This window comes from Pelodiscus sinensis, chromosome 13 (genome assembly GCF_049634645.1).
Source record: "Pelodiscus sinensis isolate JC-2024 chromosome 13, ASM4963464v1, whole genome shotgun sequence".
Lineage (NCBI taxonomy): Eukaryota > Metazoa > Chordata > Testudines > Trionychidae > Pelodiscus > Pelodiscus sinensis.
In genome coordinates, this window is record NC_134723.1 from 35,111,562 (window position 1) to 35,183,131 (window position 71,570).

General features: G+C 42.2%; 3 protein-coding genes across 4 annotated transcripts in view; all 3 read left to right on the top strand.

Annotated features, from left to right (window-relative positions):
* BRS3 (bombesin receptor subtype 3) overlaps positions 1 to 6,723 on the top strand; it is a 10,013-nt gene extending 3,290 nt beyond the window's left edge. Inside the window, exons 2-3 of the mRNA XM_006115438.4 lie at positions 1,501 to 1,852; positions 2,507 to 6,723. Coding sequence (XP_006115500.2) covers positions 1,501 to 1,852; positions 2,507 to 2,902 — 748 coding nt within the window. The 3' untranslated portion in view covers positions 2,903 to 6,723. The remainder of the gene's footprint in view (positions 1 to 1,500; positions 1,853 to 2,506) is intronic.
* Positions 6,724 to 14,561: 7,838 nt separating this feature from the next.
* Positions 14,562 to 37,528, top strand: HTATSF1 (HIV-1 Tat specific factor 1). The gene is made up of 9 exons (XM_075941042.1): positions 14,562 to 14,874; positions 21,469 to 21,667; positions 24,946 to 24,993; positions 27,662 to 27,816; positions 28,519 to 28,682; positions 30,281 to 30,380; positions 31,139 to 31,228; positions 31,866 to 32,003; positions 32,471 to 37,528. The coding sequence occupies exons 1-9, from the start codon at positions 14,701 to 14,703 to the stop codon at positions 32,750 to 32,752; spliced, it is 1,350 nt and encodes a 449-aa protein (XP_075797157.1). The 5' UTR covers positions 14,562 to 14,700; the 3' UTR covers positions 32,753 to 37,528.
* Positions 37,529 to 37,672: 144 nt separating this feature from the next.
* VGLL1 (vestigial like family member 1) lies at positions 37,673 to 55,680 on the top strand. 2 transcript variants are annotated; one of them, XM_006115439.4, is made up of 4 exons: positions 37,673 to 39,276; positions 44,932 to 45,161; positions 46,356 to 46,772; positions 52,651 to 55,680. In XM_006115439.4, the coding sequence occupies exons 2-4, from the start codon at positions 44,951 to 44,953 to the stop codon at positions 52,689 to 52,691; spliced, it is 669 nt and encodes a 222-aa protein (XP_006115501.1). In that variant the 5' UTR covers positions 37,673 to 39,276; positions 44,932 to 44,950; the 3' UTR covers positions 52,692 to 55,680. The 2 variants fall into 2 exon arrangements, with proteins under 2 accessions (XP_006115501.1, XP_006115502.1); XM_006115440.4 differs by lacking the exon at positions 52,651 to 55,680 and adding an exon at positions 47,003 to 48,022.
* The last annotated feature ends 15,890 nt before the right edge of the window (positions 55,681 to 71,570 follow it).

Here is a 71,570-nt window from a genome sequence, read left to right on the forward strand (position 1 = left end):
CAGGGAGTGTGGTTCCATGTACTCCCCAGTTCTGATTTCCTCCCTTCATATGCTCTGGTTTCCATTCTGGTCCCTTGCCTCCTCTCTCTGTCTTCTCTGAACACTCGCCTGTCCCCACACATCTACCTAGGTTTACACGTTTCCCCTATGTCTGGTTCAACCCATTTAATGCAGCAGTAAAGCCAGGAATCAACAGCAGGTCACTTTATAAGAGTCTACATATTAATTTAAATCTTGCTCTGTATACATTTGTAATATGAGTATGACTTAGGCTGTGGTCACAGGCTCACAGTAGGAAGTAGACATTACACGATGTCCTATCTTTTAAGTCTTATGCACTTCTGTACTGATTGTTTTGTAGAAGAAATCAGTGCCAAAGTTTTCTTTTGCCTGGTCTAAAAATAAGAACAAATCAGCAGCAACTAAGGAATGGCTTGTTTCAGCCAGCAAGAAAAACGTCCTTGAATGTATAGAGCCTCATGCGAGCAGAACAGTTTATCTGGGGTAGAAAAACGATCAATTTCCAGTTCCCTTCTTATTCTAAGTCTGAGACTGAAAGCTTCCGGATCCTTATTTTAGGCTGAAGTAGATTGGGAAGGAGAGTTCCATTTTTCCTCCTTTGCTTTTTGTTGCTATGTCTTCCTCAACAAAACTTATAATTATAACCCTTTTATGCTTACCTTTAATGTGGAGCATGTGCAACTGCACACAAGATCTTTATATGAAATATCTTTGTAAATTCCCCATTTACCTCCTCTTTGTACACCCATACAGAGGGCACGGCTAGACTGCGAGGTCTAGGGATTGCGTTTGCTTTTTTTTACGGAAGAGCAAGTGCACTCTTTCTGAAGCTCTTGTATTCCTTGTTCTCTGAGGAAGAAGGGGACTTTTGAAAGAGGGGGTTTTCCGAACATTTAGCCCAGTTTAGACGGGCCAAATGTTGGAAAAGCCTCTTCCGACAAAATTATCGGAAAAAGCTACCCAAAATGTGGAGCGCATTTTATGTAGCTTTTTCCGACAAACAGATGTAGTCTAGCCATACCCGGAATATATAACTCTCTCCCTGCCTTATTCTCTTTACACACAAAACCCCTCCAAATACTAGATGGCTCCTCTACTCAGAATGGCCTACAGAGCAAACTGAATTTGGAGTCTGCAGACCAATCTATTTGGGAGATATAATCATTCTGGGGGAGGAAAGTTTCAAGACAATTAAAATCGATAGAATTTAAGTACATGCTTAACGTTCATCCATGAGCATTTGGCTTCATTATGGCACTTTAAAACACAGAAGAATAAATGCATGTAGTATATGAATATATCTAGCATTTTAAAAAGTGAAACAGACCAAATTCACTCCTTTAAATATCCAAGACAATTATTTCACCTTAGTGGAGATATATCAGGTAAGAATTTGTCCCCACAAATTTAATTTATTGGTGTCACAAGTCTAATGTTACCGCATGTTTTGTAATGCTGTGATGTTGCTTGTGTTTCTAGGTACAGAGCTATTGTCAAGCCCATGGAACTGCAAACATCAGATGCACTGCTGAAGACCTGTTGTAAAGCTGGCTGTGTTTGGATTATCTCCATGATATTTGCTATCCCAGAGGCTGTATTTTCGGATTTATATTCGTTCAACAATCCTGAAAAAAACATATCTTTTGAAGCATGTGCCCCTTATCCTGTATCTGAGAAAATACTGCAAGAAGTTCACTCTCTGGTGTGCTTCTTGGTATTCTATATTATACCATTAGGTGTAATTTCAGTCTATTATTTTCTTATTGCCAAAACACTGTACAAAAGTACGTGCAACATGCCAGCTGAAGAACATGGCCATGCCCGTAAACAGGTAAGTAAGAATCACACACTCAGGTGATTTTAAGCTCTTAAGCATACTGATTGAAATCTTAATGTAATTTGAGTGCAAACATTTTAAATATACCCTATACACAATAGATAAATAATAAGCCTATGTAAAGTGCAGCCCATATACACCTACAGCAATAGCCCCAATTCAGCAAGGCATTTAAGCAGAGGTTTAAATCCCATTGGCTTAATTTTAAGCATATGCTTAAGTACTTTGCTGAAAAGTGATGGATTACGCTTTACTGAATCAGGATCACACTAAATTCAGGAGTCATGGTACCTTTCACTAAATTCTAAACCCTGAGGGATGGAGCCTACATTAGAATGCATTAGCTAACAAGTGTTAACATCATGCCCTTACATTCTATTCTAGACAAGGCCTTGGAGGGTTCTCTCAGATCAAAGGATGGGAGAGGGCGTTTTATAGTTAGATGCTCCCAAATGAAAACACCCTGTCCAAAGCCACAAAAATATAAGGGTGAAAATGAAAATGCTTTAGTTTCTGCTATGTTTCCATGTTGCCTTTTGATAATTATGACATGTAGACTGACTTTTTATTAAGGGTCTCAGAGCTCTTCAGGGAGTAGCATAATACATATGTATTATTAATACTAGATATGCAATTATTTTTCCCTAGATTGAATCTCGCAAGAGAGTGGCAAAAACAGTGCTGGTGCTAGTTGGTTTGTTTGCCTTCTGCTGGCTGCCTAACCACATTCTCTATTTGTATCGATCTTTCACCTACCACTCCTCTGTAGATGCCTCTGCCTTTCATCTTATAGTCACTATTTTCTCCCGGGCTCTGGCCTTCAGCAATTCCTGTGTCAATCCCTTTGCTCTTTATTGGCTGAGTAAAAGTTTCCGGCAACATTTTAAAAAGCAAATTTTGTGTTGCAAGGCAAAGCTTCCTGCACGGCCTCCCGGCAACACACCTACCAGAGCCTTTTCAGCCACAGGCAGCACAAACGGCTCAGAAATCAGTGTTACTTTGCTAACAGATTATAGTATCACAAAAGAAGAGGAGAGTGTTTAGTTCTTCGATAATGAAGACATGCCAGCATCATGCATTTCCCAAGATTCTAGTGCACCGGAACCCTTCTAGAAGCTTCAAGTAAACAAAATATCGAATCCTTTATACCGTATGTAAAAGCATCTTCAGCAAGAGTTCTTCACACTTGAAATTATAAAATGGAGAAATCATCCCAGTGTGTGTGTGGAAAAGAAGAAACACAACTGGTGCAAGTTCAGTCAAGAGGGTAGAGCCTATTCCCAGGGAATGTTATGCATCCTTTCCATATGCCTGAGGTTTCTGCATGAAGCTGACAAAGTTAAACTCAGTCAAACAAAGTTAAACTCATCTGAGCTGCAGGAATATTTTTGTACTGGCTTTGTATTTGGAGAATTAGAATTGTTCTTATGCTTTTGGCCACAGAGTAGTAACAATGAGCACTGCCTTTTGTTGAGCACCTATGTTGTCTTTGATGTTTTTAAAAATATAAGCAGCTTTCCACAGAATGCCAAACCAGAGAGGTTTATTATTTTCTATAATCTGAAATTAAAATACTCTAGAAGTGGTAGGATGATGCAGAAACAGCATTAAGCTGTGGTCTACACTACAAATGCATGTCAGTGTAAGTGTGTTGCCGAGGGGTGTGGAAAATCCACAAATCTCCCCCTGCTCTCCACACAACAGTTATACTGACCTAGCTCCAAGCATAGTCAACACAATATAAGCAAGAGGGCTTCTTCTGTCCACATAGCTGGAGACCCTATGCCACATAGGTAGTGTTGCCACTAAGTGCTAAGGTGGCACAGCTGCAGTGCTAGAAGTAGAAACAAGCCCTAAGAATCAACAGCTCTAGATCCTATTCCATAGTCTGCCGTTGACTTGCTGTGTGATTCTGGTCTGAGCTCCTACAGTCCTAATTAAGTCCATGGAAGTAGCAGGCACTCACATGTGCTAATGGGGATAATCATACTTACCCACCTTTGTAAGGTAGGTTGAGATCTATAGGTTAAAACTTCCTAGAAGAGGACTAAGTATTATTTAGTATTCTATTGATCAAAGGAGGAAAAATCAATCTGCCCTAGCAACGCGACAGTCCTAGAATAGGTGCTGGGGGTTAGTTCACTTTATAGTCAATGTTAGATTTTTGTTTTCCAGGTTATTAGAATAAATTTATTTCATAGTGGAAGGTCCCCTTGCTCTCAAGACAACTGACATTCTTGAAGAAAATGGGGGGAAGGGCTTGCCAGACAATAATGACTGTAGATGAATAGTCTGCATAGCACAGAAAAGCTCAACAGGAGTACTAGCATAGGCATTCTTCCCTCTCACGGAATGCTGGGGAGCCAGTGTTCCTGTTCAGAGTTTCAAAAGTCCTGGGAAATAGATGTTTTATGGACTTCTGACACCTGAGCTAGAATTTTGCTTTACAGAAGATAAGTGTAACAAGGGAGTTCTGCAGTACACCACTGAGAGTATTACTTCTGGGTGAACTGCTTAAAGACCAGGCTACTTACAGCCCAAGACTGAGGGTCCTCCACTATAAGGCACACCAATCCAGTCACAAAGAGCACGTCTGTTCCCCATTGCTTCCCGCCACTCCCATTGGCCATGATCTGTGGCCAACGAGAGCTGCCATTGTCTCTGATACTTGGAGGTGCAGGTAAACATAGCTGTGACAGCCCATCAGGGACTAGGATCATAGAACACTAGAACTGGAAGGGACCTCGAGAGGTCATCAAGTCTAGTCCCCTGCCCTCATGGCAGGACCAAATGCTGTCTAGACCATCCCTGATAGATGTCTGTCTAATCTGCTCTTAAATATCTCCAGAGATGGAGATTCCACAGCCTCCCTAGGCAACTTACTCCAGTGTTTAACAACCCTGACAATTAGGAAGTTTTTCCTAATGACTAAGGCTGGCGGGCATCCACTATTTTACTGCTCACCACTAGTGTAGACAATGAATATACATTCTCTCTCTCTTGCTCTCTTTCTCTCTCTCTCTCCTTCTTTCCTGACCTCCTAATACAGAATAGCAAAACCAAACTCTGCAAATCCTGGAGTCATTCTAATGAACCCCTTTTGGCTGCCTTAAACTAGTTCAATGACTACTCATCTAAACCTATCAGACCTGACCTTATTTCAGTGTAATTCTGCATGCTTTATTCTGGAGCCTTCAAGCATTAACTTTCATATGTCTACTACTCTCTTACACCAGGTTTACATCACAGTAATATTACTGAAATGAATAGACATATACTGCCATCAAAGTGCAATTTTATGGAGAATAAGTCTCTTGAATATTCTCCTGCTCTCTAACTTGATACAGGAAATTCAGGGCATTCCTGAACTTCACATGCCAGGAAATTCTTGAATGTCAGAGCACCTTTGGACTCAGCTGAGCTCTGGCTAGCCCCATAATAAGGGGAACATAAAAGTGGCTTCATGTCATGTTTGCTCTCCCTTCCTAGTCCTGTGCCAAGCATAGCTTGGCTGGCGCAAAGAATCAGGCACCATGTATCTTGAACAACATTTAGAAACACGGACAATGCATGGATGGATGAAATGCTCCTGCATAATGAGGAGGTTTGATGGTATTGTGTAGACTGGGGTAGATAAATACCGGCTTGCGGGCCAGATCCGGTCTGCCAGGGGTAGTCCCTGCTAGTCCCACACCTCTATGTTTACCAGCGCCTCCGCAGGTATTGGGTGATCACATCTCAGTAGGATAGGCCTATAATTGATAAATAAAATGACACAAGTATGAACAAACTTTTATCATCATGGAGTTGAGCATGGGAAACGTTAAACAAAAGAAAGAATTATTTCCTCACCAAGAGTTTGTATTTAAATTTCATACTTTCTTATCCCCCTTATGAAGGGCCTCTGGAAAGTGAATCTGTGAAACTTTAGACACTTTCTCTGCTGAAGGCTAAACTTTAGAGTATATAATCATTGGGTGTTCCTCAATATAGCCCCTAGAAATGGCAGCTTCTAAGATCCATCATGTTTCTTGCTTTGCATAGTTATTTTTTTGCCTTCTGTATCTATTGTTCCAAATGAGCTAACTTATTGCTATTATATACTGTTATATATGTATGTTTCTGCTTCACAGTACGTTTGACAGTTAGGGATCAATTATATTGCAGGTCATGACAGGACCTAACCATTCCATCTGTCAGTGACCCATACGTAGGCAGTTGTGCCTAGTACTTGAAGCAGAAGTCAGGCCTAACAGAGCAGTAGTCACTAGCCAGGGTAAGAACCAGAGGCTAAGGCCTGATGCCAGAGCCAAGGGTCAATGTGAAAGTCAGATATTGGTGCCAAAGGTCAGAACCAAGTTAATTGCAGGCAATCCAGGAGCAGGGATGGATCTGAGGCATGTGCTATTATAGTGATGGGCAAATGGCTTGAGCAGCCACCACACTGCTGGGCTTAAGAGCTGATCTGAAGACTCTTCCCAACAATTAGGGCACGTAAGCCCACTAGACGACTACTTCAGGCCAGCGGCACTTATTAGGTTGCCTAGCACCTGGCTCTGCTGCAGCCCTGGATTTTTGACACCATCATATAAAACACTATGGCTGCGTGTAGATTGGCATGATTTTCCGGAAATGCTTTTAACGGAAAAGTTTTCCGTTAAAAGCATTTTCGGAACAGAGCGTCTAGATTGGCACGGATGCTTTTCCGCATAAGCACTTTTTGCGGAAAACCGTCCGTGCCAATCTAGATGCGCTTTTCCGCAAAAAAGCCCCGATCGCCATTTTTGCGATCGGGGCTTTTTTGCAGAAAACAAATCTGAGCTGTTTACACTGGCCCTTTTGCGCAAAAGGGACTTTTGCCTGAATGGGAGCAGAATAGTATTTCCGCAAGAAGCACTGATTTCTTACAGTAGGAAGTCAGTGCTTTTGCGGAAATTCAAGCGGCCAGTGTAGACAGCTGGCAAGTTTTTCCGGAAAAGCGGCTGATTTTCCGGAAAAACTGGCCAGTCTAGACACAGCCTATATGGTTTTATAGATCTATCTTTTTCAACAATAATTATATTTGCACTCACATGATATGTTGTGTCAAAATGATGTATTGGTTAATATTTACTTTATCTGAGCAATCTGATGTTACCAGTCTATTCACATAATTATCTATATATAATGAATAATATATTTCTAGACAACCACCATTAGCTGTAGGGAAAAGAGTTTAAGACTTCCTTGGCAATCTTTTTTTCATGTTTCTTTCTGTAAAGCAGATTATAAGTGAAATTCAGCTCTGGGTAATGCAGATCTAAATCTACTCAAATTAAGGTTGTGATGCTCACTTATACCAGCACTGAACATGATTTAGAAAAGGATTGTGACATGATGGAGTCTGGATTTATAATGCAAGTGCATATTGAGATAGACTATAATATGTGAAATATGTAAAAACAAAATAATTAAATACTAGAGGTTCGATCTTGCAAAGCATTACTTGCCTAAGTACAGGTTGAAGCTCTGTTAACGAGGACTCCTTGATCCAGACCACGGATGTTCCAGAACCAGAGAGTCCAAGTGGAGGGCTGGCATCTGGGCTCTTTGCAGGTGGGCTGCCTGGCTCCCTGCAGCAGGGCTGCCCAGTGTGGCCAGGAGCCTGGCACATAAGAAGCTGGGCTAGAGCTGGGCTACCTGGCATAGCAGGAAAGGGGTTGGAGGACAGGCAGTGAAAGCGGATGGTCTAGGGCTGGAAGGTGGGGAAGGCAGTAGCTGGGGAGCCAGACCTCCCCTGGTCCTGCAAAATCCCTTATTCAGGACTAGTCAGGTCCCGAGGGTGCCAGACCAGGGAGGTCCAACCTGTACTGCTCATGCACGTGAGAGTTTGTAAGATGGGACCCTGTATTTTGTAAATGGGGTCTATGCCTAAGTTGCTTTCTTTTGCATGTAAGTAACATATAATTTCATCTAAAGATGTTATTTGCTTGTTCATGTTTTGTGTACACTTAATAGCCCTGTTAACTATAAAGGCCCCAATTCAGCATTGGTGGGATTTAACAACATGCTTAGATGCTTTGCTAAATTAGAGCCAAGTCTTTCTTCAGGCTGAATAGTATTATTTGGTTGAACTTTAAACAACTCTATCCTCTGTAAAATAACTCCAGTGACTCCAGATCCTGACTTTCAGGTTTGTGGAACATGTTTGCTGCATTTGCATTACTTAGTAATTTTGACTTCATATTTTAAAATATTTTTAAAATATTTGTATATGTTTAAACCATTTTTAAATGACCATCATTACAATATGAATGCTTTTAAGGTGTTGTAAATCTTACCTGCTTGAATGAGCAAAAGTGTAAACACCGTTAAAAGAATTGTTGCTAACATGAATACTATCAGCATTTTAATATGTACTTATAATGTCAGATACTGGTTTGGGAATTAAATCACCTTTGAATCAGAAAAGCAAACCAAATCATATCAAACCATGCATATAGTTTAACAAGCTGACTTTCTGACAAATAGAAAGGCTAATGTTATTTCATAAAAAATCAACAATTTTTAACTTTCCTTTTGTGTTTCTGAGAAAAGAATTTTATTTTACTGTAAGTAGTTTAACATGGGCTGCCTGCTAATGTATTTCTGCTATGCATATTACAATTAAAGAATAAACTAACGTTGCACTTATCTAAAGCATTAGTACATTTCAATTTGTGGTTCTTATTAAAAAGAATACAGACTCTTTGCAGTGGCTGATTTTTGGCTAGGCAGCAGATACTCTATTCAGCAGAAAGGTAAGCTATTTCATGAAAGTAATTTTCTTAGTGAATATGGGCAGTATTGGCCTGAATTTCTAAACACACTGAGCCTGATTTTGTCATTTTCATGCAGCTCAGACTGCCACTGACTGTCACTGCAATCTAATGTGGATAAGGACAAGACCAGCCCTAGTGTAAGGCACAACAAAGAGAAACCTTTCTGAAAACTCAGGAATGGCTACTTAAAATATATTCTTCTGAATTTTATGTTTATTACTAAAATGAAATCCTATGACACCATTTAAGTAAACGACAAAATTCTCATTCACTTCACTGAAGCTAGACTGTCATATTTTTACTGTCACATTCAGAGCATTAATAATCAACATTGAAGAGCTGGGAACCTCCTCTTATTAATGAATGGAGACACAGACAGCCATAAAATAATACTGCTGCAACATACACACATGGCTTTGTAGTATTTGCTTTATGATGCTGCTTTGAGATGACAAAGCCTCATTGCACACTGACGCAATGCCATGAAGCAAACATTGTAAGATGTGGTCATTCTTTGACACTCCCTTCAATAAAACATAAACATCTCCTCTCTTCACTCCACTTTTGGCTGTTGTTAACAGATCAGGAGACAGACGTAAATGCAATAGTTAGCACACAAAGACATCTGATCTCTTCTGGGGACCTTTAGATAAATAAATTCATCAATATATTATACTATATATTTCACATTTAGCATAGGTATATGTGAGTATACTTGAATGTGTGGTGTTTTTATAAAGTTTTATCTGAACGAGTTTGGCATGGCTACAGTACTTGCGAATCAATTATATAGGCCATCCAAAAATCAAATTTTATACTCAATATTGTTAAATACCATAGATTTTAAAATGAAATTATTTTAGAGTTTTGAAAACAGTTTAGTGATATTTTAATATATTTCTACCTGAAAAAACAAAGTCCATTTGTACAATAAATCCAATTGCACAGTACTCTGTGAGAAAGAAAATGTAACAGATTTCTAAAACCTCTAAAATAGCTTTTCTATACAATAAAGTAACAATTTGCTATTTCATGAGCTTCTATAAAGTGCTTTGTTCTATTGTAAACTATCCCTAATGATTCATGGTATTGGATTTAAACCCATCAATGTTCCAAAACTTAATACTGTGTCCCCTGTGTCTTGGACCAGGACAAGGGAAATCTGTGTTTGAGGAAAGAAAAAAAACCAACATTTTTATATGGTAGCTCTTTGAATATGCTGTGAGGTTTGAAGTGTTAGAAGTAATCTCAGTAGAAACAAATAATTGGGCATAGCGATAGTTACACTCTCAGTCAGTTTATCACATCATCACATATGATGAGCATGTAGATGTTTTAAAGCTGTAATAGATAAGATATGGATAATGTCCTGCATTCAATACATAATCCATCCATGGAAATTACTTAGAAATTACAAATGGTTTCATTTTATTCAACCCTTTTAGAATGCACATTAGATCAGATAATGGAATGGAAATTAATCAGACAAAATACAAGAAGGAACTGCATAATTTTCTGACACAGCATGTGTTTTGGCTTTAATTTCCTTGAGAAGCATTTCAAACATCTTAAAATACTTTAATCCTAACAACAAAATACTGTAATACATATCAGTTAGATGGTCAATACTATGCTGTATTTATCTTTTTAAAAAAAAATAGTCATGTATGATTAAATGGGGACAAACATGTATGCTGTTTCTTGCTTATACCTGCTGTATGTTGGCTAAGTTATTTGCAGGCTGCAGTTTCAGCTGAAAATAGTTACTATTCTGCTGTTTGTTTTGTTCAATTAAAAACAGCAAGGAAGCCTATGCTGGAAAGCCAGAATGAAGTGCAAGATAAACTAATACAGTAAATAGAAGTTTGTACTGAGTCACAGATGAGGAAAAATTTTAAATTTCATACTTAATGCTCACAAAAAATGTATCATTAGGTTTAGAGACTGATGTATTTTAATTAGTCATTGATGGGATACATCTCAGAGACCAGGGCAAGCATTCCTTAGGGCCCTGCCAGTAGATCTAAGCCTCAATCTGGAGGAACCAGGTTTATGAGAGGACAGTTTATATTCCATGCTTATTTAATGCTTGGTCTTTGTCCTGAAATTGACAACAATGGTGCTAATTAGTGTCAGATGTGGATGTTTATGTACTAGAAACTGAACTGACACCACTAAACACACCATCCACCAGCCACAAGATGGTAACTTTCGAACACATCATGCCAGACTAAGAAATGCTGAGTACCAGCAATGTATATTGCTCAGCTCCTCTGAGAATTAGATATGGTCTCATATTCCTCCCTGAGGTGGAGAGCTCTATTAACCTATTACCACTTCTCAAGTCATCCAGTCCTCTTCCATAAATATGAGTTAAATATTTAGCATTTTTGCCAAAAGAATGGATATGGGAAACGCTGTTGTGTACAGATCTGACAGAACAACCAAAGCAGTATGAAATGTAAGTTGTATTCTCTTTAGAGCATTCAGAGATATTACCTTGTATTGATGTTGTCTCCTCTTGGCATCCAAACATCAAAATCAGTTTTTGTAAATGCTTACAATAATCTGACTTCAGTTGCTTTTCATTTTCACCAGTTTCACTGAAGTCAAAATCTGGATCAATTTATGTCAAATTCCCTTAACTGGATCACTGTAGTTCTTTCTTCAACCCTCTAATTTACTCTGGCTGTGTCTAGACTGGCCAGTTTTTCCTGAAAATCAGCCGCTTTTCCGGAAAAACTTGCCAGCTGTCTACACTGGCCGCCTGAATTTCCGCAAAAGCACTGACTTCCTACTGTAAGAAATCAGTGCTTCTTGCGGAAATACTATTCTGCTCCTTTTCAGGCAAAAGTCCCTTTTGCGGAAAGCTTTTGAGCAAAAGGGCCAGTGTAGACAGCTCAGATTTGTTTCCCGCAAAAATGCCCCGATCGCGAAAATGGGGGCTTTTTTGCAGAAAAGCACGTCTAGATTGGCACGGATGCTTTTCCGCAAAAAGTGCTTTTGCGGAAAAGCATCCATGCCAATCTAGACGCTCTGTTCCGAAAATGCTTTTAACGGAAAACTTTCTAGACGCAGCCTCTGTGTTTAACTTCCTGGATTAAAACAACACTCAATGAAAAGTGCTTTTCCTGGCATACACATTTATGTTTTCATTCAAAGATATGAAACTAAAATTTAGGTTAATAAAAATGTATTAATTTTGGGAGCTTTGAAACAAAAGTGGCTCAAATACCTCTCAATATGTCAGTTTATCTGATTGTAAAACAATCTTTGGACTACTATAATCATAGATCTGCCAAAAGAAAATTCTTGATGAAAGATGTCACTAATTACATTGGATATTCTCTGTATACTAGCCAGAGATTACTGAAAGTCTCTATTTATAGCTGTTGTAATCTTATATGACAGTGTGTTGACTGGTAAATTAACTGATCTCTCTCTCGTCAAAGGCCTATTTTGATTTTGCTACTATTCCAGTGTGTATGACAGTAAAGATATATTTGCACCTCGAATATTATTTCCAAAAAGATTCTGGACTGCATATCCTTCCCATTACAGGGTAACAAGTTTGCCTTGCAACTGCAGCAATCTGTTCAAATAAATTATTTGAAGAATGGATTTGTTCAAATAAATTATTTAGAAGAGTCAAAATAAGTTGTATAAATACTTCAATGTTGTAGACTGAGGCCAAAAATTGATATAACTAAAGTCTATATAATATGTTTTCTTTATAACATACATAAAAATAAAGTCTTCTATTCTCTCTCTCTCTTTTTTGGTTTTGCAAATAAACACACTTGCAACTCAGAGGATTTTTAATCACCTTCTGAAGCTCATTAGATGATTCTATCATAGTCTGGGAAACTGCACCTATATTTCTGTTCCATGGCCCAGGAAGGAAACACATTTAGGCTTATGGCACCCAGATGTCATCTCTCTTCAGTGGAGACCTGTCTCTCTCTCCATTCTGACTGGGGGCTGCACACTCCCTTGCCTATATTGTGGTATTTCCAGCAAGCCAGACTGCCTAAACAGGCCAGTGTCTGTGCTTTGCTTTCTCTTCAGAGATTATAAACAGCATAATTGCTTCCAATTAGAAGTTACCACACACCTCTTTCTAAGAAAGCACATTTATTCTTAAGGTGAAAGCATTAGAAAAAAAACCCCACATTAAAACACAGAAGACTCTATGCATATGCTAATAAGTTTACCAAAGATCACCAACTGCAGAAGTAGGTGTGGCAGGAGTCAGTTCTTTAAACCCCTCAAAGGTTTTTTTTTCTGTGGCTGTAAGTTCATATTGGCATTAGCTCACAATATGCACACTCATGCAGACTATTCTTGCAGTGATGCATTAAGAACTTTACCATTACATGTTGTGTTTTATTAATGAAATAGACAACTATTTATAACAATGAGAACATGAGAAACAGAATTAAAATACAATAGACATTGATGAAGAATCAACTAATTACCCACTTGAGTCAGTTTCTGGTATTGTCATAGAGAAAGTAATCTTTTCCTATTTAAAAACAAGTTAAAATTGCAAGTACACATTTAGTAATTTGCACACCAGTATTGCTTTTCTAACAGTATGCCAAAATGCATTCTCCTGGAGGTCTAGATACAAATAACTTATACCATCCTCTTATTTCTAGAAAACAGATATTTGGAAGACAAAAGTATTTTAGACAGTTCAGCGGTGGACATTTCTGGAAGAGAGGACATTTGGTCACATCCTCCACTCCAACACCTGAGGCCACATAACATTGTGAAGCAATATTGATGTGCAGTCTTAACATTGCCTTTTGGTTTTTTCCTGCCAATAAAAGGTTATGAAAATGGGCTTTTTATCCAAGGAAGATGACTGCCTCTCAAAGAAAAATCATAGAATCCTAGGGCTGGAAGAGACCGCTGGAGGTCATTGAGTGCAGCCTCCTGCCAAAGCAGGACCAATCCCAACTAAATTATCCCAGGGCTTTGTAAAGCCGAGACTAAAAAACCTCTAGGGATGGAGATACCACCACCTCCCTACATAACCCATCCCAGTGCTTCCCCATCCTCCTAGTGAAATAGTTTTCCCTACTATCCAACCTGGACCTCCCCCAAAAGTCATTGCAACCTACAGCAGAAGTACGAATAATGGTTTGATTCTATATGTAAACATTCCTCTGTGAACGATAAATGGCAATTGCATCCTTCAACGGCCCAAAGGCCCGAAAGGCAACTTCATGCCCTGGGTAGCCCTAAACCCAGCACTGCGAGCTGGGCCTGGATGCCAGGGAAGGAATCGCTTTGTAATTAGCCTGTCCTCACTCCTTTGACTAAGGCAGCCCCCCCAGCTGCACTTAGCCAGGTTTTACCCCATTGCCATTCACACCACAACCTGCGCACACCCCATAGGGTGACCCTGGGCAGGCGGCCCCCCCCCCAGCAGCAGCCCAAGTCCCCCTAGGCTGGCCCCACCGCTCAGCGCGGGGATCACTACAACGCTGGCCTAGCTGCCTCCCTCATAGACAGAACCCCACAGCAGGCCTGGGTCAGGAAAGGGACATTGCTGGGGGGGGGGCGAATGAGGCAGATTCCGCCCCTCCCCCCTTCAGAAGTGTGCGTTTGGTTAGCCCAGGAACCGGTTAGCTCCGCCCTGAACTGGTCTGGAACCCGCTTCGAACCTTACAGGCCCCGCCCCTGAGGCAACACTGCGCGAGGCCACCCCCCGAGCGGCAAAAAAACCCCCACAGGCGGCCCGCTCCCGGGGAGGCGTCTCCTATTGGCCCGCTGCGGATCACGTGCTGACCCCACCCTTTCGCCCATTCCCTCCACGCACATGCGCTGACGCTCTCGCTGTCGGAACGGTTCCTCCCACCCCGTCCCTTCCGGTCCCTTCCGCTCTTGCGCACTGAGTCCCGGGCCGGGCGGCAAATAAACAGGACTCGGTGGCGAGCGTCGGCCTCCCCTCAGGGAGGCGGGGGCTGGGCGCTCGCGGGGCGGCGGAGGAGCTGCGGGGGCGGGAGGGGCGCGTGGAGCGCCGGGGGCAGGATGAGCGGCGGCGGCTCGGACGGGAACGAGGAGTTCTACCAGCAGCTGCGGCTGCAGCAGCTCTACGAGGCCCGCCGCAGCGGCGAGGGCGAGCCGGACCCCTTCACCTACGTGGACCCGGCGGACGGGACGGCCTACGAGTGGGACCGGGAGAAGAAGGCCTGGTTCCCTAAGGTGAGGCGGGGAAGCGACCGCGGCCTCCGGGGGGGGGGGGCAGGAGCTCACGGCGGGGGGGGGGGCACGGGAAAGCCCCCTGGAGCAGCGGCGTCTCCCGGCAAACTCCCCCGGGGTCGCCGCCTCGCTGTACCCCGGGTTTCTCCTCGCCCCGGTGCCTTGGTCCCTGGGCGAGCGCTAATATTGCAGGTGGGAGGGGGAGTCTCTTAGGGCTTCCTCGAGGGCCGCCTGTGCGGCTACTTTGTGTCTCGGGGCCCGCAGCCCTGTCTTCACAAGTCCTGGGCATTGCTGTACTAATGCCTCGTATGGCGCGGCGGGGTGAGTCTTCCCCGCCAGTGGCTGGGATTAGGGATGTTGGTGCCTAATAGAATAGTGGAACAGCCGCATGAAGTCTTTGTGGTGACTTGACTCTTCTGTAGTCCCCCGGGGGTGAGGCTGGCAGCCAGTACAGAGGCAGCAGTGTGGGGTGCCAGGCGGACGCTGGTCTGTGAGGGGAGCCAGTTTAAGAACCAGCTCCCCTTGCACACAAGCGTCAGTTGTCCCCGCCCCAATAGAGGCTGCTGGGGTCTGGCGTGGGAGACTGATGCAAAGCAGCTTCTGTTCATGGCAGTCGGGTCTGGCCGTGGACAGAGGTTGCTCCAGCAGTAGCCTCTGGCCATTGGGGGGGCTGCTGCTGAGGACCAGCCTCTGTCTCTGGTGGGCTCAACCTTCCTGGGGCAGGGGCGGCTGCTGCGAAGCAGCCTCTATCTGTGGTGGGACCAAGCTTGTTGTGAACAGAGGCTGTTGCTGCTGCAAAGCAGCCTCTGCTCATAATGGGCAAAGGCTGCTTTGTAGCAGGCTCCCCTGGGCCTCTCCCTGCCCCTACACCACAGTCTCTGATAGAGGAAGCAGGAGGGTGGGTGGGCGGGCGGACAGGCAGGCACCACCGCGGAGCCCATGTTGGGGGAACTGTTTTTTAAGGTGGCTCCTGCCAGCACCTGCTCCTGCTGTCCTCCCCCTTGTTGCTTCTGATACAGTAGGGGGGGTGGGGGAGGGATGCAAGTAGTCAACTTAATTGTCAACTAGGCTTATCGGTTAATTGTCTAGTTGAATACTTGTTGACATCCTTAGTCAGAAGATAGCTAATGAAATAGAGCTGTTATTGATTCATGGACAACCCAGTTTATGAAGAGTGGCTTCTGTGACTGGCAGAATTCATGCTCAGTCACGATTTATTGTTGCTGTACAAATGCAGACATTTGGCTAATGGAATTGTATGGTGGGTCAGTAACTTGCAGGCCACTTCACACCATTTTATAGAGCACTCCAGGGGTGGGTTTCTCCTTAGTCATGATGTAACCATAGGTCCATTCTAGAGTCTAGGATGTTCTGTGTGTTTGTGTCATATCTAATCATTTTAAGCTCAAATACTTAGAGGTGTAAGTAACTTCCACTATTCTTTTTCTCATGGTTTGAGCTTCATCTGCATTAGCCTGATGATTAAATGAGCATTGAAATCATAATCTTTAAAGTTTGTTCCATCAGAACAGAATTGAGGACCATTGGTCAGCAATTGTCCCAGAGTTTGTACTTGCCTGTTCTGGGGAAAGAAGGCTTAGGTTCCAATCAGAGCATTAAAAACCTTTCACAGTTATAAAAATACAGTAACTGGTCTTATGTGATGTTGGCTGGGATTATAATAAAGGTGTTCATTTAATCTTCCAGAAAATCAGTCCTAGCTGGTTTTGGGTAAATGGAAAGCCTGGTTTGGAATAATACATTTTAGCTGGCTTTGGGTAAATGGAATACCTAATATATTAAAATTCTGCTGAGGTTATTTTGTTTTGTTTAGTAACCCCTTTAACAACAAAAATTTACATGAGAAACAAGGCCAGTTTTAAGAAATAAAGTTGGTAATGAATTTAAAATTACTTCTCATATATTTGGAATATTTTTTTCCCACAAATCTAAAAATAATGTTGCTGCAGGACAGTTTATTAGAGGTATTGATTCACTGATGTATTAAGTTATTTGATAAACAAAGCTATTAACACTATTCAATGAAAAAATTTGAAACAAGTTTAAACCCTTTAAGATAAAATTCAGCACTCATGAAAGTAATGAGCTTTTTAGATTGGCTGGAGCCAAATGTAGTGTAGGTTACCATAATGTATAATTCTTCAGAGGTCAATGAATTCTTCCTAAATTAGGTCTACGACTTTTCATTGAGTAACCACACTCTTACACTTGTGATATACTGGTGATTGATACACACTGGAATTTAGTCTGTTATGGTGTGGCTGTAATTTGACAAACTACTTAACTCCAGAAAAACTTTATATTAAGATTACTTCTGTATGGGTATGTCTACACAGCAAAGTTTTTCGAAATAACAGCCGTTATTTCAAAATAACTTTGCTAGTGTCTACACAGCCAAATTAATTTTGAAATAGTGGAGCGCTTATTTCGAATTTGGTAAACCTCATTCCATGAGGAATAACGCCAAATTTGAAATAGCTATTTCGGAATAAGTGCTGTGTAGACACTTATTTTGAAATAGGGGGCCTCCAGCCTTCCCAAGGTGCCCTGGTGGCCACTCCAGCCTCAGCCAAGAACACTCCTTTCCCTTCCCCCTCCCCGGAGCCCTTAAAAGGGTTGACACTGGCCACAGTGCCTGTCCCAGCTGCAAGCCTGCCAGACCAGAACCAGCCCCATACCCAGTGGCCCCAAAATATAAGCCAGCAAGCCATTGGCAGTCAGCCCTCCACCGCTCCCCAGGAGCAGTCTGCCAGCTCCCAGGAGCCTGTCAGGGCCTGGAGAAGATGGGCGCCTTCTTGGTCCAGGGTGGAGATCATGGACCTTATTCAGGTTTGGGGACGATGCCCCCAATATCCAGGATCGCCCCACTAGATGGGAGAACGTGGCCATCTATGGCAGGATAGCTGCCAGTCTGGCCACCAAAGGCCATATGCGAACCCAGGAGCAGGTTCGCATGAAAATCAAGTTGGTCCGGGGAGACCCCCCCAGCCCTGAGCTTTCCCCTCCCCCTTCTTCCACTTGCTTCCCCCTTCCAGCTCCATCCTCCCAGGTTTCCCACTCCCCTCTCCTCCCCTCTTCTCCCCTCTCCTGCCTCCCCCCCCCCCCCCCCCAGTTTTGTTAAATAAAGAGAGTTTGTGTTCATGAAAATACGTGTATTTTATTTGACATCAGGAAGGGGGATTAGGGAGGGGTAAGTGGAAGGACGTGAGGGAGGAATGAGGCACAAGCCCCCAGTAGGGCACACCAGGGAGGCTATTAGTGCTCCTCAGGGTGGAAGCTCTCCCGCTGGGTCTCCCCGATGGACCCTCCTGGATGGCAGCTTGCAGAAAGTGCAGCCAGGCTCACAGCAACGTGTCCACGAGAAGCACCAGAGTGCCCAGGGGCAGCTCTGGCTCCATGTTGCAGAGCGTTGTGGTGTCCTGAGTGAGGGCAAGCAGAGCACGCAGAGACAAAATGCTTTGCTGTCCCTCATTGAGGTAGGCAAGCAAGCAGGGAACCTGAGAACCAGCTGTCTGGTGGGGGAGAGGGGTCCCTTTAAACACAGGCCTCAGATATTTTGCATGGCTGCTGCCTGAGGCTAACTTCTGACCTGATGCCCTGCAGTACCTGGTTCCGGCCAGCCTTCAATGCGATTCTCCGTCCACTCAGTGTGGATGCACTATTTCGAAATAGCAAAATGCTATTTCAAAATGCATTTTGTGTGTAGATGCATTATTTTGAAATACCTTATTTCAAAATAGTTCATTCGAAATAAGTTATTTCAAAATAATGCTGTAGTGTTGACATACCCTATGGGAGAAAGATGAATGCCATTTATAGTTCTATATCTTTCTTTGCCATGTACTTACGTCCTTCTTAAGGTAAGAGTTTCCAAACAAAAAATAATCTATATAAAAGTTCAAAGAGGCTGCAGCGATTTAATTTAACTACCTTTTATCATGCAAGCATGGACTTATTCAGAATCCCATCTACCTGACTCTGAAATATAAAAAGTTTTGTCACTTTTGAACACAGATGGAACACCTATCATGTAAGTTAGTTCAGAAAAACCTAATGTTCACTTACCAAGCTGAGTTCTAAGTCTTAAAGAAGGTTATCCGAAAACCATATTTAAGGTGGATACACTGATTTAAACAGGAGATCGTAACCATTTTGTGGCTCTAAAATGTCCAAGTAACTTCATCTAGTGCAGTGGTCACCAACTGGTCGATTGTGATCGACTGGCTGATCGCAGTGCCCCTAAGGCTTGATTGCTGCGGCTAGCAGGCTGGGTGGCTGTCCCTCTTTGATCCAGCCTCGCTGGAGCACAGAAGCCTCGGTAGGCTGAAAGCTGCAGCCTGCGAAGCTGCGCCGCTCTCCAGCTGGGCTGGATCAAAGAGGGGCAGCATCCTCTCTTTCTTAACTTGCTGGTTGGGATGGGGAAAGAGGTGTATGTGCTTTTGCATTCGCATCCCTGTTCTTGCCTCCTGCTCTGGGAGGAGGCTGAGTGGCTGGCACACGTGGCATGCTGGGGATAGGGCTACACCACAATGTTCCCTGCGGGTTGTGCGTGGGCTCTGGGAGCCCCTTCCCCAGTGCCCTGCTGTGCCTGGCCCGGCTGAAGCTGGCCCTGCTAGCCCCAGCTCCGCTGCCTGTAGGCAAAGGGCTGGGCTGGGCAAGGAAGACAGACTGCCTCCGTCTCCTCCTCTCCCCAGTGCTGCTCCCCGGGGCCTGCAAATCTCAGCACTATTGTCCTGCCAGTGAGTGTGCTGGGGGCACAGGGATGTGGAGGTAGGCCGGGAGGGAAGGGTGAAAGAACATGTGGGGGTAGGGGTTGCACTGAGGGGCATGGGGCGATGCAGGGGATCAGGCTGTGGGGGAATCATGGGGCTGAAGGGAGCGAGGCTGCAACAGAGGAAGGATTTGAGGGGGGATACAATTTTACTTTGCAGAAGCTGCACTTTCCTTTACTCGCCACTTCTTTGCCTCCTTCCCCCAACTAGCTATTTGGCTGCATTCTCACCCTTTCACCTTTTCTGCGTTACTTCCCCAAACCCCACCCACCTCCAAACTCCCTCTGGTACCTCCACCCCATACCCTCTCTCGCCACTAAATTCCCTTCCAGACCCAGCCCTCCTCACCCTGTCCTTCCACCCAGATCCGGCATCCCTATCCCACTCGCTAGCAGCTCTGTCCCACACATTTGGCCCCTCATTTTTGTTTCCACCTCAGAGCCCAAGGGGGTCCACAAAATCTTCTGGAAACCCAAAAAAGTAAATCTGGCCTATGGGAAGCCCTGAACCTCAATCCATACTGCCCCTTCCCCTCATGCTGTGGGGGCCGGAGTGCTAGAAGAGTGAGGTGTCTTAGTTGGGGGTCACATCAATGAGGGTTGGGGGTTTGGGGGAAAGTTTTTTTTTTTTTTTGCTTCTCACTTGTGTGGTACCCATCTGTGGGTCAGTGGCCCCCGATCCAAAAAAGGTTCCTTACCCCTGCCATAAATAAAGAAAACATTGAAACCTTTTCCATTGGACATAATATTTTACTTTATTTAAAATTAAGTTTGATCAACTAACATGTGAAAGTTAAAATGCTTAATCTGTTTAATTTAAATTAAATCATTCTCTCCAGCTGCAACACTAGCAAAATGGCTTGGGTGTAATTATGTAATTAATGGTGAGTGTCCATTACCAACGGGTAGTCTGTGGAAAGGTTTGGAGAGGGCAGGGCTTCAAGAAAGAGGTGGGGTCTCGGGGAAAGGATGGGGTAGATCCTGGCTTGCCCTGATATTTAAAAAGTGATTTTGGGTGTGTAAAGGTTGGAGACCACTGATCTAGTATATTGTCCTATTAGAACCATACTGTCAATGGCTTGTAAAAATCTTAGTATTAAATCTTACTTAGCAACACACAAGTATATATAAGTTTTGCATCATATAGTTAATTCTTGAGGTGAAAGACCTAGTTAGACATTGCTTTTATTCTCACAGGGAGGTTTGGTTGGGAGGGAAATAGCTAACATGCAATGACCTTAGATTTGAATCACATATTCATGCAAATTGCCTGTAAAAAGATTTACTATCTATTAACAGTAATCAATTTCTCTGAAAATGTTTTTTTCCCTAAAGACAGAGGCACACAACTGTCAGTCAATATAATAGTCAATATTTTGGTTCTTGGCTGCCTGTTGATATCACTTCTCCTTTGCTTATGATCAAAAGAAACTGAGTTCTATCCTTTGTATTGTATTATGGCTTTATTTCTGCACCAGACAAATCTAACTCAGTAAGCAGAAGTTTTAAAAGTTTTACCTTGGAAAAGGGGGCATTATTGAAGTTTAAGTTAATCTGCAATACAGAAAGAACAAAGTTCCTGAATAGTGTGTACAGACTTCTGTGTGTGGCTTTACTTAATATCCACTATTTGTATGTTTTAGTTGCAATGTCCTTTTGTCCTTATATTTTCCATTGTAAATGAAGACATTTGGATTACTTTAGTAGTTGTCTTCAGAAATTCACCACCAGTAACATTGTAATTGTGCTCTGAGGCTTATTCTTTGATCTTTATTATAGATTAATGTTTAACATTCCTTTTCTAGGTGACTGAAGACTTCCTGGCAACATACCATGCTAACTATGGCATCCCTACAGATAGTTCAGACAGTTCCTCTGCTTCAAAGACCGAAAAAAAGCCAGCTGTGGAATCTAGGATGGTAGAGGCACCGAAGTCAACAAATAAAAAAGCATCCCAACAGACAGATTCTAAACAAAAAGGAGAAAAAAGAAAACTTGAAGCGGGTAAGGATCTCCATTTTGCATAAGATGGAAAATATACAATAGTTAAGAAAAACGAATGAATAAATGGGGGGGACTACGGCCTATAATGGCAAGGAGAAAGGAGGGTCAGGGCACAACAGGGAGGCAAGATCAAATCAATATCTTAGATGCCTATATACAAATGCGAGAAGTATGGGTAATAAGCAGGAAGAACTGGAATTGCTAACCAATAAATACAACTATGATATCATTGGTATTACAGAAACCTGGTGGGATGGGACGCATGATTGGAATGTTGGTATGGAAGGGTACGGCTTGCTCAGGAAGGACAGACAGGGAAAAAAGGGAGGAGGGGTTGCCTTGTATATTAAAAATGTACACACTTGGACTGAAGTGGAGATGAATGTAGGAGATAGCTGTGTAGAGAGTCTCTGGGTTAAGCTAAAAGGGGTAAAAAACGAGGGTGATATCATGCTAGGAGTCTACTACAGGCCACCTAGCCAGGTGGATGAGATGGATGAGGCCTTTTTTAAACAATTAACAAAACTATCCAAAGCCCAAGATTTGGTGGTGATGGGGGACTTCAACTATCCAGACATTTGTTGGGAAACTAACACAGCGAGGCACAGGCTATCCAATAAGTTTCTGGACTGCATTGGAGACAACTTTCTGTTTCAGAAGGTTGAAAAAGCTACCAGAGGAGAAGCTGTTCTGGATTTGGTTTTAACAAATAGGGAGGAACTAGTTGAGAACTTGAAAGTGGAAGACAGTTTAGGGGACAGTGATCACGAAATAATAGAGTTCATGATCTTAAGGAAAGGTAGAAGGGAGACCAGCACAATTGAGGTAATGGATTTCAGGAAGGCAGATTTTGATAAGCTCAGAGAACTTGTAGGTAAGGTCCCATGGGAAGCAAGACTGAAGGGAAAAACAACTGAGGAGAGTTGGAAGTATTTCAAAGGGACGTTGTTAAGGGCCCAAAAGCAAACAATTCCGCTGTGTAGGAAAGATAGAAAATATGGCAAAAGACCAGCTTGGCTTAACAAGGAGATCTTGCACGATCTCAAAATAAAAAAGGAGTCCTATAAAAAATGGAAACTAGGACAACTAACAAAGGATGAATATAGGCAAGCAACACGGGAATGCAGGGGCAAGATTAGAAAGGCAAAGGCACAAAATGAGATCAAACTAGCTACAGGCATAAAGGGAAACAAGAAGACTTTTTATAAATACATTAAAAGCAAGAGGAAGACCAAGGACAGGGTAGGCCCACTGCTTAGTGAGGAGGGAGAAGCAGTAACAGGAAACTTGGAAATGGCGGAGATGCTCAATGACTTCTTTGTTTCGGTCTTCACCGAGAAGTCTGGAGGTGTGCCTAACGTAGTGAATACAAGCAGAGAGGGTAGGTTTAGAAGATAGGATTCACAAAGAACAAGTTAAAAGTCACTTAGGAAAGTTAGATGTCAGCAAGTCACCAGGTCCTGATGAAATGCATCCCAGGATACTCAAGGAGCTGATAGAGGAGGTATCTGAGCCTTTAGCTATGATCTTTGAAAAATCATGGCAGACAGGGGAGATTCCAGAAGACTGGAAAAGGGCAAATATTGTGCCCATATATAAAAAGGGGAATAAGAATAACCCAGGAAACTATAGACCGGTCAGTTTAACGTCTGTCCCAGGGAAGATAATGGAGCAGGTAATTAAGGAAATCCTATGCAAACACTTGGAAGGTAATAAAGTGATAGGGAATAGCCAGCATGGGTTTGTGAAGAACAAGTCATGCCAAACTAATCTGATAGCTTTCTTTGATAAGATAACGAGCCTTGTGGATAAGGGAGAAGCGGTGGATGTCATATACCTAGACTTTAGTAAGGCATTTGATACGGTCTCGCATGATATTCTTATTGATAAACTAGGCAAATATAACTTAGATAGGGCCACGATAAGGTGGGTGCATAATTGGCTGGATAACCGTAGTCAGAGAGTTGTTGTTAACGGTTCTAAATCCTGCTGGAAAGGGATAACAAGTGGAGTTCCTCGAGGGTCTGTTTTGGGACCCGTACTGTTCAATATCTTCATCAATGATGTAGATATTGGGATAGAGAGTACGCTTATTAAGTTTGCGGATGATACCAAACTGGGTGGGGTTGCGACTTCTTTGGAGGATAGGGACATAATTCAAAATGACTTTAGCAAGTTAGAGAAATGGTCAGAGGTAAACAGGATGAGGTTTAATAAAGAGAAATGCAAAGTGCTCCACTTAGGAAGGAACAATCAGTTCCATACATACAAGATGGGAAGCGACTGTCTAGGAAGGAGCATGGCAGAAAGGGATCTAGGGGTCATAGTGGACCACAAGTTGAATATGAGTCAACAGTGTGATGCTGTTGCCAAAAAAGCAAATATGATTCTAGCTTGTATCAACAGGTGTGTTGTAAGCAAAACTCGTAAAGTCATTCTGCCGCTCTACTCTGCACTAGTTAGGCCTCAGCTGGAGTACTGTGTCCAGTTCTGGGCGCCACATTTCAAGAAAGATGTGGAGAAATTGGAAAGGGTACAGAGAAGAGCGACAAGAATGATTAAAGGTCTAGAGAACATGACCTATGAAGCCAGGCTTCATGAACTGGGCTTGTTTAGTTTGGAAAAAAGAAGATTAAGGGGGGACATGATAGCGGTTTTCAAATATCTAAAAGGGTGTCACAAGGAGGAAGGAGAAAATTTGTTCCTCTTGGTTTCTGAGGACAGGACAAGGAGTAATGGGCTTAAAGTGCAGCAGGGGAGGTTTAGATTGGACATTAGGAAAAAATTCCTAACTGTCAGGGTGGTCAAATATTGGAATAAATTGCCAAGGGAGGTGGTGGAATCTCCCTCTCTGGAGATATTTAAGAACAGGTTAGATAGACATCTGTCAGGGATGGTGTAGGTGGAGCTTGGTCCTGCCTTGAGGGCGGGGGGCTGGACTCGATGACCTCTCGAGGTCCCTTCCAGTCCTATTATTCTATGATTCTATGATTCTATGAAATATAATTTTATATTAGTATTATGCACAGTAGAGCTGGTCAAGCACCTATTCTGAAAATTTTTTAAACACTTCTGAAATTTCATAGCATTTATTAGGTTTTAAAAGCCTTATTTCTAACTTGAAAGGTAAATCAAGTTACTGACAGTGTTCTGAGCTCTCTAGGGATAAGTGGAAGGTTGGAAATTTAATTATTTAAATTTACAAATGAGAGCTGAGTTAAAATCTATTCTTTTTTTAGTGTTTTAGCACAACTCATGGAATTATGATTCTGTTTTAGGATGGTTTCATGTTGAAGAAGACAAAAACACAAATGTGTACGTGACAGGTAAGTTATTGCTTTTTAAAAAATATATATACTGCCTAAGGGGGGCGCGTGTGTGTGTGTCTTGGTTATATAAATTGCCTATCTCTGATCCAGAGCACATATCTTAATAGTGTGGATCACATATTAAGTATCTCATTGACTGACTCCATCTTCTCTAGCCCATGAAATAATGAATGACTTATGCTCAGATTTGATTGTATAGCATCCCTATGACAACTACAGCAATTGCTTACATGGAAAGGTAGTACAGTAAACTTCTGATAATCCGGCACCTTTAGGGCCCAGGGGGTGCCAGATTATCAAATATGCCGGACTCGGAAGGGAGGGCTGTGAGGGGTTTGGGGTGGGGTGGGTGGGATGCCATTCCAGACCCCTCTTAGCCCCCCCTTCCGATAATCTGGCTCTGCCCCAGGCGTCCCTGATTCAGCTGCTGCTGGTCAGTTTCAGCAGCGGCTGAATCGGGACACCTGCAGCAGAGCAGTTGGAGTGCTGCCTGGTTGGTTCGGTAGCACTGACCCTTGGCGCAGCGAGACCAACCTGGCAGCACCCCAGCTGCTCTTGGGGACGCCTGGGGCAGAGCAGAGCAGCTGGGGTGCTTCCGGGTTGGTCCCACAGCGCCGAGGAGAGGCGCTACTGGACCAACCCGGCAGCACCCCAGCTGCTCTACCCCAGCTGTCCCCAAGTCAGCCACTGCTGATACTGATCAGCGGCTGACTCCAGGAAGCCGGGGAAGAGCAGCTCTGCCCCTGCCTTCCTGGAGTCAGCCGCTGGTCAGTTTCAGCAGCGGCTGAATTGGGGACAGCTGGGGTGCTGCCGGGTTGGTCCCGCAGCCCCGAGGGGCAGCGCTACGGGACCTACCCGGCAGCACTCCAGCTGCTCTGCCCCTGGCTTCCCCGATTCAGCTGCTGGTCAGTTTTAGCAGCAGCTGAATCGGGGAAGCTGGGGGCAGAGCCGCTCCAATGGTCCGGCTGCCCAGAGCACTTCCGGGTTCCTGATGGTGTCGGACCATCAGATGCCGGATCATCGGAGTTTTACTGTACTCGGAAACTGTTGAATACATTTACGTTTTGAAAACAAATTTAGCTGGTTGAAACAGGGAGAGTTCAGTGTGACCAGCCAGTATTCCAAGAACCACCAGCAAGTTTCTGTAGATTGCCATGGTACATGAACACAACTCGAGAATCACCTGTGATTCAAAAACAGGGGTCTGAGTCCAATTAGGGAGGCTTTGAGCAGGTTTCAGTGGATCTGATAAGCAGGGCCAGCATTAGACTAACTGGTGACCTGGCAGGCAGCCAAATTCCTGCTGCATGGGGCTGAAGCCCAGGGCCGTGACCTTGCCGCCTGGGGACAAAGCTGAAGCCTGAGTAAATGTGGCTTTGCTGGGGCTCCTGTGGCACAAAGCCTTAGGGCATTGCCCTGCTTGCTACCCCCAACACTGGCTCTTGTATGCAGAAAAACAGTTGTGGCACATATGGGCCATGGAGTTTTTATAGCATGTTATGGGGGCCTCCTAAAGAGAGAGGCTGAAAACTGCTGGTCTAGACTAGGACTTGATCTTAGTGCAGGCAAAACCCGGAATAAAAAGGGGAAGGGAAGGCAGTGTTACAACAGGATAATGTTGGTTTCATTAGTTGTGCATGCATCTTGTGTATTTTGTTCTTGTATATCTTTAATATTTTCTCATTTTCAAAATGAGGTTTTGTTTTGAAGAAGATATCTGTGGTGGAAATGGGAGGGGTATAACATGAGAGAAGAGTGAGAAAGTTAGGAGGAGGTTTGATTGAGGGAACAATGTATTTTATACCAGTATTTCTGTAATTCATCCCTTCGTGATCTAAATACTATTTCTGTATGCAGGTGCTTATTAACATTCATGATGATATCTTTTTGCATATTTTCATGCTTGTTCTCAGTCCAAAGATGAATTTGTTTAAAAAGGTAATAGAACTGGCTGTTTTGAGTTACCTGAACACAAGAAAAACATGCAACTGAAGCAGTGTATTTTAAAATGTGTATCTCTCCTTTATCTAGGCTTAGCTAACTCAGGAATTTTTCATAATATAAAAATATTTCAAATGCCTTTTTTCTGCTCAAATAACTTAGTGGTTCAAAAATTTCAAATGTCAATATGTTCAGAGTCTTACATGAAGGCATGTTGTGCTAAATTAGAAAAAAATAGTAAGAGTGACAATTGTACTGGCTATGCAGTGTCTTTCTGTCCCAATGAAAATGTAGATTTCCAAATGTGCACAGTGGGAAAACTGTGCATTGGTTAATATAGTTACTTGCAGATAGGTTAATGTATTTGCTTTGTCATTGTTTTGGGATATCAAGGAAACTAAGTCCAACAACATTTAATGCAACACAGACTTTACATCCAGAGGTCAGGAAACTCAGAAGTTAATGATTACCATAGAAACCATAACATTTCCACGTCACTTATTTAAAAAGCAGAAAGATTACCAAACATTCAGTTAACAAGAAATAAAACATATGCTCAAAACTAAGTTGCAGTTAACACGCATTTAATTTCAAACATGTAAAATCTCACCCATTATATAATGATGCCTTTTTAAAAAATGGACTTAGTGGTATTGGAAAAACTGGATTTGGATTTCACTATATAACCGCATTCTAGATTTATATGGGTGAGTTTACTTTGCAGGTTTACCTCCAGACATTACAAAGGATGAATTTATACAGGTTATGTCAAAGTGTGGTATCATTATGAGAGATCCTGTGACTGAAGAACATAAAATCAAACTTTATAAAGATAAGCAAGGAAATCTTAAAGGAGATGGCCTCTGTTGTTATCTCAAGGTCAGTGGTGCATTCTGTAATATTGCTTTTTTTGTGTGTTGGCTTTGCTTCATGATAAAATACTTTATTATCAGATATGTAACTCTGTAACTTTTCTCAGACTAGAAGAGCTCTCTAACTCAAAAGCTTGTCTTTTTACCAACAGAAATTGGCCCAATAAAAAATACCCCTCATCTTCTCTCCCCAATATCCTGGGATCAGCATGGCTACAACACAGCTGCAACCTTTTTTGACAGTTATCAACCTCTACTGGTCATTATTAGATGTTGTTGATACAGATCTCTGAAGGTCACTTGGATGCCATAAGATGACCACTGGTCATAGTGTTCACAATTTTTACCTTGTGCTCCGTCCATTGTACCCACCTGTTTTCACTCATATTTCACTTAACTGCAAGCTTTGGGAGTTCTTTTGATTAGGCACCATCTTTTTTTGTGTTTGTACACAATCTTCCACATTAGGACCCCTGTTTGACGTGGTGACCTGCAGTTGCGGGGGCAAGTTAAGTCACTGGTGAAATAAGTATTTGGGGGCCAGACTAAAACAATATTAAAAGTAGCTAAAATTTGACATTAATTTTTGTAAACCGGTTCAAGCTATGTTTGGGTATAGAGGAATTCATTTTTCGATTTTTTTTATATCGAAATCTTCACATTGATGCTTGTTTCAAGGCTGCTTATAATTTGCTTTATCTTCAAATAGCGAGAATCAGTTGAACTTGCATTAAGACTTCTGGATGACGATGAGATTAGAGGCTACAAATTGCATGTTGAAGTAGCAAAGTTTCAACTAAAGGGGGAGTATGATGCAAGCAAAAAGAAGAAGAAATGCAAAGACTACAAGAAAAAGCTGTCTCAACAACAAAAGTTTGTAACTTTTTTTCAGTAAAATGTTTTTTTCTAAATTGTCTTGGCTAAAACAGTTTCTCCTATTCATTTATTCAATGTTCTATCAAACAATTAAAGATCCAGAATTAGATTTACAGTTATTTCATTGGGGGTGGTGTGAGGAATGCAAAAAACACTGATGTTTTAAAAGTGCCTTGGATTGTCATGTGTGATTGGAGTTTGAGAATCAAAGACTTCCATGACTTCCTTCTGTAAGGGTAGGATGTTACATTTGAGAGGCAAGTAGTATAGTAAGTAACTTTTCCTGAGTTACTGAATCTGCAGAATGCTACAGTCACTTTTATTTCTTGTTATAGGATCAACTTTAAATCACAAAAGATCACTTTTAGCTTTCTACATGTTAAATTCAATAATTACATTGCACTTACAAAATTTCTAGAGTAGTTAGCTTGAAGTCTCAATTAGTATGTGAACAAATACGCTTTCTGTGTTGTACACTAACACCTGCTTTCAGCATTCAGATGCTTTTTAATTAAAAAAAAAAAAATATTATATAGAGTTAAATTACATGTGACCTTAAAGAATTAAGCAATTCCTGTTATTGGAAACAAGAACATTTCATTTAAATATTGATATTTTTTAAAACGCATAGGCTGGAACAATAGAATTTCCCCTTTGATCCTAGGTGTCGCTTTAAAAAAAAAAAAGCTAAAATATTTTCAGGCACTGACTTTAAATGGCTCATTTTACTTTACATTGAAAACCTTAATTAGCTTGTACGGTGACCTGAATAAAAATCCTAGAACTTCTCATCAGAAGCAGCAGAAATAAGCAGTTTTACTAAATCAGACTTTTTTCTGAGATTGATATTAATAAATGCTAATGAAATCAAGCACAGTTTCAGTTAAAGAATATTACTGGAGGTTCCAATTTCTACAAGTCTGACCAACCATAGTTAAAATGAAAATCCACAGAAAAACTTGAGGGTGTGGCAAAGGGTGTACAGTGGCACTATTTTTGACATTATAAAGGTGAGGAGTACTTGAAATGCGAGCAGTACAATTTTACTGCAAGACAGTGTAAGCTTGAGAGAATACAATTAAAATAATGTCAAAACAATTTTCAAAGACCTTTTTGGAAATCTTTACCAGCACCTTAAAGCTGGTATTCTGTTACCTTTTTAAAAAATACTGTCCTAGTCTGAAATGACAGTAGGAGACTTCAAATACTGTTTCCTAAATTGTTCAAGGCACTTAATAACCCAATTATGTTTTTCTGACTCCGTTTTTTATCCCATGCTCCAGTTCAATTGCAGTCTTTAGATTATTTCTTGAATGGTCCAATAGACTACACTGACTACTGAAATTCAATTTGGCTTGTTTGTTTCATTCTTGGGCATTTTTACAGTATTTGACGTAACTTCGTAAGAAGAACAGCAATTAACGTGCATCTCCCCTTTCCATTCAATTTTCTAGAAGATGTAAATAATTATTTTGAACCAAAGTAGCTACCATTACTGAAATCTGTGTGTCAAATTAATGATTTTTTTCAGCAAATTCTTGTAGAAACTGAAGAAAGGGCAACAATGTCTTCTTACTATTGTTTCATTTCATTAGACAGTTGGATTGGAGGCCTGAGAAGAAAGATGATACAGTTCGAAAGCGACATGAGCGTGTTGTCATCATCAGGAACATGTTCCATCCAAAGGATTTTGAGGTAGGTAGAACTAAATAATAGGTAAAGCTGGTAGTGCTGGCAATAGCCATCATTGCTCATTATTTATCATAAAACCCTGTTTTCTGTTGCTTATAATGTTGCTAAATGTTAATTGTTCAGGCAGAAATCTTCCATACTAAGTGTCTGCCTCAGGCTGAATGTGTTAGAAAATTTCAGCTAATAGGGAAAATATTGCCTTAAGTTTTAAAAAAAAAAAAATCAAAACAGAAAATTAACTACTTCCTTGAGAAGCTCTAATGCTTCCATGGTTTGGAGCAGGGACTTGACATTTGGCAGGGAGTAAGTGTCACGCTGGTCTCATAGATTCTATTTGCCATCCCCATGGAAATTGGCTCACACTATCACGAAGTTAAAATATGAAAATGTATACTTTGCACATGCTCAATGAGAACTTGTTTTGGCAGCTAAATACTCTGAAGATGCTGAGCATGCTCCATCCCAGAGCTGTGGGGGCTAAGCAAGACTTACCCTGCAATTACTGCTTCTGGCTGCTGTTGCAGGTTGTTGTGGCCCCAGCAAATAAAGAGACTGTTTTGTGTCCTGCTTCCTTTGTTGGCTCCCACTAAATTGAACTCCGAAAGGTCAATCATGGCAGTGTTGATCTTCAGTGTAGTGAAAACAAGCCCTTAAGAGTGTGAATTCCAGTCTGGAGTTCATACACAGTTAATAGAACTTTTAGCTTCATTTTTATTTAAAAAGCTTATTTTTAAACCAAAACCTTATTTCTTTCTTTGCAGGAAGACCCGTTAGTATTGAATGAGATCAGGGAAGACCTACGGACAGAATGTGAAAAGTTTGGAGCAGCAAAGAAGGTTCTCCTATTTGATGTAGGTGTTTTCTATTATGTTGTTTGGGCATAATTGCTGTAACCTTTCTGATCAAATATACAAGATGTTCATGTTCCTTAAATTATGAATAAGATGTCTGGTTCTCTAATATTTTTCATGCAATCCTAAATTTCATTTTTCAGAATTTCAAATTTTCCGTTCTACAACTTCTTAATTTAGAATTTCTTCCCATTTTAACAAAGGTAAAGTTTAAAAAACTGCACATTTGCATATTCCAGCTTCCCCTTTGTCTAAATGCAATATTCAACTTCTGCAATAGTTTTGTGGACATATGCATTAGAAGTCGAAAAGGATACTGTACACTCACAAAATTGCAAATAGCTTAAATCAGCTTTTTTAAAACACTAGATTGTGTACAAAAAGATTGTAAGTACCTTTGTTGAAAACATAAAACTGAAAATCTTCTTTGTCAAGTACTAAAGATGGTGCTGTTTCAAAATCTGAAAAGAATGGAAGGGAGTATATATTTCAAAATTGTATGCATGCAAACTGGCTTTCGCGTATGTCTTCATACCTACCTGATCTTGTATAAGAGTAGAGTAAAGATCATTGGAATAAAATTTAATTGCTTTTTAGAATAGAGAGGGGTGTGATAGGGTTTTGTCTGTCTTAACAGCGACACCCAGATGGAGTGGCCTCTGTTTCATTTAAAGAACCAGAAGAAGCTGATCTGTGCATACAAGCTCTCAATGGCAGGTGGTTTGGTGGTCGTCAGCTAAGTGTCGAAACATGGGATGGTACAACAGATTATCAGGTAATCCTTAATTGTCTCTCTTGACCACATTTTAATTTCTAAAAATTCTTAACTCTGAACTTATTTAATTTTTAAAATAAACAACACTTAAAATTTAAGTAAAATTGCATATTTAAATATTATTTTCAAAGGATAAATTTTAAGCCTGGCTTACCCACTGATGCCAGTTATTTGGGATTCTTGCAGGCCTATTTTTGTTGTTACAAATGTATTTAATAGTTTTAAAAGACCCTGATTATCTTATTTGTACATTAAAGGTAAACTCTTCAGTAATTCATTATTAGCAATCTGTACAGCATCTAGACAATGAGCCTGACCCAAATGAAACCTCATGGTATTAATATAGTCAGTATTGATTGTAATAAAGAAGCTGTTACATAGTTTTACCAAGTATAAATTAATTTTTTTTCCACTGTGAAAGATTGGATTTCTTGTAGCAGTACTAATTAAGGGCTATTTATTCATAGGTGGAAGAGACCTCAAGAGAGAGAGAGGAAAGGCTCAAGCTATGGGGATCATTTTTAGGAGAGGCTGATGCAGAGAAGCAGAAAATGGCAGCTGCTTCAGATTCTGCAGCTAGTAGTGTGAAACTGCCTGAAGACCAGCCTTCAAAAGATAATGGCACATCTAAAGGTGATGTGAATGTGGAAGCTCATAAGAGAGAGGATAATGGTGAAGGCATTAATGAAGATGGCACTCCATCAACAGATAGCAGCCTTGCAGGCAGTGATGACGAAGCTGATACATAACATTTCCAATATTTTATGAAAGCATGCTTTTTAGGGTGGTGATTGGATTTCTCTTATCCTGTGCTTCAGGGTGACTACAGACAGTGTTCAAATGTTTATATGCATATTTGATGTCATCAGCTTGTGCTTTGAAATTTTCATTAAAAGCCGTAGTTAATTAAGATCTACAAAGCTTTGTATTAATTGGCTGTAGTTCAAGCTAAATATCTCAAGTGGCCAGGAGTTCAACAGAACTGATCGGGCTTCTTATGTCATATTTGCTTGTCAGTGTTTAAATTATATAAATGTTTGAAGTGTAAGTGAACTCCCGCTTTTGAACAATTACACAATCTGAAACATTTTAGTAATGTACAAAAATATTAAAATAGATTTTAATGTTTGGTTTAGTTTCCCTAGACTTTTGGAATTTGGTATCTTTCTGTTTAACTGGCTTGAGCACTTTTGACAGTTTTACAGAACAGTTGTTGCGGTAAGACCCAATACGTTCACCCTGCATTAGGCATTTTAAATAGCAGATTATGGGGCATGAAATTATTGCTCAGTCTTCTGAAAATTCTTGCCGTAGCCTACACTGAGCCACAGATAAGTGAAGATATTTTAAAATCAAAATGCTCCATTTAGAAGGGTCTGAACTTCTTGATTCTTTTGTTAATGCAAACAAGTTGTGAGTATTTTGAGATTAGCACCTGTAAACCCTTCAATACCTTGAACACTAAATAAAACTGACCTTTAATCTTCAGTTGACTTCATCCTACCACCAAAATGTATTTCCATATGTTGAAAGCATGTAAAAACAATACACTGAATGTGTGGCTTTTGAGGTTCTTTTGCTTTAACAGATCAAATGCTTTTTCAGTCTTTGGTAGGGTACGGAGTCAATATGTACCATATTCTTTTTGAGAGAGTTGCTTTTAGTTCAGTTCAGTGCCTGCAGGGCCCCTTCCACCAAAAACTTAATACAATTTAAAGGACTTTGACCTTTAATTCCAAGGCTGTCACTCAGTTTATGAACATTGTTGAACGTGTTTGTCAAAAATTAGATGCCCTTTTCTATTTACTTTTTTGTTTTATTAGTGATTAAATTGACTTGAACGAAATGTTTAATTAGGCAAGTATTTTCAAAAGAATGCCTAAAATTAGTCTCCTTCATTAGGTGTGTAAAGTGGTTTGAAGTTCAAAAGTTACTTCAGTGGATCAGCTTGTATGCCAAGCACTTTGAAAACCCATTTTTTTATGCAGCTTGTTTAAAAGTATTATCCCTAGTTCCTCTGTTTAATATTTGGAGCTGTCTCTGGATTGTTTGTTCATTTCCAAGGTACTTTTTTAACTTTCAACTAAAATTGTTGATTCTTTTACAAACGCAGATACTGGGTGGTGACAGATTATGGGTGTTCGTGCTTCTGTTTCCAACTTTTGAAGCACTCAATTTTAATAGAGACACTGCTTGTCTTTAATTTGTACCGTGCGTATCTTTCTTTTTCTTTTTCTTTTTCTTTTTTTTTGTCTTGACAATTACACTGTAGTTAAGAGGTTTTTTTGATAATCTGTATTTATGTAGATTATGGCAATAAGTTTGAATAAATATTTATTCAGACTACTTGCCCTTGTGGTTATATCTTATTTTCTTTCAAGCAACCTAGAAGAGAGAACAGTAGTTAAGATGATCAGACTTGTAACCCTTGATTGTAAGAAAGTGATGGCTATTTTAATTTATTATAAACTAGTATGACTATTTTTTAATTTTAAATAAAACATCCCTTTGGGATTTTTTTAAAAGTTGATCATGCCATTGAGAGGAAACCATTTAATTCTCTCTCCCCCATCTTTGAGCATATCATGAATTATAAACCTTGGCAAAATAAGTGCTTCTGATGTGTTTAGTGATTCTGTATTGGTTAGCTTATAAGTATGGAGAGTAACACATTTGAATTGCATCCAGCCCATGCAGTTCTAAACAATGTTTCCACTGGTACAGTATTTACTGACCATTGCAGTCACCACAAACATGAATGCTTAAAGCTTCTGTATGTAACATGCAGCTTAATACCATGGGCATTGTTTTCAGCTCTCAAATATGAGATTTTTGACCTTGTCAAGTTAGCAGGCATTGTTAGCTTTCTAGAGGTCCTAATTAATTATCTAAATCATTCTAGGCGGCTCAGTGTAGCAATTTAAAAAAAGGAATTTAAATTGCTGTAGCAAATGCCTGAGAAATGAATGTTTCATGGTTCTAAATGCCATATCAGTGTCAAATCAAATATAATTTAGCTTTGACTATTTAAAACTATGCTTAAACCATGTAAAACGAAGGAATTGGTGTATGTATAGTAACTTCCCTCTCGGTTGATTTAAAAATTTGATAGCTTGCCTCTCAGTTGATTTAAAAATTTGACAGCTTGCCCATTTACCAAAATGTGTTTAATGAGTGGGGATAAGTTTTAAATTCTCCCTATTTCAGACTTGAAATAGTGCAACAACAAAAACTAAAAAACAAAAGCCACTTCACTGGCATTTTGAAATAATTTTTAAGAATATTGCCTGAAATTCTGAACCATTTGTTTCCGCGTCTGGTCAAAATGTCTAAAACAGTGGTTTCTAATCTGTGGTCTGTGGGCCCCTCTTGGTCCGTGACGGTACTGTAGCAGATTAGTGGAAATTTTAAAAATAAAGGACATGATCTTACTTTTTCTTTTCCTTTTCCTTTTCTTTTTTTTCTCCCGTAGGGATAGGGTGGGTCCATGAAATTTTAATCGATTGAAAAGGGATCCATATACTCAAAAAGGTTGGGAACCACTGGTCTAAAATGACACACATTCATGTTGATATACCTTTTTACCTATCTTTCATACAGTAAAATAAGGAAAATATTTTTTAAAACCAGCAGCTTATTCATGAACTATACAAGAATGGTGATAATATATAGAAAACAGTGAGACAAATAACTTTAGTTTCCAGTGCAGTGCTTATTTAAATAGTGATTTTAAATTAAAGTACCTTTCCCTTTTTGTTGAATACAATAATTATGAAAGTTTTCATAAGCTTATAGGGGAAATTAGTTTGCCACATGGTTATATTGAATCATGTGATCACAAAACATGAATTTGAAGCACACAATTGTAAATTATAATACAGAATAAGGCAGTGGATAGTGTGTAATTAACTGATATGCAGATAAGCAGAACTTCTGAATGTATTAATGATTAATGGGTTTTTTAGACATCTGGTAAGTGTGTTTTTTTGTTTGTTTTTTATTCCAAGTGACTATGTAGTAATAAATTTCTAAAATATAGTATCTGCCCCCTAAATAGTTTTACATGAGTATAACCCAAAAGTAGCAGAAAAATGAGTCTTTTCACATGGCCTGAGATTCACAAAATGCTCACATAACCAGTCCCACTGAAGAAGACTACACTTGTGAGTACAGTTTTATAGGATTGAGTCCAGGGTCCTGTCAATTCAGTAAAAATGGCAAGATCAGGACTCAATATGGGTTTCTAATTATCCTTATGTAATTTTGAAGTGCTGTTAATCAGCTGCATGCTTTCAGATGCTGTCTTCACTTTTGAAAGCTGTCTTCCTGATCTGATCTGTACTCTTCCTACCTGAATACCTTTATGAAGTTCTTACAGTTCGTAGAGAAAACAATCTTGTCAGAAGTGAACATTTCAAGAAGCTGTCTCCCTCTTTTAAAATTATAGTGACCTCTGGAAAGGCCAACTATGTCTGGTCTACAGTAAGTTGACATGATTTGCTAGTATTAGTGTAGCTCAAGTTGAAAGAGCTACTTTTTGAAGATCCTGCTCTTAGATTTGGATAGTGGCAAAACACTGACTCTGTATTTAAAATAATTTAAATACAAAAGGGAGGGTAATATTAAATAGTTTGCACTTACATACAGTGTGGATAATATTGCCATGTTCTAACTGTTCATTGTATTGCCTGCTTAAGGTCCAAATAAAATGACAGATCAATATGATAATTGAATAATAGTATGATTATTATGCACAAGAGATGGTAAAAACCCATTAAGTACTATGCAAAGATTAGACTGGAACAGGGAAAACCCCCTGAAAGGAGCAGATATAAATGGTTTTGCATGTACATGTGTGAAGAGGGGAGGTAGGGATAGTTTAGTTTCATTTTGCATCAAAATGTTTGTTGCTCCTGCTGATTTTCACTTTTAAAATACAGCTGGATGTACTTAACTCTTAACTGAATTTCAATCCTTATTACAAGTTTTATTTTGTACAGGGATTGCAATTTGCTTGAAATCATTAGTGTATTACAGTGCATTTTGGTCTTAAAAACTTGTCCCAGATTTCATTCACAAGACTCAACTATTAATTTTTGGAATATTTAGTTCCAGTTCACTAAAATGTACAGGTATTAGATGCTTTATAAAATTACACTGACCTTTGTATTCTACAGTGAAACAGTATCCACATCTTACACTCTGCATTGCAACCTTGGCTAAATTCCTTCTAAGACTTCACATTGCTTTAGTTTTTTCGTTGGACTCAATCTTTTTTCTGAATTTGAGAAAATATGCTGTAATATGACAAATTTTGTATATTAAGAAAGTTGTGTTACATTGTGTGAGTGTGCTGAATTATGCAGGGCTTGAAGTTTTTGGTATTGAGGTATTCTGAAAGTGCTATCATATGATTATAGAAATGTAAAATGGCTTTGTTACATTTTTTGCACTGACCATTATGTAATACTACTGTAGTAATATTGTAAGTTTAAATCTTTCAATAAACTGATTTTTTTTTCTAATTGGTTTGCCCTTAAATGGTAAATTCAATTTAGCTCTAAATTCTTTCTCTGGAAGTACTCCTTCATACTTATAATTTCTAGCCCTGTGACATAACTGAAGAAGTTCTTGATTTGTCTCAAATTTTGTTTTTGTTTCTTAAATGGGTTGTGTTTTATACTACCTTTTTAATAAACAAATTAAGCCCATCTTTGCTTGAAAGAATGTATTTAAGCTAATTCCTCGTTTGATTTGTTTTGTAAGTTTAAGACCACATGAATATAAATATAGTTTATGATTGCATAGTAATTTTAATGTGTAAATATGCACTGATATTTTAGAGACAGACTTCGTTATCACTGGTAAGGTTACTTTACAATAACATACATTGTGTTTTCTCTCTGCGCTATAAAACAGCGGTTCCCAGCTGCTGATCTGTGGACCAGTGCCAGTCCTCAAACCACTGGCTGCTGGTCCACAGTGCCTGCTGGAGCGGAAGCTGACTGTTCAGTGAGTCAGCTCCAGCAGCCATGGTGGCTGATTTTTGCGCTGGGACTGAGGTGGCGGCAGGAAGAGGCGGAGCAGCAGGTGCCTCCTTCCTTCCTTCCCCTTCAGTAATGGTGACCTGGCCAGGCCTTCACGCTCCCCTCCCCCTACCCATGGGGGCACAAGATGCACTTGAGAAGGAAGGGAGGCGAATGAGGAGGGAGCAAGTGCACTGCCAACAGCCGCGCACCCAAGATGGGGCAGCCTCGCTCTGGGGGAATGCAGGGGTGGAGTGGGGGCTGAAAGGTGAGGGTGTGTGGCGGGGGTCACAGGGCAAGAGGGTGTTGGCATGGGCTGTAGAAGTCAGATTAAAAGGTCAAAGCACATGGGGCATATGGGTAGGCGTCAAAGAGTGTTAGGCACTGGGGGCTGGGTGGACAGGAAACATTTTATTTAATGAATATGCAAATTAAATGTTGCTGGTTTGCCAAAGGTTAGTGAATGGGTTTGCTGGTCTATGGCATAAAAAAGGTTGGGAACCACTTTTGTAAAAGATTCTAAAAATGTACAGTCAGACTAAAACCAAATTGCATTCCACTTGGTCGTACTGCAGTTTCTGTTGGGTAGCTCATATCAAGATATCAGGGTAGAAAAGTGCTTAGCACAAAGTAACTTAACTACTGTATTCTGTTGAACAGATGCTTTGTGTTGTACCCAAATACATGGATATAGCCACTATTTCAGTGGGACCGGAAAGCAGAGGGATGTAAGGTGGGGTAGGAGAAATGGAAAATAGACATTGGGAGGTGGCAGGTAAGCAACCATTCCTTGTCAGTGGAGGTAATGACTTCAGGAATGTCTGACCTTTTGTAGGAAGGTAACATTTTTGGCCCTGGTCATGTACCCAGTGATTCATTGCCATGTGTCTTTTTACTAGGAACTTTGTTCTTAAATGTGCACATTGTCTGCTTGATTGTGTACACAGTATCGTCAAAATCCAATTTTTAAAAGCCTATTTTCCTCATTCCTGAAGCCTCTTAACCTGGTGGACTTGTTGGAGTGCATTTCACACATACTTAGTGGCAAGCTTGATGGAAACGCCTAGTTCAGTCACAGCTAGAGGGGCAGAAAGCAGGTAGGGCGATCATGTGCACTCCCTGCATTCTCCAGCAAAGTACATACGTCCATGCTGGGAAAGGATCAGACTCCTCTGTATACTGCAGCATGATTCTTCAGTGTGTCCAGAGTCTCCCAGGGTGTCTCAATTGAAGGCAGTAAAAATAAGGTAAGAATCCTGATACCAGTACTCTTTTATTAACTTCCTTACATTGGTATTTGGTAAAGGGGGTGGCTTTTTCACTGAGCTGTTTACATGCTGCTTGGAAAACCAGTGAGCGAGAGAAGGATTTTATTTTTTTCCAGGCAGTGCTAGATCCCTGGACAGCAGGGAACAGGACAAAGTTGCTCCATGAGATGCTGCCTGAGAAACCAGCACAGAGCCTTGTCATCTGTAGCCACTCTGGCCATTCAGGTTCCCAGGGATTTGCCAAGCACACACCATTTGCTCTTCAAGAGCAAATTAACTTATATCACTGCCTGTACCAAATCTCACAAGAGTTGGGGGAGACTCCCTTTTTGGGCCTCGATTTTAGGGCAATGTCTGTCCTTGTATTTCTATAACAGCTTACCATCTTAAATCCTACTCTGTACTCCTCCAATCCGAACCAATATATTCCTCCTAAACACATTTTAACCACAATTTGTTTCAGACAAGCAACAAAAACTGGTGGCTTCCAGCTCCGTAACCGTTTGTCCTGGAAGTAATGTACGCTGTCTCTTTGCAGTCTTCCTACTGGAGATGGAGGAATGGGAAGCTAGTGAGGCTGGTGAACATACTGTAGAGCAGTAGTGGGCAAGGCATCCTGTGATCCACGGGGATCGTGTGGCCCACAAGACATTTTTGATGTTGCCCATGATTGCCAGATTCTGCTGGCTTTTGTTGGCATAGTTTTTTTCCTGCCGTATTTAAATTACTGTATTTTTTTTCCTAACCCTCCCAATATTATTGAAAGTCACAGGCACATAAACCAAGGGCACGTGAGTTGAGGTGCATGCTGATAGCACACAACACAACTGAAAGCTGTGTGCTCCGTCTGCATCAATCAAAGCGCTGCTACAGTTCAGTCAGCACACACCATAAATTCTAGGTACACAAGCACAGTTATAACAATTACACATTTCCAGGAGACCATCTTGGTTATGACAATCTTGTGGCCCACTGAGATGAGGGCCACTCGTGGCCTACTCACTAGCCTCGGTTGCCCCTCACTGCTGTATAGTGTTTCCAAATCTTGGCCCTGCCCTTAAAGGGACAGCCTCCCTATCACTCAAACCTTATCTAAATGGTTCATCCTAGACTACAGAGTGTTTAGATAGAGATGGAGATGGATTTTTCCAAGTTGGCTTGGAAAAATATTTCATAATTTTAGGTGCTCAACCCCTGTGCAGTGGAAAACTAGATACTAATAATTTTCTCAGACCTTTGTATCTTTCCCAGTGCTGTAACTACGCAGCCCTTTTCACCAGGTGAGAGGAGTTGAACATACTCAGCCCTCCTGCTGGAAAAAAATGCCTGCCTAAGGACACAATTTGAAGTCAATAGTTTGAGGATGGTTAACAAGGGTGACATAGGAACATCCAGCGATTTGTTATGTGGGAAGTAAGCCTTTGGGCGGGAAGTGGAGTGCTTGACTTTGCAATCTTAATGAACTTTTAAGTTGCATAATGACAGGTAGCATAGAGGTGCTTTCAGAAGAGCATTTGTTAGGGAGAGTCCACTTAGCGTTCCATACTAGAATTTGCTTGGTGCAGCTGGATGTGGCCTGGGATTTTTCCAAGTGAAAGCCGCTGTTTCTTCACTAAGGGAAATCAGCCGTGCTGTCTGGTGCAGACTATGAAAAATGACAGTGGGGGGAAAAAAAGTAGGAAGTTTGCTTTTCTAGTTTTATTTGAGTCCGACCTCTTGGAGGCCTAAACCTTCTTGTGTATTTATTTTTGTGGCAGCACCTAAGGGCCCCCAGTCTTGAAGGAGGGCCCCCTTTTGTTCTAAGAAAGATGTATAGACATAAGATGGTCCCTGCCCACTTCTCCCTCATTACAACCACTGATGTCCCCTATGACTCCCTTATTGGTACTGTGCTTAGCATGTTACAGGTGCCAGCAGATGGTCCCTTTTAAGGAGGCTAGATGGGACCATCATAATCTAGTCTGGCCTTTCTAACACCAGCTATAGAAATCCACGCTGTCTGCATCAGATCTAATTTCTCACTAGAAAGCACGTCTTGACAATATAGCTCATCTTGATCTAAAGAATTAGTGATGGAGAACCCATCGCTTCCCTCAGTAGCTTGTTCCAACAGTTCAATTACTCTTGATTTTTTTAATTGCGCTTATTTTTAGTTTGACTGTCTATCTTTCACTTCCAGCCATTTGATTTCATTATGCCTTTCTGCTAGAGTTAAAGATCAGAAGCTCTATGATCAGAAATGTAATCCCCACACAGGTATGCAAAGCCTTTGATCAAGTCACCTCATCAGCTTTCTCTTGGATAGATCAATATTGAGCTGCTTTTTGTCACAGTAAGGCATGTTTTCTAGACCTCATTATTGTATTTTTTCTAAACCCTTTCCAGTTTATATCCTTTTTAAAGTGTGACCTCTAGAACTGGACACACTGTTCCCCTAAAGATCGCACCTTGTTGTATAGAAAGGTAATACCACCCTCCTACTGCCACTTGTTATTCCTCTGCTTTTGCATCCATAGATCTTTGCTTTCTCAACTGCAGCATCATACTGGGAGTGTGAATGCTTATTCACCAAAAACCATCTCTTGAGCATCACTTTCCAAAATACAGTCCCTTTGCTAATGATACATGTTTTAGCTGATGGCAAATTTCATCAGTGCTTTTGTAATTACCAGGGGGTAGATTTGAACCTGGGACCTCTGAAGCTGAGTATAGGAGCCTCTACCTGCTGAGCTAAAAGCCAGCTGCCTCCTACCTCATCCTGTAGAGGTCTCTTGGTCTTATCTGTTGCTGTGGTCTAAGTGCCACTGCATGGGTCAGTGAACCACACTAGGGCTATGTCTACACTCGCAGCTTTTTGCGGGAGTAATATGCAAATGAGGTTAAGCGTGGAATATCGCCAAGCCTCATTTGCATACCTAATGAGCCACCATTTTTTTCAGAAGAGGCTCTTGCGCAAGAAGGAGCGTCTACACTGCCCCTTCTTACGCAAGAAAAATCCTCTTGTGCAATGCCGTTACACCTATTACTTTTCAGGAAGAATGGCATTGTGCAAGAGGGTTTTTCTTGCGTAAGAAGGGGCAGTGTAGACGCTCCTTCTTGCGCAAGAGCCTCTTCTGAAAAAAATGGTGGCTCATTAGGTATGCAAATGAGGCTTGGCGATAGTCCATGCTTAGCTTCATTTGCATATTACTCCTGCAAGAAGCCGTGAGTGTAGACATATCCCCAGTGTGTGGGTTACACTTACACCTATCCAGCATTTTTTTAAATGTTTGGGAAACTCTGGTCTGTTTGCATAGGTTGCAATAAATGCACACTGATTAGTGCCTTAGAAAGTCCTCTATATGGTAATCAAAGGATTCTCATATGGCAATTTGTGGATAGTTAAAATAGCCTGCCTTTAATAGGGAAAAACTTATAGACGCATTCAATTGTGGGGGCAAGATGTGATTTAATCTTGTCAGGATTTGAGAGTCTCTTGCTTTAGGAATATCAGAACTGGGACAAGACTTGTTTTCCCACCCACCCCAAAATTATACTAGCAACTGTCATTAAAATATATAACGTTATCTCTTTGTGTTTGATTTAAAATCACTTGATAGTCTAACCATTCTAAGGTCCACTGAAGTGTCATAAGAGAACCTGTTGCATTTTTTCCCTTTCCCAATCTATTATAACATTCTTATGTTGATGGTAGCAAGACTCTGAAACATAGTTCCTTAGAAGTATTTCAAAGCATTTTCCAAACATTAGCGAATCATCCTTAGTACCTCACATTAGAGTTGGTCATAAAAATCAACAACAGTTCAATTGCAAAATGCTATTTGTCAAACTAAGGCTGCTTTGTGAGAACGTTTTAGCTTTGACAACATTTGAGGGGAAAATTCAAAGTGGACTATTCAATTTAGATGTTTCATTTTGACTTTAAAAATTAATTTTAAACCCAATTTTATAATTGGGAATACATTTTATTGGATAGTGTTTTGACAAGATCATTTTGCTGTTTCTAAATCAAATTATTTTAGAATTTCCTGTGTGGGGTATTTCCAGATTTTACTTTGTCCTGATTTTGAATGAAAATAAATTTCAACTTGTCCGAATTTCCTGTGGGACTGAAATTCCATTTTATGACTAGCTGTGTGATCTGGGAGACTATCTTCTCCTACTTGGTATGGGAAAAAGACTGAAGCTCAGAGAGTTGAAGTGACTTGCTCCAAAGTCACACCGTTAAGTCAGTATTGTCGACTCTTGTGGTTTCAGCTGGGACTGGAAGTTTTTTTGCCATGACTGAGAGAAGCTTCATCCCTTCCCAGAGGGAAATCCTCACCTGATTAGCTGCCTCCCTTCTGGGGAAGAGTAACCAATCAGGTTGCTACAGGAATTAAGACAAAAAAATTAAGCCTCTTTAATTTTGGGGCCAATCATGAGTGGAGGGTTGTTGGGTTTTTTTTTGATTTTTTTGGTTTTTTTTTTTTAAGTCTGATTTTTTTGAACTCGTGGCATTGGCATGGCTGAAGCTCCATTTGGAATTTCCTATGGAAATTGTATGCATGCAACAGACAGTAATGGAACCCCGGTAGTTCAGTCCCAGGCTAGATCACACCATCTCCTACGGAAGTTACAAAGAAGAGCTCCTGTAATACAGTCTGTCCAGAAGCAGTAGGGAACAATAACTGATGCCAAGAAAGCACTTGCCAGCACGGGTTTTAAATGATAGAAAATGAGTAGAGTGCGCCAAGCAAACAAATTTAACTTGCAGCTGTTCAGAGAATCCAGACGTTCATAAATCTGGGGCTTCTGCAAATGCTTCTGACATGAATATAGCATAGCTTTTACCTTGTGTCCATCTAGTTGCTTGTGTGCAAGCAACAGTTGTCCTCTGTAAGCCTGAATGTGCTATTTTCAACCAACATTGGAGTGTGTTGAGAATACCTGATGTGGACTCTTCGATCTTCAATTTAATTAACGTTGTTGAATTAAATATTAACAGTCTAGTAATTTCTGTCATGGTTCCTTAGCACCACCATGAGACAGCAAAGAGGACGCTGCTTGTGAGACAAGCATGATGGTTGCTGGCTAAGACCATCTGAATGCTTTTTGCCAGCTTGGCCCAATGGATACTTTTCCTTCCTATAGTTAATGCTGGTGGACCACCAGACTCCCATTTTGTGACTTGGAGAATGACATGCAGAAGCATTGAGTCGAGGCACAATGCCATCCAAAGGAGTACGGCTTAGTGAATGAATAGCTTGTGTCATAGTTCCCTCCCGCCCCACCCTTTCTTTCTTTTTTGGGAGCTCCAGCCATTGTTCCTACATGTGCACTGAAACTAGATAGAAGAACTAACTGTATCCTCTCGCATACCACCCTTTGCACCTATGGATTATAGATTTTACTACAAGGATCAACCTGGGCATTTATCACGCTGTACAGATAGCCATGTACATTTGATTTAGCAACTATGTCCATGCAGGCTTTTATTAAATTGGTGGAGAAAGGATGAGCATCAGATACAGGATCTGTCCCCGTTTCTACTCAAAGTAAACTTTCCAGTCCTAAGCTTCAGTGGGAAGATTATCAAACCCAATGTTGGCAATACAATTTTGGTTCAGTGATTCTTCTTGTTTTACTTCTTAGGCACTGTTAGTCACTGAAGATGGAAGCAGAAAGGAAAAACGCTCCAATACTGAGTAAAAGCAAACCGCCTGTGAAAACAGAGTGGGGGTCTCAGAGTGTTGTGTTCACTTACTTTCAAGGGGACATGAACAGTGTGATAGATGAGCACTTTTCTAGAGCGTTAAGCAATGCCAAGAACCCGCAAGATCTGAGCACAAAGCACAAGAGTGAGGATGTTAACCTGAAGAATGGTGAGCAGTTTTCCATGTGTGTGTTTGTGTAATGCTGCTATTTAACTCACCAACTAGAGTGTCATGCCGAGACATTTAGACTGAGGACTAGGGATCTTAAATTTTGATTAATTAATCAAATAGTTGATGGGATTTCCATTGACTATTCGATTAGTCGATAAGGACCAGCGCGGTGTTCCGCCTTTGAAAGGTACAAGAGCCCCAGCGGGAACTCTTGTGCATTTCAAAGACTGAAACGCTGCATGGAGCCCGAAGTCAGCGGGGAGTCCCCCACTGACCATGGGACCCATGCGGCTTCCTCTTTGAAATGTACAAAAGCCCCAGCAGGGATTCTTGTACATTTCAAAGTTGGAACGCCGCCACTGCGCCCCTGCCCCCTCCCCCGGAGCTGGAGGGAACCAGTTTTTAAGTCGGCTCCCTCCAGCACCCCGTCCTCTTCCCTCTGCCCCCCCCCCCTCGCTGCCTCTTTTTGATAGAGGCAGCAAGCAGGGTGGGGGTGGGGGGGTGAGTGGCTAGTCGATTAGTTGTTTACATCCCTACTGAGGACCAAATTATCATATGTGCGTCTATGTACCCCCACTTTCACATGAGTCCAAATTCTGTTCAAGAGCAAAATAATTCTTTCAAAGCCCTGATCTTGTACTTAAGATTTCATGGGTAAGCCACTGGGTCTGCCTGTGTGGCTCTTCAGTGAATCTCTGCAGGATGGGTGCCCCACCCTTCTGAAGAAAGTCCCAAGATGAATTGCATCATTTAAATTTTTTTAAAAAATTAAACTGAGAGTTGGTTTTGCTGTGACTTGAGATGCTCCCCCAGATTTCATCCCTGCCTTCAGGGAAACCTTATCTGACTGGCAACTTTTTGCCAGAAGGTGGGTGGCTAGAGAAGGCTGCTGCAAGATTTAAGACACAGTTTAAGACATTGAGGAACGCTAGGCTACCCACCCCTCAGGAGAAGTACTTGATGTTTCATATTCAGTGGGAGGTGGTACTGACTTTCTAGGTTAGTCTATTTTAGTGTAGATTTGTTTCTTTTTAAATCTATTATTGTAAAAGTTTCCTTTGTATGTAATTTGGAGCACATTTTGCAGTCCTTAACTTGGGTAAATTTCCCATAACATTATTGGAATTTGTCTTGGAAAAGTAAAATAAAGACTTCAATAAAGCTTCAAAACACTCTTTCCTTTAAAACTAGATGGCCACATGTCTCCGCATCAGTGGAATTTCTCTTCTCACTGGATCAAGTCTTATCAATCATCTCCTGCTACAAACACATCACATTCTGATCTGCATTTGTTGGCTGCTGCCAATGATCTCCAACAGGCATCCGTTCTGCGACATTGTCCTATTCAGCCTGCAGATTTGTGGCCCTTCCCTTCGATAAATCATCCAAGTCTTATTGGTTCAGGAGATTCTCGCTCCTTACCTGACCCTCACATGGTTCAGGGACCGATGTCTGATGGGAAATACGGTTCTCTTCTGGATCTTCTGCAACAGGACAGGTGCCCAGCATCTAACCAGGAATCTATCGTGAAACAAAGTTCTAGCTCAGCCTGTTTTACTGGACCAGCTAGGTCACAAAATGAGTGTCAAAGTTCAACTCCCAGGGGAGGTAAGAAAATATTTACAATCTCTTTTACGCCGATTTACAAATGAAAAATTAAAATTTGTGCTTGAAGGTGGTTAAAGCAGACTTGTTTAGTCCAGCCTGGTCATAATGAAATAAGTTTCTAATGTTTGTCTATTAATAATCACACACTTACACTTATTAATTTTCATAGGTTCTTTCTAAGAAGTGGGCTATACAGAAGTTTCTCTTACACATTTTCTCTCTTATTACAGGACTGGCCTGATTTGCAAGATTCAGTTGACCCAGTACACAGAAACCACAATTCTACTCATCAATATAACCAAACAGCAGAAACTCTTATACACACCAATTAGTTGACACTAGTTCAGGAAGCCAAAGAACCCAAAAACCAGGGACCTAGACTGGAACTTGTTTTTAATACTCCATCTTTATGTGATGTATGGTATATGCAACTATATTTGTTCACAGAAATTGATCATAATATTAATATCTGCCTCTTGTCCCTGTGTGGCATTCTGGATATCTCTAAATTATGCTTTTAATAATTAACATCAGGTATTTCTTATACATTAATACAGTCTACCTGCCTAGTTACCAAATTGCCAGAATTCCCTTACTGTAGAATTACTTGTATAATTGTGTGATGTACCATACTACTGTGGTCACTTCTCTCTCACACACAAACACAGAGAATAAAAGTGCAGAATTAATGAACCGGGCTTAACTTCTTGGGCCTGCTAATTTCTAATTGAAACTCAACCTTTAGCATAACTACTTCCACAAAGTCTCACATTAATAAAACAGGGTTTAACCATAGCAAAGCCTAATAACCCAATTACTTGTGTTCTCCTACTTGACCCATTACGTTTAGCACAAAAATCCATACACAGCAATATCACTGCCCCAGTAATGCCCCTTTTATAGCAAGCTAATAAGGCAAGGTTAACAATTCAGAATCCTTGTCTGGAATTATTTTTAACAGCATCTATGATATGTATTATAGTACTTGGAAGTTGTATATTGGCTGCACCATAATTGTTTCCTCTATAGTTGCTTGCAAAGCTCTTTCCCCTCTGTGTTACTTTGAGGAGATACCAAATATGTAAGTAAGCGACAGTGTATTTGGAACCCGCACGAGTGAGTGAGATCTACTGGTGAAAAGTGCTATACAGGCAGTCCCCGAGTTACGCGGATCTGATTTATGTCAGATCCGCAGTTACGAACGGGGCCCGTCTCCCTGGTCTCCAGCAGACCAGGGAGAGGAAGCAAAATGGGGGAGCACGCGGGCAGCGGACAGCCCAGACGCGTCTGGGCTGTCCGCTGCCCGCGTGTTCCACCGCTTTGCTCCCCGTCCCCCTGGTCTGCAGACCAGGGAGACTGGGAGCAAAGCCGCGGAATCAGCCGCTGATCAGTTTCAGCAGCAGCTGACTTGGGGATGCCTGGGGTTCTTAAGTTGAATCTGTATGTAAGTCAGAACTGGCATCCAGATTCAGCGGCTGTTGAAACTGATCAGTTTCAGCAGCGGCTGAATCTGGACGCCAGTTCCGACTTACATACAGATTCAACTTAAGAACAAACCTACAGTCCCTATCTTGTACGTAACCCGGGGACTGCCTGTATAAGAGTGAGGGGTACTCAATGTGGGTAACAAACAGCTGGGTATGTGCCAGGTGCTCAAAGCGTGGCTATAAATGGAGTGGAATGCTTAGGTATTATTTGAGCAATCTGACTATTGTGTGTGCATTAATTATATAGACCCCCCATGTAGTAACAAACCACAGCACCCATAAAAAGTGTCTAAGGGTTTTTTCCCTCGCCTGTTTCTGCTTCTTACAACAATAATTGGGGTAATAGACTGGTCCTTGAGCCATGCTTGTCTCTCAGGCAGTCTCAGAAAATGGTACTAATGTTCACTTCAATCACTACTGCGTATGTATTTAACGTGATGTTCAGGAAACTCTAAAGACAGGGAGTAATTCACGTTGCGGCTGAGCCTGTTCCTCTCTGAAAGGGGTTAAGGTACCAGGACTTGGAAGACCTAGGTTCAAGTCACTGCTCTGCCACAGCCTTCCTGTGTGACCTTGGACAAGTCACTTAGCCTCTCTTTTCCTCTATACTTTACCCAGTTGCCGTGGGATCCAGTGATTCAAAAGGGCCTAGGGCTGTTTCTACATGTCAAAGGTGGAGACGCCCCATCGAATAGTCGATGCAAAATGCATGGACTATTCAATTAGTCAATTACCCACAATTTAAAATCCCTAGTGAAATACTCTGGTGATGGGGGGCCAGAGCCCCCCAACACAATAGCTTCATACCAATCCAGCAGGGAAATCTGGTTGTTATTTGTAACATGGTCATAAGTACCCACAGGCGATCCCATTCAGTGAGGCTCCAGTCTCTGCACCAGAGAGTCCTTGCCCCACAGATCTTTGCTGTCTAAGTTGTGACTAAAATTTACACCATTTGGAGACCCATGAGTTTAGTCCAGTTCCCTGGCATCCAGATCACATCATCAGCCGCTGCTGCTGGCACTAATTGGCACCATGGTTCTCAGACCCATCTAGGACAGAACAGACACGGGGCACACTGGTGGGGATGCTGGCTCCGCTGCTGCCTATGCTGGGTTAATATCCGACTTCTCTAACCAGGGCTGTCAAAATGGGTGAGGGGAAGGGGCCATAAATTTCACAAGAAAACCGTGTTTAAAATTCCTTAAAGACACTGGGAAGAGGGTAGCATATCTGGTGTGGGCCACAGTGGAATGGCTATCGCTGGAAAGGACAGTGGCATCTCAGCAAAGCAACTATGGGGTGAACACTTAGCCTCCAACCTACCTGGGCAAGCTGCCATCCCATTGCTGCTTGTGCTTCCATTGTTACTAGTATAAGTCAAGCTGAAAAGGCGAGAGTAGATTCTCCAGTCGGACTGCGGAGGGTGTCTGTGCTCAGGCCCCATATGGAAATGCAGAGTATGTTTCTGAGATTTTGTGTGTTCGATCCATGATGAATATATGGATTTAGATCTGTGTTCACATTGTGTGTACAATTCAGAGATTTCTCCTTGCAGGGTGCAATGTGCGCCGTCATTAGTACTTGCAACTATTAAGTGATGTTTTTACTATTTTCAAGGTGTACTCTGGACTTCTAGGATTCTAATTAAGTAGGGCTTGGTATTAGAACAGATGGGACTCCCTCTTGCACTAACAGGAAGAAGTGCAACAGCTGAGTGAGTGTAGGTCCACTATGAGGGAAGACTGAAAGAACTGGGTTTGTTTAATTTAGAAAAGAGAAGACTGAGAGGGGACATGGTAGCGGTTTTCAAGTACCTAAAAGGGTGTCACAAGGAAGAGGGAGAAAAATTGTTCTCAACGTCTGATGGTAGGACAAGACGCGAGGGGCTTAAATTGCAGGAAGGGAGGTTTAGGTTGGATATTAGGGAAAATCTCCCTAATTGTCAGGGTGGTTAAACACTGGAATAAATTGCCTAGGGAGGTTGTGGAATCTCTAGCCCTGGAGATATTTAAGAGCAGGCTGGATAGACAGCAATCAGGGATGATCTAGATCGGAGTGGGCAATAATTTTTGAATGGTGGCCACTTCACACATTTTTTAGGTGGTTGCGGGCTGCCCTGGAAGGGCATAGGCCGAGGGCGGAAGGGGAGGAGCCTGAGGCGGAAGGGCGGGTCCTTTAAATACCAGGAGTTGAAAGGGCTCGTGCCTCCCCAGCGGGTCCCAGGCATCACATTAGCAGGGCATGGGAGCTGCGAGCCCTTTCAATTCCTGCTGTTTAAAGGACTCGCCACTCCTGGCCTCGCTGCTTGTGCGTTGCCTGGGAGCTGGGACACTAGCGCCCTTTTAACCGCTTCTATTTAAAGGGCTTGCGCCTGCTGGATGGCTGCCAGGCAACGCAACTGCCCGGCAGGCGCAAGATCTTTAAGCAGAAGCAGTTAAAAGGGCTTGCAGCTCCCAGCACTGCTAGCACATTGCCAGGGAGCCGGGATGTGCAAGCCCTTTTAACTGCTTCTTTTAAAACACATTGCTTGACCGGCATGGGGAAGGCACGAGCCCTTTAAATAGACGCAGTTAAAAGGGCTTGCGCGTCTCCGGCTCCCAGGCAACACACTGGGGGTGGGGCCTGGAACTGCCACACGGGCCGCATTAAAGCCTTATTTGGGCTGGATCCGGCCTCCTCGGAGGCTTTTGTCCCAGTCTTCCATTCCCAATCTAGATGGTGCTTGGTCCTGTCGTGAGGATAGGGGATGGGACTTGATGACCTCTTGAGGTCCCTTCTATAGAAGAACTAGAGGACACCAAATGAAATTAATGGGTAGCAGGTTTAAAACTAATAAAAGAAAGTTCTTCTTCACACAGCGTGTTGTCAACCTGTGGAACTCCTTGCCAGAGGAGGCTGTGAAGGCTAGGACTATAATAGAGTTTAAAGAGAAGCTGGATAAATTCATGGAGGTTAGGTCCATAAAAGGCTATTAGCCAGGGGATAAAATGGTGTCCTTGGCCTCTGTTTGTCAGAGGCTGGAGAGGGATGGTAGGAGACAAATCGCTTGATCATTGTCTTCGGTCCACCCTCTCTGGGGCACCTGGTGCTGGCCACTGTCGGTAGACAGGATACTGGGCTAGATGGACCTTTGGTCTGACCCAGTACGGCCGTTCTTATGTTCTTATGTTCTTCCAGTTGTAGTATTCTATGACCAGGACAGAGAAGCAATGCAGCTAACACCAGAGTTGGCTGAAACTTTAAAAATGTAAAATGGCAGGGAAAACCTGTTGGAGAGAAAAGGTTTTCCATTTTCCTACTACTGTCTTCCCTTTGAGGAGCTCTGTGAGGCCTTGATAATGTTTGAAAAGCTCTTCCAGCCATGTGCCATATGCCACTATGCAGATGCGCAAGCTATAGCACAGAAAAGTTTTCTTGCTCAAGTTCACACGGAGTCATTACAGCCCTGGGATGTGTGACTATTCTCCTTTTATGTCTATAAGCAGGGTCTAGGAATTCTGACTTCTAGTTTTTGTCTCTAACCAAGAGGGTACTTCTCAAGGCACTATCGACTTTTGTCTAGAACTGCTGATACTTATGATTATAAAAGCACCTAATTCTGTGCAAGGGTTCTGCAATGCCTGTGCTGAAGGTTGGGTTGCAAATGCGTGGTTCCCAGCCACATCACCCGGGAGAGCGGAGTGGGTTCGGTTGCCGCAGTGAAGCGGAGCAAACTGGCTGAGAGAGGGTGTAGCAGAGGAAGCTTGCTGGGTTGCTCCACTTCCTACAGTAGTGGTGAGCGCAAGGGTAGACCTGACCTCTGCTGCCAGCGCCAGACCACCCCAGTAATCTTCTAGGCTGCTCTGCCACCCGCAGGTCCACCCCCAGAGGGCAGGGCCTGGGCTGGTCGTCCTAAAGAGCTCCTGTAATCTTCATGCAATACACCTGTCTACCCAACAAGGTATAGTTCCAGGTGTATTACACACTTCTAGGACTAGTCATTTTTCTTTGCAGAGGCTGTGGTTTGCTATGCTAGTCAGGACACTTCATATCTGTGTTTCTCAACTGTCTACCTTTAGGGTAGATTGACCATAGGCCTGTCTCCTTTTTGTAGTAGAGATATTAGAAACACCAGGCCTGACACCGGCGGTGGCCATGCTAGTGCTAGTGGAGCAATAAGCCTCACATCCTTCAAGCTTCCTGTATTTCACGTTCACTTTGCCCTCCTCTTATGGGAGGTGGCTCTGGTCATGTGTCTTCTTTACACTTTCAATGAGCCGATTTGTCTCTGCACTGGCACAGCCCCAATGAAATGACCCCCAGGTGCCAAAAAAGGCATTTTTCTGAGGAGACCTGTATGGTGGTGCTGTACGACACATTGACTACTTTCATATTGCTGTGTTTTTCAGGTATCCAGCCTCACGACAGAAGACAAGACTTATACTTTTAGCCAATGGACGGTTCTGCTTTATTCCTGGAGAGCTCTGTGAACTTTTCTAATGTGCAGTTGTGAAGCAGGAGGAAATAGACCAGAGCCATTCAGTGTGTTGGCAGCAGCCAGTTGCATGACTACACATAATAGGCCATCTTGTAAATAAGAATGGTTCACTTCTAAGTAAAGAACTGCCAGCCTCTGGGACCCTATATAATAGTTAAACACATTTCATTTGTACAAGGGAAACAAGTGAAGTCTTCCCCTTGGGCTCTCTAAGGACTCCTACCACTTTTAAATCCCCCACACTCATTTGTTTATCATTCTTTGGGAAGAATTACCATTAGGGGAAGCATGCAGTGCTACAAGCTTTCATGTCCTCACAAGGGCAAGTCAGTTCCCTGCCTTGGCTGCTGGATTTGAAGTTGTTTAAAATAGTTCCCAGGGAGTCTGTTCACAAGGGGTTAAACATGAGGAACCAACCACCATGACCAAGTTCATTTCTTTCTCTTCCCCTCCCCCCTTTGCCTTGAGAGATTTGAAAAAGTGAAGGATCGGATACTTGAATTCATACTTTCAGTTCCCATTGACATCCAGAGTCACTGGGGAAGGGGGGGGAAGGGAGGGACATCACATACTGGGGGTGGGGGTGGGAAATCACCTACAGTGTCAAGTCCCCTTCCCCCAAATTTACTGCCTAGTTTGTATTGAGCAAGAACACAGACTGAACATGCTCAGTAACCCCACTGAAGCCAACTGCCCTCACTCTGCCCCCCCCCCTCCATCAATAGGGACAGGCCATTGCTGAGCCTATATATGTCCCTTAGGGATTCATTCTGTTCTCAGATATGCACGTGTGGCTCCTGTGGACTTCAGGGAAGTAGCATTGGTGAATCTAGTAGGGAATGTGAGTTTTATTGGGTGAGATGGAAGTGCCCCGTAGCAATAGAAGTTAGAGCTGGGGGTGGCCCCTTAAGTCAATGTCTCAGTGCTCCTGCTGGTACTGACTTTTACCCTCCTGAGCTTTATGTGATTTAATGTTAAAGCAACTTAAGTAATGTGACTTCTGAGTAATCACTGCAGGTCCGATGGCAACACGAGGCAATCTGCTGACCTAGGAGGAATCTTTTCTGAAGCATGAATTCTCCCCTCCCCCATCCTACCACCCCACTCCCATGTGCTTCCTGTTGGTATGACACACTTCACTCTGAACTTTCATACGGATTGGCTTTAGCGTGCAACTCGGGTGTGATTATCACATGGAAAAATCTCACTGGATCAGTATACAACTTCATCTAGGTAATGTGACAGGGTCAGGCGAGATGTGGCAGGAGAGTAATCGAAGGCAAGTGCATTAGCCCCAGATTAAATAGGTCTCCTTTCCCTGGGTAAGGTAAAAAGGGCTAATCCAGAACAGTCAGGAACTTGCCAGAATCAATTAAGGCAGACAGGTCAATTGAGACAATCAATTAGTACAGAAAGGTTAATTAAAAGACCTGGAGTCAATTAGGAGACTTCCAGAATCAAGGAAGACAGACTAATCAAGACACCTGGAGCCAGTGAAGAACCAGCCCATACTGGTTAAAAAAGCTCCCCTTTTGTAAGCTGACTGCATGTAAGGAGCTGGTTAGGGAAGGTCAAGTGCTAGCAGGTACCTAGAAGAAGAGCCTGTGGTAAGGAAGATGCTAGGGAGTTGCTGTGGAAAAATGGCCCAGGGAGTTGTAGCTGTCATGCAACTTGTGCTGGGGGCATTGCAGGATCCCTGAGCTGGAATCTAGAGTAGGTGGTGAGCTTGAGTTCCCCCCCTGCATCCCCAACTCCCTATTCACCATGGGAGACTTGATTCTGACAGTGGGATGCATCATAGGAGATGGCCTAATTTGGAAAAGGGTCTGTCCTGTCCCTGAATCACTTTGGAGGGGCAGTGGAGACTATGGGGTTAATTCTGCTCTCTGTTCCCCATGTTGTCTGAGGAAGGTGGCTAAATGAACCGCAAGCTTGTGCCCTTGAAAGCATCTAAACTGAGGGCTGCTGTGAGCCTCCAAGGTGAGCAGTCTGCCTGAAAGCAGGGGTCCCGCTAGAGCAAAGGAGAAGTTTTGTCTCAGTAACTAAGGCATTCTCCCATGACACGTCCTGGACAGGAGCCCATTCCACCCTCAAGGCATTTGAAAAAAGCCAGCTCACTACTGGTAGTGCTTTCTTCAGTTCTCCAGAAGTGCTGGCCTGAGAGTAAAAAAAAGCTGTAGTATTCAAGAAGTGAAGGTGCTCAGGATTTTTCAATGTATTTTTACTAATTCTAGTCATACCCCTAATGTCTCCCAGTCAGAAAATGATTGATGTAAGCTGAATAAGCTTACAGCGCAGGTTAATTAAAAGACCTGGAATCAATTAAGAGACTTGGAAAAATTAAAAGTTATTTAATTGAAAAGAAGCAACCCAATACAAAGGGCCCCTCATGCCCATTGGCTCTTCTCAATAATCCTCATGTGTGTCAAAAAACTACTTGTGAGCAATGTTACACTCGCCAGAGTTGGGAGGTCCTTGACTTGGGCCCACTAGAGTTCTTAAAACTGCAGGATAGTAAAGCTTTGGGATTTTTGTAAATCCCAAAGTTTGGGCCATTTCTCTTTCCTTCCCCATTCTCCCATATCTGTTCTCTCCATTGAAGGATAAACCATGTACTGCTCCAAATGAATACTACTTTCATGTGACATCTCTATGTAACATGTTTAACATTACGAAATCTAGTGAGTTTGCAACACATAGGTCAGATCCTCAGCTAGTATAAATATGTCTAGTTCTACTTATATTAGATGACACCCTTGCCCAAGATCTTCAAGGCCTGTTCTACACAATCATACAGTTTATCTAAAGACCTTGTTTTATTTTGATTTAATAAAGTGTAACACATGCAAAATGGTTTATTGTTGTTTAATCCTCATTTGCAGCTGAATAACTTGCACTGATAAGTTTACAGGTGTAACCCCCCTTTTTTCTCCCTGGGTTACTCAGGAGCAGGTCACACATGTATGTGCCTGGATGCCTGATGTTTTAATATAAAAGGACATCCTTGGTTGTGTCTACATTGGCGTGATCTTGCGCAAAAGCAGTCGCTTTTGTGCAAAAACTTGCTGCCTGTCTACACTGGCCACGAGTTCTTGCGCAAGAACTCTGATGTTCTAATGTATGAAATCAGTGCTTCTTGCACAAGAACTATGATGCTCCTGCTCAGGAATAAGCCTTCTTGCGCAACTGTTCTTGCGCAAGAGGCCAGTATAGACAGGCAACATGAATTTCTTGCACAAGAAAGCCCTGTGGTTAAAATGGCCATCAGAGCTTTCTTGCGCAAGAGAGTGTCTACACTGGCACAGATTCTCTTGCGCAAAAGCACATCTCTTGTGCAAAGGCACATGTCAGTGTAGACGCTCTCTTCTGGAAGAGTTTTTGCACACAAACTCTTCTGCAAAAGAGTTCGTGCGCAAGATCATGCCAGTGTAGACGTAGCACCTGAGTGGTGATGTTTAGTTGGGAATTCCCTATCCACCCCCTTGCTGCAGTTCCTAGTTCCTAAAGAATATACAGTGGTGGTGCCTCCACCTGGCTGGCCCTGTACACACTTATGTGCCTTGGGAGCCTCCAGGAATAAAATTACTCCAGTAATCTGGAACTAACTCCAAGACAATTATAAATAAGATCTATCTAATTGATTACATTAGAATGAACATACCTTTACTTAATAACTTAAAGAAACAGGGTTGAACAGATTCAAAGTGAACAAAATCAATTAAAAAGTACCCAAAGAAAAGCAACTTACCTAACTGGCATTTACACTGCCACTATTTATCCCATCCCAGAGCATGCCCTCCTCTGGATTCAGAGTCCTACATACTTGTGGGTGTGCTTGAAGGTCTACAGCTGGAGTGGAGACAGCACTGTGCAGGTTCTATGTGTGTTAGTCCAAGCTGAGCAGCCAGCTTCAAAGTCCCTCTGCCACTGGAGCAGGCTCCACCAAATGCCAGTAGCTCTGGTTTACTGGGCTGGTCACTTTGCATCTCTTTGGACTCAGGGTCAGTCTATTCTCTGAGGTCTATCCCAGGCAGCACTTTCCCAAAGAGCCAGGTTACTCACAATTCCCCCTGTGCAGGTTTATGCAGGCCCCTCTTAGCCACAGACACAGCCAGAGACTCTGCCCTCTAGAGACAATCAACAACCCCTGAAGCAGCTTGCTAGTTCCAAGCCCTGCAAGCTCTAGCTGCAACACAATAGCTCCTGGACTGGAAAAAGGCTCCTCACCAGCAGCCTGGCTTCTCTTTCCAAAAATAGAGACTACTCACTTTCTCTCGCTCCATGCCTGTTTCCCCCCCTTTTTTTCCCAAGGGCTCATGGGAGTTGTAGTCTTTAGGGCTAAATTGCAGCACAAAGGATCCTCCCAGTAAAAGTCAGAGGCCCCTTTAGTAAGGGGACTATACAGGCAGGAGCAAAAACTCAGTGACCAGAGTTAAACCCGTCAGAATGTGTATACAATGAACCAGTTTAACTGGTTTGTTATACCCATGCCACTTCTGTGCAAAGACCAAACACTGAAAATTAACACTTTGTATTTAGTCAACTCTTTTTCTTCTGATCTAATGGTAGGCGTAGCTTTCCAGTACATTTCTTCTTTGATATTGCTACTCTGGCCATTCTAACTCATCGCAGTCAGACTTTTCTTTCATATAATTTAAGGCTATGATATTCTACTCTGATTTACTATCTAACATAGGGCATAAAAGTCTATCTAGTCATTCCTGCCTCAAACCTTGTAGCTTGTGGTAGTAACACACATGAATTTGCGACTTAGAAACAGCAAGTGTAATTTTTTTTCTCTTTTTTCCTTTTTAACTATTCCTTTCCAACAATTTTTTTCCTTTTAAAAAAAACTGAAGATATAAAGCTGATGTTACGTTTTTAAAGGCATTTAAATATATTACTTGAAGTAGTTTTGGTACTGACACTACTGAGATGGTTATTTTGCCACTGTCCATCTTTTTATTTGTCACCAAAGTGTCTTTTAAAGTGTACATCTTTTACTGAGCTATGAGGCAATTATGGCTCGCTCTTTCTCTCTCTCTTGGACTAGCTTCTGTTGGTGAAGGAGAGACGCTTTTGTGCTACAAAGAGTTCCCCTTCCGTCTGGGAAAGTTACAAGGTTAAACAGAGAGCATAACTAGTTAGCACGTAGACTAAGCTATAGAACCATCCAAAGTGAAGTGGCTCATTGAACTTCCCTGTAGTCATAAGACAAGGCAACGAAAGTTGCTCCAGTAAAGGATATTACCTCCGGCACCTGGCCTCTCTGATATCCCACAGCTACACCACCACTCCATTTCAACAGTATTGGTGGTTTTGAGGGTTGCGAGCTGTTTTTGCTGCTCCTTTTGACTTTCCATCCACACTTGTGTTTCTGATTAGGCTGATGTCCTGTTTCCTCTGGAGAGGATGTCTTCATTCCCATGCACGACATGTTCTCTGGCTAACTAAGATTTGACAAAATATTGTATTGCCTTCTGTAGTTGCCATCTGGTGCTTCCCACACTTCTTTCAGTTTCAGCTCCACAGGATTAATCACTATGGTGATGGGAAGGGTACTGAGACATGTCCACTTCCAATAATGGACACCAACCACTGGCTTCTGATTTTCTTAAATACTAATGCAACCTCTCTAGTTCCTCTTCAAAAACTCTTCAGTGGGAATGAGAAGGGGACGAGAGATTAGAAATAAGAATGACCATCCACGTAAGAAAGTCCATCTCGCCCAGTATCCTGTTTTCTGACAGTGGCCAATGCCAGGTGCCCCTGAGGAGTGAACAGGACAGGTAATCATCAAGTGATCCCTCTCTTGTCATCCATTTCCAGCCTCTGACAAAGAGGTTAGGGTCACCATTCCTGGCTAATAGCTATTGATAAAACCTATCCTTCATAAATGTATCTAGTTCTTTTTTGAACCCTGTTAAAATCCCGGTCTTCACAACATCCTATGGCAAGGAGTTCCACAGGTTGACATTGCACTGCATGAAGAAAAACTTCCTTTTGTTGGTTTTAAATGGAACTGCTCAAGGCATTAAATGTATAGGTGACATTTTCATCAGCATAATCTCAGTAGCAATTTTCTATTTAGCTTGGAAAATTCACTTCCTTTGTAGACTGTGCAATAAAACACTGACCCAGTCAGCAAAGCATTAAGGAAGACGCTCTGTGGTATTAGAAACAAGGTGGGTGGGGTGGTTGTCACATACCACCCTGCAGGAGATATGAAAGCCTAGCCTACGCTACAGCATTTGTAAACTGTTTCACATCAACCTGACTGTATGCATATACACTAGAGTGTTGCTTCTGCTGATGTTAAGTTGCCCATTAGACCCACTTAACGCTGCCTCCACAGGAGGCATAACAATGAGGTTAATGCAACATCCACCTGGATGCTGCATTGCTTAAATCAGACTAGTTTAATTACTGCAGCAGTGGCTGTACATCGACATAACTGAGGTTGGCTTAATTTTGTAGCATAGACTTCCTCTTTATAATTACAATCAATGCTCAATAGGGCACACATCCCAAAAGATCTTCCATGAGCCTCCTCTTTTGGCCTTCAAAGGACCCCAACCTTTCCCTCAGAACCAAGCTCCCTGCCAACAGGATTCACTAATTCAAAAAGTCACTGGGCCTTGTCATACAGACATCCCCACTACTGCAATGATCAATATACCCTGAAACACACCTTTCAAAACCCTTGGGCCCTTCGCATGTCCGGTACATGTTCTACCTCATCCAATGCATCAAATTCCCATCCTCCCCCCCCCAAAAAACTTCAAAACTCTGGCAGTCAAACTAGAACCATGATGCTCCATGAACACTCACAGAAAAGCAGTAAGACAAAATTACTATGCTACCCACAGGTAAACACTTTTCACAAACCAAAGCACTCCATATCTGACCTCTGTCATTGTCCTCAATGAAACCTGTACAATACCTTTAAAAGACGAGCCTAATTCATAACTTTGCTCGACACTAAAACTGAAGGACTCGGTAATGACACTGGCTCACTGCAGCTATTTGTAAACCACCTTTGCCTTATGACTGCAGAAGTGTTAGCTGCCCACTTCTTAAATGGTCTTGCATTGCAACGTGTTAACCCCTTATAGGTAAATTTAATCTGCTCCACCTTTAATCTGCATTTAACTGTGACACTGAGTACATTTCCCAGGGCTATAGAACTATTCTGTATAGTCCCAAATTTTGTCTCTCACCAACACATGGTCGGCCAATAAAAGACATAATTGCCCCCCCCCCCCCACTCCTTGTCTAATATCATGGGACAAACATAGCTGCAACCACACTGTAATCCACATTGTTAGGTGTTCAGGCTCCTGCCAACTAGCCCAGGAAGAAAATCTCTGTACTCAGTCTTTCGAGAAAGAAGAGAACTTACGCCAGGTCTTCACTAGACCTGGTAGATTGGGTTAAGGTACACAACTCCAGCAACATAAAACACGTAGCTGGAGTTGGCTTACCTTAAACTGAGCTTGGTGCTGTCTTCACAGAGGGAGGACAATGGGAGCAAACACTCCCATTGGCTTCTCTTACTCCTTGCAGTTGCGAGAAGTACCGGCACCGACCAGAGGCACTCTCAGTATTCAGTTTAGCGGGTCTTTACTAGACCCACTAAATCAAACTCTGGAAGATCAATCTCCAGGGCAGCAAGTCAAAATGTGACCTTAGTGATACCACACTTTTCTTAGTGTTTGTGTTAATCTACTTATACACTCTATATGGTAAAGATCCGATGAAGGTTCTCCATTATTTATAAATGTTATACATTCTTGCAAAGGCTCATGAAAAAGCATTCTAGACAGGTCCTTACAAACTGTAGCAAAGTGATCCTTTCTGCGAGTTCTAATAATTTGCCAGTATCAAGTTGAAGCGTTATGTTAAATTCATTACCACTGTTTGAGCTGTAATCACAGTGTTTGCTCTATAGGAAGCCACAATGCACTCTTGCCAAGTGATCAGATTAAAAGATTGTATTACCAAGATGTCTGAAATTTTCTTTTGCTTGTTTATATTTGCAGACAGGCAGACTTCTGACTTCTTCATTGGGGAGATGACTGTGTTCCATCTCCAGCTGGTACAATGTGATAACTTTCGTGGGTGGCTGGCTCCACCCCAGCTTCTAATCACTTGTTAACAATGTTAAAAATAACCGCCTGCTGTAAATGCAGATAAAGATGCTCATTACTAGCAAGAAAAACTGAAAGCTTTAGGGAGAGTGGAAGTTAGTTATTGGATGAACTTTCACAATGGGCTATAGCGGCAAATTGATTGACTCCTATTCCCACTTCCTGCCTTTTCACTCCCACAACGAATGCAGTTAGTCCCATGCTGAAATTTACATGTCAACATTTTAGTCATATACAGGCTAGTATCTGGTTTAATTTTGCCTACTTATGCTGCAGCAAGCACTTGACAAAACAAGTGAGCGCTCACAGAGTTGTAGCCTATGTTGCTAATTCACTCATGCATAAGACACTGGGCTTAATTCTGCTCTTGGTGTAAATCAGGAATAGTGCCTCTGAAAGCAATGGGGGAAGACCATTGTAAGATGAGATCAGAAACAGCAAATCAAACTGCTCTGAGGCCAGCAATGTCTAGAGGCACCACTAGATGGCACAGAAAACTACCAAAGAGAGGCCGCACTTTGATCACAGGTTTACTAAAATCACTATCTGCTTTTGTTGACAGATTCCTAATGAGTTGCTGTCATGACCATGAGGGATGAGCAGCAGCCTGGGGACTAATGGGTTAACTTTACCTAGCCAGGTATCTGCTCAGCCAATAGAAATGCAGATAGGGATTTCAAACTGGGACAAAGGAATTTTTGGTTTTTTCCCTCCTTTGTCCCTGGGCAGTTTCTCTCCAGCTACTGAGGGGACAGAAAAAATGTCTCTCTCTAAGAAAAGACTCTTCACTATCTGTAAGTAGGATAAAGTTTAGATAAATCAGTTAGGTTTTATTGTTTTATGGTTTGTGATCAGGGATCTGATGTCTGTGCATTTAAAAATGGGGCTTTCTCTCCTTTGTAACTAAGTTTTGGCCCATGGTGGAATTCCCCCATGAGTTTATTAATTGGTGAATTTTCCATCTAGTCATTATGCTTGTAACAGGAGTATTGTGGTGATAATAAAAGTTCTTTCTCTTTCCTTTTTATTAACCTGGTATTGGTTAATTTTTGTGTCCTGGTTTTACTTTAGGGGTGAGATTTCCCAAGTGATCTCTCCCCTGGTTTCCTTATCATTACTTGGGTGATGGCAGTGGATTTTTATCCCCAAAATCTAGGTCTTTTAAGATTTGGGGAGGAAGTTTTATACCAAAGCCTGGAAAGATAAGGTTTTGGGGTACTTTTGCAGGCCCCCACTTCTGCATTTATCGTGCCAGAGTTGGGAAAAAGCCTTGACAGTTGCCAACAAAAATAACCCCATCTAAAGAAGAACAAACACATATTGCATTGGGGGCTTATGAATTCAGATACAATGTGCTTTGTCACAAATTTTAGGTCAGTCCTTCCATTTGAAGTGATTATATTTCTCACCCTACCATAGCATCTGAGTGCCTCAGAATCTGTAGTGCAACTGCCCATGAAGTACTGGAGCACTTTGAACCTCTTTTTGCAGGTGGGGAACTGGAATCCCCATCTCCCAAGCAAAAGACTAGCATCCTAACCTGACTGGACAAAGGCAGTTTAGAACCCGGCCCTTTTGGTAAAACATCTTAAGCAGGACACCCAAGTCGTGTGTTGCTTTGGAAACATTAAAATTTGCCTGCATGGGGAAATAACAAGGCCAACTCCTCCCCTCTTGGTATCATCTGCAAACTCCCTATGCCACCATCTAAATCATTGATGAAGATATTGAATGGAACTAGTCCCTAAACAGACCCTTGCGGAACCCCACTTGTTATGCCCTTCCTGCATGACTGTGAACCATTAATAACTACTCTCTGAGAATGGTTATTCAGACAGCTATGCACGTTCCTTTACAATAGCATGCCGTACTCTATGAAATTGCAGAATTACTAATTGTGGTTCGTAATCTATTTTTTAAAATCAGCTTCTGTACTAAATGACCGGAGGATAACTGATGTGATGTCAATTTTTAAAAAGGGCTCCAGTGGTGATCCTGGCAATTATAGGCTTGTAAGCCTGACTTCAGTACTGGGCAAATTGGTTGAAACTATAGTAAAGAACAATATTGTCAGACACATGGATGAATGTAATTTGTTGGGAAAGAGTCAACATGGTTTCTGTAAAGGGAACTCATGCTTCACCAATTTACCAGAGTTCTTTGAGCAGGTCAATAAGCATGTGGACAAGGGGGATCCTGTGTAGATAGTGTACTTAGATTTCCTTTGACCAGGTCCTTCACCAAAGGCTCTTAAGTAAAGTTATTTGTCATGGAATATGAGGGGACCTCCTCTTGTGAATTGATATCTGGTTAAAAGTTAGGAAACAAAGGGTAGTTATGGTCAGTTTTCAGAATGGAGGAAGATAAACAGTGGTATCTCCCAGGGACCAATCCTATTCAACATATTTATAAATGATCTGGTACAATGGGTAATCAGTGGGGTGACAAAATTAGCAGATGATACAAAATTGCTCAAGATAGTTAAGGCCACGGCAGACTTCAAAAGGACCTAACAAAATCGGGTGAGTGGGCAACAAAAATTCAATGCAAAGTACTGCATATTGGAAAACATAATCCCAACTATACATATAAACTGATGGGTGACTAAATTAGCTGTTACCACTCACGAGAGAGATCTTGGAGTCATGATGGATAGCTTTCCTCTCAATCAGCAACGGCAGTCAAAAAAAGCAAACAGAATAGTGTGAATCATTAAGAAAGAGATAGAGAATAACACAGAAAATGCCATAATGCCTCTATGACAATCCACGATACACCCACATCTTGAATAGTGTGAGCAGAAACGGTCACCTCCTCTCAAGAAAGAGATATTGGAATTGGAAAACAAACAAAAGGAAGTACTTTTTCACACAATGCACAGTCAGAATATGTAACTCATTGCCAGAGGATGATGTGAAGGCCAAAACTATAACTGGATTTAAAAAAGCATTTGATAAGTTCATGGAGGATCTGTCTACTAATGGGTATTAGAACTGGAGCAGGGGCGGAGTCTGGGGCAGATTGAAGTGTGCTCTCCCCTCCACCCCCAGCTAGAGAGGAAGTCCACACCTCTGCCTAAGCCTCTGACTGTCAGATGCTGTGACAGGCTGACAGGAGATGGACCACTTGTTGGTTGCCTTGTTCTGTTCATTCCCTTTGAAGCATTTGGCATTGGTCAGTGTTGGAAGCCAGGATAGGTAGGTTAGCTGGACCTTTGGTCTGACCAGGCATGGCCATTCTTATGTTCTTAACCTGGGAGAGGGAAGAACTTACGTAAGTGTAAGAAGACTCTGCTGAAGCACTTTTCCTCGCCCCCTTCCTTTGAGCAAGAGCGATGCTTTCCATGGGCTTGCAAAACCTGGAGAAAGATAAGAACCTAGAAACTAGGCTTGTGCGTTCTTTGGCTTGTCTCATACACACAGTTGCTGTTTCCAGATGTATTTTGCGGCATTTGACTCTGTCTGTTTTACCCACCTTCCAAATGGGAATAGTAATAGTTATCCACAGTGGTAAAGTTCTTGGAGATCTTCAGATGAGAGCACTGTGGCAAATCAAGTGCAGTTACGTGTGGACATGTTTGATATTTTTGTTAGCACTGGATGCGCACGCAGGCGCATGTCAGCGAGGGACTGTAATGTCCTTTTGTCTCTGAACTCGTATGTACTTGGTCTTGCCACAGCACAGGGGGCTGGACTTGATGGCCTCTTGAAGTGCCTTCCAGCCCTCTGTTTCAATGAATACGCTGCACAGCTGCAAAAGAGAGTAATCAAATAAATGATCCGTCTCTTTAAAAATTCAAATGGGCTAAATTCTGCACTGACATGAAGGGAGTTGCACAGGGTGTAAGACAAGGCAGAAGTGGGTTCCTACACCTGGTGCATATTGCAGAATCTGTAGTGAACACGTCTGTCTAACATGGAAGCTCCCAAGCTCTTTGACTTAGCAATTTCTTTAAGTCTCTTAAGGAGAGCGATCCCGTCCATAGGACAGTTCAGGGCAGCTGCCTCAGGCCCCGTGCTTTGGGGGCCCCTGTGGTGGCCACCTCAACTGTTGTATGGACAGGCCAGGTGTGGGGATACAGCAGGAATCTCCCCATTCCCAAACTCACTGTAGTGATGGGAGCTGGAGCATTCCAGCACCCCTCTCCCAGCCTTCTGCCCTCAGCTTCTCTGTGGCAGCAGGGAGCAAAGTGCCCCAGCCCCAGGGAAGAAGCGGAAAAGCGAGGTTCAGCAGGCTGGCAGGGCAGCGGGGCCACTTCAGCTTCTTTCGCCAGGGTGGGGACAAAGTGCCCCCTGCTGCCGTCTGGCCCCTGGCTTGCATTGCTCAGGGGAGAGGGAAAGGGGTGGAGCAGGAGAAGGAAGGGGGCAGGATAGGGGTGGGGCTTGGGTGAAGGGGGCGGAGCAGAGGCAGCAGTGGACCTGTGACAGGGGCCTGCCTGAGCCCTGTGCTTGGAGCACTGGGGTGGTTGCCCCAGGACCCCAGCCCCCTAGGGACAGCCCTGGCTTTAAGGAAGAAAATGCACACATGCAAATCTGTGCTAGGGCCAAGGCCAAAACCTGCCAGAAGATACAGAGTTCGGTCTGATAAACCGTGTTTGTCTCATGAGGCCTAACCTAAAACTCATGGAACACATTTCTATTGATGCCAGTAAGTTTTGGATCAGGCCCCTCGTGTGGCTAGATACTGCTGGCTCTGTGCATGAGATTGTGAGTGCATAGATCCCATTGTGACAGGGTTGTTAACAACTACCTTGCCTGTAGCTTAGCACCTACATACACCAACTGGCAGCCTTAGCTTTGGATTTACATCCAGTTGCTTGTTTGACTGAAAGTATTTACCTCTCTGGACCAACATTTGTTTGCTAAATAAAACTACACTGAGGACTACATTGAAGTGCTCCGTATAAAAGGCTTTGCCAGGGGGCTAGAATAAGGAGCTTTTTTAAAAAAAATCAATTGCAACCTTTTATTGCAAAAGTCTCCTTTGCACATGACATAGCCTCAAGTGGAACCTCCTGGCATTTAAAAGAAAGCTTGCAAACTAAAGTGTGCTCTCTGACTCTGTAAGGACATATCCTCAGCAGGGGACAAGTATCTGCACTGATTTCCTGCTGAGTTGGGTCACGACCCAACATGGGACAAGCTAACTACACAGCAGCTTAGAAATGTTGGTAGAAAATCAGCCTATTGACAAATACACGTTTTAGCTTTTCTGTTTTTGACACAACCTGGAGCGGTCAGGCTGACTTTATTAATGCCTCAGGGATTTGTTATTATTAAATTTATCAAGGTGTTGAACCGGCTTGTGAGAAACCCACGAACTCTTCAGTAGTACTGGGTATTTTGCAACCTGGACAACGTGTCTCCTCTTGCTACATATATAGAATCCTGATCTATTTCTTGAGGACACGTGCATCTGGTGTCATTTCATGAATGAATCACAGAGGTGTTTTATGCTTGTTGAATTATGGTGTTGCTTTGAGTTGTAGTGACAGACAGACCTGGATCATTCCCTTAGGCATTAAAAATGTGCAGAGAACAAGAGACCTCATATGAACACCAGCAGTTCACACGTTCTTAGGAGGATAGTCAGGAAGAGAACCCAAATGCAGAGAAACCCTCTCGGCTAACCTGCCTTTTACTTTGTGCATGTTGAATTCACTGAAGATGCCGTGTTAGTCTGGGGTAGCTGAAGCAAAATGCAGGACAATGTAGCACTTTAAAGACTAACAAGATGGTTTATTAGATGATGAGCTTTCGTGGGCCAGACCCACTTCCTCAGATCAAATAGTGGAAGAAAATAGTCACAACCATATATACCAAAGGATACAATTAAAAAAAATGAACACATATGAAAAGGACAAATCACATTTCAGAACAGGAGGGGTATGCGGGGGAGGGGGGGAGGAAGGAAGGTAAGTGTCTGTGAATTGATGATGTTAGAGGTGGGGAGAGTGGGATGTTTGTGAGTTAATGGTATTAGAGGTGATAATTGGGGAAGCTATCTTGGTAATGGGTAAGATAGTTTGAGTGTTTGTTCATTCCTTTTTGGAGGGTGTCGAATTTTAACATGAATGACAGTTCAGAGGATTCCCTTTCAAGTGCAGACGTAAAAGGTCTTTGTAGCAGAATGCAGGTGGTTAAGTCATTGAGAGAGTGTCCTTTCTGGTTAAAATGGCAAGAAACTGTTTTTTCTTTGTGATCTTGTCTGATATCTGTTTTGTGGGCATTAATCCTTTGGCGAAGTGTCTGAGATGTTTGTCCAATGTACATAGCAGACGGACACTTTCGGCACATGATAGCATAGATTATATTTCTGGATGCGCAGGAATATGTGTTCTTGATCTTATAACTCACTTGGTTAGGTCCAATAATGGTATCAGCAGAATGAATATGAGGACAAAGCTGGCAACGGGGTTTATTGCAAGGGAAGGTACCAGGGTTGGTAGTAGTGTGGTATGTCCTGTGGTTGTTGGTAAGAATCATCTTGAGGTTAGGTGTGTGTCTAGTAACTTGCACAAATCCTTGAACAATGAGGTGGGAGACTCTTCTGGGAAGTTCTATCTAAAATGGATGGTGTATTGTGATGCTAAGGAAGGACAGGCCTTATCTGTGATTTTTTAAAATTTGTTTTTGACTGTGCTGGGTGTAGTAAACTGTATTTTTGTTCATTTGTGTGTTGAGGCCACCTATTAGCTCAACACGGAATGCTCGTGATGTTCATTAATTACTGCCATTGGACTGGCTCAGCCAATCACAACTCAGTTTTATATCATTCACATGATCGCATCAGAGAAGTAGTGTGATCTGATTGGTTGGAGTACAAGAGGCTCCAAGATGCCTAATCCCAGCTCCGAAATGTACCTGCCCAGACACTTTTCTCAAAAGTCTTAAATGTTGGTCCATCTGTAAAGTGGAGATGATGGGGGAAGATTTTTCCATGACACAAATAGTGCTTAGTATCTGAGCTCCATTGACTTTCAAAGGGGACCAGGCACCTAAGTGTCACTTGTGCTTTCGATTGCCTCACCCTCTTGTACTTTCTTGCCTACAAATAAGGATTTGTGGGGATTAATGATATTTGCCCACTGCTTTGACAATGTAAAGCACTGTCAGCGAGCTATGGAGTTGTGTATTAGGGTATGTCTACACTTGCAACCTATTTCGAAATAGGGATGCAAATGAAGACATTTGAAATCGCAAATGAAGCTGGGATTTAAATTTCCCGTGCTTCATTTGCTTAATCGCGTTGTGACACTCTTTTGAAATAAAACGCACTGTGCAGACACGTTATTTTGAGAGAAAATCTTTCTCTCGAAATAACTGTTAAACCTCATTTTATGAGGAATAAGGGTTATTTTGAGAGAAGGGTTTTCTCTTGAAATAATGCGTCTACGCAGTGCGTTTTATTTCAAAATAGCGCCATAACGTGATTATACAAATGAAGCACAGGATATTTAAATCCTGGCTTCATTTGCAATTTCGAATGTCTTCATTTGCATCCCTATTTTGAAATAGGGTGTAAGTGTAGACATACCCAAAGTATGCAATAAAATGGCTTATACCGCTGTCTCATTTGCAATTCATTTCCGAACGGATACCATAATCTAGATGCCCTCTCCCAAAACTAACACCAAAACCACCTTCTCAGCCACATCTCAGGGAAGAGTTAAACCTGCTGCATATATAAACATCTGGCAGCTGCTCTGTCTGTCTGCAAGCTGGAATCAGCAGGTCCGCATTGTTTAAGCAAACTGGTAGGTTGACTTCCCTGTAGAAAACAAGGAAAACTGCATTGGGCAGTTACACAACAGCAGTGAGCAGTTATCCAAGCCAGAGCTACCAAGCTAAATAGATGCTTTAATGTTTCTTCAGATCCGGCTAGTCTCTTTCAAAGGTAGCAGCTTAATAAGCCTGTTTCAAGGGGGGAAACTGAATAAGCTTTTAGCTGCCACACATTTTGGCGTATTGTCTACTTCACAAAGAGGCTTTGGGTGTGGAAACGCTCCTGTTAGACATTAACACAGAACCACTTTTCCACTTGCCACCAGGGCTGCTATGTAAGTCAGGGCCTTTATAGCAGCACAACATCCCATTTTGATGGAAGAGTCTTGCCATTTTTGGTCTCTTACCGAGTTGGCATTAAAAGAAAACACTAAACAAGCACAATAGGCAGATCATCCACTGTTCTAAATTGTGTTGCTTTATTGAAGTCAATGGACCCAGGCCTGCAAACCCACACTGATGTGAACTGTTCCTTTGAAGCTAAGGGGACTAATTAATTGAGTGTATCTTTTTAAGTTGGGGTTCTAGAGAGCTGTGGAAATAGGCCAGTAACAAATGACATCCAAATTTGGCCCTTATCCATCCATATATAACCCTCATAGGATCTGCACTTAGCTGTACTGTCAAAGCTGTTTCCTTCTCCATTTAACCAGAGAGACAGTTCAGATACTGAGCAAAATTGTTGCATCAAAACAGGTTCATCCTAGTACAGTAGGGGTCACTGTTTATGTTTTCTGTGCTAAGTCTGGATGTGTCTGTTCTCAGCTTGTTACAGCCTGTGCTAACAAAAAATAGCACGGTAAATGGAACTTCGTTTTTACAAGTTTTCATGTTGCCCGTATGAGAAGGAATAGTTGTGACAGGATAGCTGTGCCATTGCATTCATCAGGATAGTTACGTGACAAAATCATTGGCATGTGTCACATAAATCCTTCGGCAGCTATAAACTTGTTGAATGTGGAATGGAAATAACCCCCATTCCTGAGTTGGAAAAGGCAGTTCTTTATTTTAGCAGGTTCTGAGGTTTGAAATGACAACACTTCAGAAAAGAGAACGCCACATACTTTTTATGGTGGTATCCATGGTTACCGGCTATCTCCTCTGCTGGATGCCATATGGGACAGTATCTTTGATTGCAGCCTTCGGCAAGCCGGGAATAATCACTCCAACAGTAAGCATTGACCCATCCGTTTTGGCAGCAAATAGCACATTTGTTAAATCTGTTCTTTGGAACAAACAGGGAAGAATTTCACTTTGTTGGTCTTTACTCGGGAACCCATTTGCTCCATCATATTAGATTTCTGGTCAGTAAGTGCTATTGTATGGCGACCTGTCTGCAGTGAGTTTGGGTGTCTCAGTCCCTTTCTAATGAACTGTCACAACACCCAGGTTGACAGCTGGGTTCCCTTAGATGTGAGTTTCAGCTAAAATAGCAAAGGTTTAGTCGAGTGGGCATGTAATCTGTCTCTTCACTCTGCCTGACTTCCAATGAGCCCCTCCAAATTCCTGGGGTCACTCTGGAGTAGCTTACACTGTCACTGCCTATTCTGTACATGCTCTGTCACTGGAATAGTGTGTTGCTCCGGAGTCCCTTTGTCCTCTGTTTGTGATGTCACCCTTCTCTGGCAATGCATGCAGTGCAATTACGCATTCACAGTCTGTAACTAATCCACTTTGCCCTGCATCACACACAGCAAATGCATTTTCATACTGAACTGCACTCTGTTGTAAAAAATTGTTCTTGGAAATAGAAGTAACCCAAGAACAGTCTAATTAGCTTCATGTTGCTGACTTGCTCTCCTACTACATACGGGGTGTAGCTTTCATTTTCAATTTTTTTGAGAGGGTCCATAGAACGGTCCCTCCCCTTTCTCCTCTCTCTATAGCTCCCTAAGCCTGGCTCTCAGTTGCCCTGCCAATTAGAAGGGTAGGTTGCAATGAAGGCTTTTCTGCAGTGGGATAGTTTTTTAGGAACCAGTGACAGCAGCCTGAAAGCCAGTGGAACATACACTGGCTGCTAATGACCCAAAGAGGCTAATATGCCATCTGTGGCTTACAAGGACATATGGGGAAGTCTAGCCAGGGAAGGGGAATGTTGTAGGACCTGATACTGTGGCCCCTTCTCTGTTCAAAGATATCCCTTTGTTGGGGCAAACCTCTGGTGGGCATCTGAGCTGCTTTCAGGGCAAGGAGTTGCTGGCAGATCAGCCCAAACTTGCCTTTACTACAGGATATGGCCCACATCCCTTCTGAGCAGACGATGCACAAATAAAAGCTGGGGAAAGGGCTGTAGCGAAAGGCAGGGAGTGAATGCAGCGAGGTTCTCATTGCTTGAGGCATCATTCTCATTTCTTTGTGAGCCCAAGCAAATCCTTCCCAGCAATGGCATGATCTAGAGGAGCGGTGATGCACTGCAGATGGTCTCTGTCATGCTTAAAACTAGTGCTGTGGAGATGCAAACAGAGCTGATTCTCTATGGGGCTGGACGGAGTGACTCAGACGAGCAGAAGAGGGAAAATGTTGCACAAAGAGCAAGCAGGAAAAAAAAAGACTTTAAAAACCAGACTTTAAAAGTGGTAACACGGCAAGTAACTGAGCGGGAGAATGATAAACAGACTCCGCTCTTCTGCTCAGCTCCACGGCTTTACTGCAACAGAAAATATACAAATGGAAAAAAAAAAAAAAAAGCCAAACAGATGGTACTTGGAGACTAGACAGACGGAAATGTCTAGAAGCTCCTTTTGGTATCATTTCATTTACTGGCAAGATAGTCTCACAGACGCAGAACATGCTTGTGTGTACTCACAGCAAAGCTTCCAGCAGTATCCAGCAACATTGCTATAGGCCGCAGTAGTGCCCACAATGTGCTAGGTGCTGTCCAAACTTAAAGGCAGGGC

Bases quoted from the DNA above. Each gene is read 5' to 3' on its own strand.
- VGLL1 (XM_006115439.4), top strand. From the start codon at position 44,951: ATGGAAGCAGAAAGGAAAAACGCTCCAATACTGAGTAAAAGCAAACCG. The intron at 45,162-46,355 runs GTGAGCAGTTTT...CTTTAAAACTAG, and splicing joins GGATGTTAACCTGAAGAATG to ATGGCCACATGTCTCCGCAT. The intron at 46,773-52,650 runs GTAAGAAAATAT...TGTGTTTTTCAG, and splicing joins AAGTTCAACTCCCAGGGGAG to GTATCCAGCCTCACGACAGA.
- HTATSF1 (XM_075941042.1), top strand. From the start codon at position 14,701: ATGAGCGGCGGCGGCTCGGACGGGAACGAGGAGTTCTACCAGCAGCTG. The intron at 31,229-31,865 runs GTAGGTGTTTTC...CTGTCTTAACAG, and splicing joins AGAAGGTTCTCCTATTTGAT to CGACACCCAGATGGAGTGGC. The intron at 32,004-32,470 runs GTAATCCTTAAT...ATTTATTCATAG, and splicing joins ATGGTACAACAGATTATCAG to GTGGAAGAGACCTCAAGAGA.